Raw genomic sequence first — 72089 nt, forward strand, 5'->3', positions numbered from 1 at the left:
TGCAAAGCCATATTGCTGGATAAAGAGATCAACATGTGCTTCCATCCATCTGCCCGTCCCCTGTTTTCGAGTAGAACTTCCAAACTGCAGAGTAAATTCATGATGACACTTATTATAATGAGTTGCGGTGAACCTGCTTCCTTTTGATGATTTGGGATATTTTGTATTCTATAACATTTATGTTTTCACTATGACAAAAAGGTATTTGTATTGTAAATAAGAGTAGAGCAGAACTCCTAATACTTTGAATATTTCAAGATGAAATTTTTAAATTCACTGATCGGTCTTGTGGTGAACAGGTGTCTTTGGATGCTTTGGGTTTTGCAAATACTGAACATTGTTAATTGTGTACCAAAACTTGGAACTATCTAATTACAGACCGCTAAATGTGGGGCAGAAGCAGCCAAACTCCTTTAGTAACTTCTCTGCCTCATTCTCTGCCTCACCTATCAGTCTTTCTACAACTCAGGACCTTCCTACCTTCAAGACCTTCTGACACATTACTTCCAGAAAGAACTCTGCGCCTCATCACAACAACTGTTACTTGCTGTCCTGAGCTACAATCTCAAATCATTTGGCTCAAGAACCTTTTCATAAGCAGCGGCTTCTCTTCTGAACTCTCTCCTATCGAGTTAAAATCATCTCCCCTTCCCCAAGTAGATTCAAACACGACTAAAGACTCATCTATTTCTCCCGCTACAAGTGACTTCTAATCATCTGTACCTGCCATCTGTATATATTTTTACTTGAGCTCAGGAAGCTTTGAGCATATCCCAGTGACGTGGTAAGGCGCTACATAAATGTCCTATTATCATTTTTTACTGATTTAGATGTAAAATGCAGCAGAGAGGGTTCATTATTATTAACTTCACCAGATCGGGTGATGTGTCATCTCTTGATGACTCTTGTTTCAGGCTGCAGAAGCCCTTGCTGCAAGAGTCTCCCATGCTTGATGAGGAACTGCCATGTATGGCCGCGTGCATCGACAGTATGTGAAACAGAGGCTGATGTCCGCTGTGGTGCTGGCTGTTGATGAGCAAGCAGAAACTGTGATGTCAATGGAATTTGCCAAGGAAGAGAGATCCAAGTAACTGATGTATCTGGCAGTGAATCAAGACCTGATGTGTCAAACAGTAATCTGACACCTGGTGTTGCAGGCAGTGAACTGACACCTGATGTGTCAGGGCTGTAGGCCGACACCTATGGATTGTGAAATGAATGAAACTGAAAATGTAAACGTTTCAGCGAAAACTCTATTATCCAAGGAGGAGAGTACAGGTTCTTCCATGGCTGAACTAGATCATGTTCATTCAGATGCCACCGCCCTTGGCCATGTAGAGACAACTAGAGACAGAAACTTCAGTGTTAGAAGTAGCATCCCATGTGAAATGTAATGGATCTCAGACAAACGAGGAAGATATGAAGATTGAAGCTGCAAAAGATTCTTGCACAGGATCACCTAGGCCGATGGAACTGTGGTCTTGAAAACACCTTGGTAAGCCTCTTTTAGTAAAGAATTTTTAGAACACTGAATAAAGATTCTTTTCAATCAGACATAAGTTTGATTGTTTGAATTTAAAGAGTGACATGGTGGGTGCTACAGTGTAGGGCAGGAAATGCTTACCACTGACCACTGAACAATCTGGCAGTCAACACTGAGTTTTAGTGATCCATTCAGAACAAATTTCAGAGGACAGTCAAGACTGGATACACTATACTATAGTCCTTGAGTTTCATATAAATACTTCTCATAACGATAAGTGACTAACTTCACTTTTAACAAAGTTCATGACCAACCTCAGTGCAACTTGATTGCCATCCCAACTGAACATGTTCTGATACCATTTGTTCCAGATAAATCCCCTTATTACCTCATTCTGGTACCAAACTGGGAATGTACTGGCTTGTTCCTGTATAAAATGGGGTTTTTAAAACATACTTTGTCATAAGTAACCCTTCCCTCAGAAAAAAGGTCAACTCTAGTCAATCAGAAAGCAGCTTTCACATGTAAGCATTATGGATCTTGTTACAAACAGCAACTTTCATTCCAGACTATACTTTGAAAAGTACTTGACAAATGTCTCGTTTCAAAGTAAAACCTGGACGAAAGAAGATTCTCTAATGTCTAATAAGTACTTTACGAATTTTTCTGGGACTATGGAAAGAATATGTTGTGTCAATTGAATTTTGACAGAATCAGTGGTAACCTTTTGTAGATCTATGATTAGAAATACATTCCAAATGTCACTTTACAGATCTGGTAAGCAACGCTCTTGATTGGTCTGAGGAAACTTGTTCTGACAATAACCCGAATACGATATCCTCCATCATTATTCATCATGTTTAGTGGTAGGGAAGAACTGGGATAGTATTTTCACGAGATTGTTCATGATCTACCAACACTGACATGATCTCAAAAGGTTGCCTTAATAAGATAAAAATATATGTCTGTTGAAAAGAAATTACAAATACCAGTAGCTTCTATGAATTCAATTTTTTACATTTCTTTAGAGCCCTCAGTTTGTAGTTTGTGACTACCTATTTTCAAACAGGATATGAAAATCTATTTCCTGCTCGGTCCTAAAACTAAATTACCCCAATATTGATGTATTGTCGCGGTAATATGATTCACGTTTTTTTAACCATCGTCTATTGCAGATCATGTTTCAACACGGTCACAGTGTGAGGCTTTATTTGAAAGCCAGAAGCCAAACTTTACAGCTCTGACGCTACTTTGTTTGGAGAAAGGACAATTGATGATGTCAAACCTGGATGATGCAGCAGTAGAGTGCCCTCTACAGGGGGCACATGAGGTGGTCCTGTCAGTTGACCAGAATTGACGAAATGAGTAAAGATCAGTTTAGCCAGTGCTTACATGGCCTGACTGGGTCATTACTCACATCACAGGATACAGTAGTACAGTTCAGGTATAAAGATACACAATCTCATGTAGAAGCAATCATCAAGGCTGCAGCTGTTGAATATATCTGTGAACTAGATCCTTTGTTTATATACAGACACGTGAAGGTGCTCTGGGCGTCTTTGAAGAATGACCCAGGATTTACCATTTACTTGGATAAGAGCAGACAGAAGGATTTGGCATTACACTTTGCAACAGAGATAGAAAAACACAACTTTGCTTTTACTTTGACTCATCAAGCTTGTGGAAAGCATACTTTTGCTTCAACATTAGTACGATCCATTGGAATGGGTACCTCAGTACACAGAAATGTAAGAGAACTTTTAAAACGTGTGATAAAACTCATGGTGGTACCTTCCTGAACTGGATATGTTTTGGAAGAAATGCTGAATTATACAAAGTGCTTTCTGCCACATGACTGAAGAGGAGAGGAAAGAGTGTGTCATACCGTGTTGTGTGAGTGGCAATTCAGAAATACTGCATCTACTTCTAGAAGATATGGAACTGGATGTAATTCTATCCTTGTCACCCAGCTTACAAGTAGTCTATGGCATTGACATTTGTAAGGGGCAAACTGGAATGTCTCCAAACTCATCATCTCTTCCCCCTACATCTCGCCTCCCTATTACGGACATGCAGACATCGTTCAGCTGCTGCTTCAGTATGGATGTGATAAATGCCCAGCTGGAGCCCCAGCTGGATGAGGCAGGACACGTTGCCGCCAGATCAACACCAGCTGCTGTAGCAGCACACGGAGGACATACAGAAGTATTAAAGTGTCTGATGGAAAGCAAGGCTGATGTCAATCTGGTCGACTGCAACTTTAACACTCCCTCCACTTAGCTTGTGAAGCCGGCCATAAAAGGAGTGTTTTGATACTAGCAAAAATGTGTAAGATCTCTCCCAGGAATAAAGATGGAAACACACCTGTTCATCTAGCCTGCCAAGAGGGAAGAATAGATGTTGTTGATATTCTACTTAAAAGAAATGCAGATCTCACCATACTAAACTTTGACAACTGTTCACCATTACATGTTGTATGTAGTAAAGGTTATTCCAATGTTTTACAGCTATTGCTGGATAGAATAGCATATCCATTGCCAGTTGATGGCTCCCAAACTCCCCTTGCATGTAGCATGTCAGAATGGACACTCAGAGATTGTGAGGACACTTTTACAACACGGCGCTGGCAGGTCCGTTTCAGCTGGTAAAACCACACCCCTTGGAATAGCTGTGAGAGAAAGACATACTGGTGGTGTTAAACTGTTGATAGAGAAAGGGGCTGATGTATCTGCTGATGGTCGTTATGGTGACACACTTCTGTCATGTGCCTGTAAGAATGGTCATATTGATATAGTCAAACTGTTGATAGAGAAAGGGGCTGATGTATCTGCTGCTGGTGGTTGTGGTTACACACCTCTGTCATGGGCCTGTAGGAATGGTCATATTGATATTGTCAAGCTGTTGATAGAGAAAGGAGATGATGTATCTGCTGCTGCTGATTATGGTTTCACACCTCTGTCATGTGCCTGTAAGAATGGTCATATTGATATTGTCAAGCTGTTGATAGAGAAAGGGCTGGATGTATCTAAGCTGCTGATGATGATGAAGGTTTCACACCTCTGTCATGGGCCTGTGGAAAAGGTCATATTGATATTGTCAAGCTGTTGATAGAGAAAGGGCTGATGTATCTGCTGCTGATGTTGAAGGTTTCACACCTCCGTCATGTGCCTGTGAGAATGCTCATATTGATATTGTCAAACTGTTGATAGAGAAAGGAGCTGATGTATCTGCTGCTGATGGTGATGAAGGTTTCACACCTCTGTCATGGGCTTGTAAGAATGGTCATATTGATATTGTCAAACTGTTGATAGAGAAAGGGTTGCTGTATGTATCTGCCGCTGATGGTAAAGGTGAGCCACACCTCTGTCATGTGCCCGTAGGAGTCGTCATATTGATATAGTCAAACTGTTGATAGAGAAGCGGCTGATGTATCTGGTGATGGTTATGGTTACACACCTCTGTCATGTGCCTTTAGGAATGGTCATATTGGTATTGTCAAATCTGTTGATAGAGAAAGGGGCTGATGTATCTGCTGCTGATGATGATGGTTTCACACACCTCTGTCATGTGCCTGTAAGAATGGTCATATTGAAATTGTCAAACTGTTGATAGAGAAAGGGGCTGATGTATCTGGTGGTGATTGATTATGGTTTCACACCTCTGTCATGGGCCTGTAAGAATGGTAATATTGATATTGTCAAACTGTTGATGATAGAAAGGGGCTGATGTATCTGCTGCTGATGGTGAGAGGTGACACACCTCTGTCATGTGCCTTTGAGAATGGTCATATTGATATAGTCAAACTGTTGATAGAGAAAGGGCTGATGTATCTGCTGGTGGTGGTTGGGTGAAGTTTCACACCTCTGTCATGGGCCTGTGAGAATGGTCATATTGATATGATCAAACTGTTGATAGAGAAAAAGGGCTCATGTATCTGCTGGTGATGGTAATGGTTACACACTTCTGTCATGTGCCTGTAGGAACAGGTCATATTGATATAGTCAAACTGTTGATAGAGAAAGGGGCTGATGTATCTGGTGATGGTAATGTTTACACACCTCTGTCATGTGCCTGTGAGAATGGCCATATTGATATGAGTCAAACTGTTGATAGAGAAAGGCTGATGTATCTGGTGATGGTTGAAGGTGACACACCCTGTCATGTGCCTGTAAGAATGGTCATATTGATATAGTCAAACTGTTGATAGAGAAAGGGGCTGATGTATCTGCTGTTGGTAGTTTTGGTTACACACCTCTGTCATGGGCCTGTAGGAATGGTCATATTGATATAGTCAAACTGTTGATAGAGAAAGGGGCTGATGTATCTGCTGTTGGTAGTTTTGGTTACACACCTCTGTCATGGGCCTGTAGGAATGGTCATATTGATATAGTCAAACTGTTGATAGAGAAAGGGGCTGATGTATCAAATGGTGGTTATGGTCACACACCTCTGTCATGGGCCTGTGAGAATGATCATATTGATATTGTCAAACTGTTGATAGAGACAGGGCTGATGTATCTACTGCTGGTGCGGATGATGATTTCACACCTCTGTCATGGGCCTGTGAGAATGGTCATATTGATATAGTCAAACTGTTGATAGAGAAAGGGGCTGATGTATCTGATGGTGGTTGTGGTTACACACCTCTCAAGTCATTGGCCCGTGAGGAATGGTCATATTGATATTATCAAACTGTTGATAGAGAAAGGGGCTGATGTATCTGCTGTTGATGGTGCCGGTGACACACCTGTTGTCAGACTTTTAGGTAATTTGAACACATCGGCAGGTTGGTTTGCCAAAGAAGAAAGAGAAGTTGTCTCTTTGTTGCTGAAAGAAGTGTTACCTAAACATGTAACATCTTTGTCCGTCTGTTTTCACAGATCATTGATTGATTGGGTCTTTACTTCTGAACGTCAAGATATAGAAAAAAATGTTTGTGATAGATCTGATCAGAAATTTTTCCCAGGCAAGATATGTCAGTCTTTACTGGAGAAAGCTGTTGTGAAGGGTGATGCGTATGGCGTTTGGTTGCTCACAGAATACGCCACGCCAGTGTTCTCTAATGATCTTCTCTTGAGTCTCATGTCAGAAGCTATAGAGAAGCGTCAAATTGCAGTTTTTCAAATGCTGCACTGCATCCCGCATGTTCATGATACCAGTGACACATTAGTTCAGAAAGCATGTCATTATGGATTGGTAGAAGTCTGTAATGTCCTGCTAAGATGTGGATCTAATCACTCTGGAGTATGTTTCACCAAAGCACTCAAAGTGAAAAATGTTGTTCTTGCCGAGCTGCTACTTAGCCGTGGTGTGGATGTCAATGCACGTGATGATGATGACAACACTTCACTGCACTTAGCATGTGAAGTAGGAGAATGTAGTTTAGTAAAGGTCATTGCCAAAAACATTGGTGTGTCACTAACCAACAAACGATCGGAAACACCTTTGTTTGTTGCATGTCGTTACGGATATGTCAATGTTGCCAAACTGTTGTTAAGCGTTTTAGGTGCAGACATAACAACAAAGGATTTCAGAAATACACCTTTGTTTGTTGCATGTCGTTACAGATATGTCAATGTTGCCAAACTGTTGTTAAGCTTAGGTGCAGACATAACAACAAAGGATTTCAATGGAAATACAGTTCTGCACTCTGTGTGTCAGTCTGGACAAGAGAAATTACTTCAGCTGTTTCTTCATTATATTTGGGTGGAAACAGACAATGGATATCCTGATCAAGCACAGGAACACTTTTGTAATCGTAGGTATGCTGGTGATGTTCTTCATCTTCTTAACAATGATGACGAAACACCCCTTCATGTTGCATGTAGAAATAAACGTGCAGAAGTTGTTAAATTACTGCTTCAGTACAAGGCTTCTGTATTCATGACTGATAAAAACGGACACACATTCCTCTCTATCATGCAATGAAACTAAAAACATTATTCAGTGTTCTTTGTTCAGTGACATGGGACATAAATGGGATGGATTCTGACGGAAATACCATTCTGCATATGGCATGCATGAAAGGCTGTTTGAAAAGTGTTGATGTACTTTGTAGCAGAGGAGCAAGTGTGGTGGTTTGCAACAAGAATCACGAATATGCACTTCATAAGTCCGCAGAGAATGGAAATGCAGAAAGTATGAACATTCTTTAGCTCACCAAGCTGATGTAAATGTGATTGACAGGGACAAGCAGACCCCACTACATATTGCATGTGCTGAGGGCCATTTGAAAATAGTTGAAGTCTTGATTAAAAGTGAAGTCAATGTAAAAGTGTCTGATAAACATTTACTCGTTCCACTGCATCTCGCATGTAGAGACGGACACAGAGATATTGCTGATGCTTTGATGAAGTCATCAGCGGACATTGAACCATTTTCTGGGAAACGATACACACCGCTAATCTATGCTTGTGAAGCCGGGCATATTGACTGTGTTGCACTCTTGCTGGAGAATGGTGCTTGTGTCAACGTTGCAGGATTTCGGGGCAATACTCCTTTACACCGAGCATCTGTTGGGGGTCATGTGAATGTTGTGAAGTTGTTGCTTTCTTGTGGAGCTGACCCAATACGGGAAAATGACAAGGGAAAGCTTCCATTACACCATGCAGTTCTGTGGGGCCACCTTGCCATTGTTAACATGTTATTAGATAAAACAAGATTGTTCCTTCATAAAATGGAAAATGTCATGTCATTGCTTGAAGGGGCATGTGCAAGAGGACATGCTGAGATAGTGAAGAGGTTGATCGATTTCATTCCAGGCGGTTCTATGTCATTCCTTCCCATAACTTCTCTTGTCGCAAGTGTCATCCGCGCAAACCACATTAAACTTTTACCTGTACTATCGGATACAGGGCTGGACATCAAACTGCAAGATGAATTTGGAAGGAACGCATTGCAAATGTTATGTGAAATGGAGGACTGTGAAATAGACACGTTAGAGAAAGGTTTAAAGTTAGGATTTGATTTATCAAAGACAACTGGACTAGGGGAATCAATGCTTCATGTTGTCTGCAAAGTAGGAAATATTGAACTGGTGAATTACTTGATTGGTAAAGGAATAGATATCCAGACAAAAGACACCAATGGAGATACAGCTCTCCATGCAGCATGTGCTCGTGGTCACTTTGAAATAGCTGAAGTACTGATTGAGAAAGGACTTAGTTTCAATGAAAAGAACACAAGAGCTATGAGTCCACTTGATCTTGCAATCATCAATACGCACTATGGAGTAACATGTGTATATGCCCTCTGGTATGTTGTGTCAAAGTGTCGTCCACGAATAAGCATGATATCCCTCCATCACATTTGCCGGGACAACAAAATACAGTTACTTTACAATTCTGAGATTGTTTTTGCTGAAAAAGACAGTGATGGAAATTCTGCTCTTCATATTGCCTGTATGGAAGGATCGGAAGAGATAGTACAGTTATTGATAATAGCAGGAGCCTGGTTGCTTGCATTCAATAATCGTGGGGAGGCACCAGTGCATATTGCTTGCCATGGACCATGTCTTAAAGCTATGATGGATGCAATTCACAAGAAGATCAAGGTCAAGGTTTTGTCACTGTGTGACAAAAATGGAAATACTCCACTTCACCTTGTAACATGCGAACGGAATCTAGGAAACTTGTGCATTCTTTTGGATAACAATGTTGATGTTGAAATGGTAAACAGCTTTCATCAAACTGCTCTGCACATTGCCTGCTATGGTGGGAATGTGAACGTAGTTGAAAAACTCTTAGGAGCTGGAGCTAGTGCTTTAGCTATTGACAAAAGTGGTAATACTCCTCTTCATATAGTATGCAAGGAGGGGAATCTACCATTGTTAAAGCTAATAGACAACACAGATGATGTGATTACTTCAAAGAATTATGAAGGAAGAACACCTTTCCACGAAGCAGTCAGCCATGGACACTATGACATGATCCATTACATGATGACAGAATACTGTCACTTTTCTGCCATGGATCTGTCCGTGCCGCATCTTCAGCAGTTTATCAGACAGGTGGGCAGAGAAGACTTCACGAGACTGATGATGGCTGAAGAGATTGATATTGGCTCCCATGGTAACACACCCTTACACATTGCAGCAGAAACAGAGAGCCTTGAAATGGTGAGAACTTTGATCAGACGAGGGTACAGCTGCGATGCTAGAAATAAGCAAGGAAAGACACCCTTGTATAATGCATGTTCAAGTGGAAGTGCAAACATAGTAAAACTGATTTTGCAAGAATCGTCATTGTCTAGTGTCAGTGATTCTAACAATATGACACCTTTGCATGTAGCCAGTTGGAAGGGCCACGTGGATGTCGTGAAGCTTCTGCTGGAATCTGACCCTGATCTCCAGGCAAAAACCAATGACGGACAAACAGCACTTCATTTGTCTTGTCTGGAAGGACACAGGGATGTTGCTGAAGTTTTATTGAAGGCTGGATCAGATATGAATGCATTAGACAGTGCTCTTGATACACCTCTGCATTTAGCTGCCAGAGCTGGTGTGTGTGATGTCGTGGTTCTCCAGGCTAAGTGGGGAGCGAGGGACACACAGTGTAACAAGCACGGTGATACTGCTCTTCATGTAGCATGTCATGAAGGACATGCTGATGCTGTCAAAGCACTTCTCAACATGGGGAGTGATATTCTAGCAACAAACAATTCAGAAAAGACCCCTCTGATGTTAGCCTGTGATCGACAACATGAGTCCATTGTGGAGTTGTTGCTTCATCGGTCATGGCTGCAAATACAAGTTCAGTGTTCACAGAACCAAAATCAGGGCTTCTTACGGAGGAAAACATTCATGAACAATCTAAACTACTGCCTTCTTGTGGCTTGTACGTACAATTACATTAACACAGTGAAACTGTTACTCAAGTATGATGTTGATATTAATCACAGACGTAGTGAGTCCGATATAGGGAACATATGTAGAGACAGGACTGAGGGCAGCTGTGCAAGTGACATGGACAAGGACAAGATGGAGGGTGGTTGTACAAGACATACGAACAGAGTTCAGATGGACAGGGAGGCCGAACTTGATACCCCATTACATAGCTGCTGCTATGAAGGACATTCTGAATGTGTTGAGCTTCTCATACAAGCCGGGGCACTGCTGGAACCAAGAACTGCTCGTGGGGACACGCCACTGCATGTGGCTTGCAAACAAGGACAAGCGTGTATTGTGGAAATGCTAATAGTAAATAGGGTCTCGCTATCGCCTGTGAATTCTGATAACAGTACTCCGCTACACTATGCCAGTGAAGGAGGATATGAAGGCCTTGTGTCGAGACTGTTGGAAGCAGGTGCAGATGCTGACGTCAGAGACGTTCACGGGAAATCCCCACTTGAAGTATGCAGCAGCCAAGGGGTGAAAAACATCCTCCATAAAAGGTAAGTGGGTTGTTGGTTTGTTGTTTAACGCCGCACTCAGCAATATTCCAGCTATATGGCGGCGGTCTGTAAATAATCGGGTCTGGACAAGACAACCCAGTGATCAACAGCATGAGCATCGTTCTACCTTAAAAAGTAAAAAGACAATGATGCAAAAAAATGCTACTGTTAGTAATAATATAATGTTGCATATTTATTTCGCCATTCAAATTCTTTAAACTCTCTTCATGATTACTTGAAATATTATTTACCAGAAATATTATGAGTCTTTTAGTAGTAGTATCCTGTTTAAACGATTTACAATAACCAGCTCTAGAATTCTTCAGTATGTGTTATAGGGAGAGGATATGATGTATGAAAAGTATTTTCTGAAACTGCTATAACGCTAGGATGCGCAGAGCATTATGTGAAACAGCACTGCAAATACCTCATTCATGTTTAAATGTTCAGCCATAGCTGGTCACCATTACTTTCTGTGATCATCAGTAAGAGGTGAATTGATGGATCCAGTGGTCAGACTTGGTGACGTGGTTGTTTGTTGATTGTTGCTCATGATATCAATCACTAGATTATCTTGTCCAGATAATATATCTACAGGCTGAATATCTATCTAATTCTCTCTCTCGGTCTCTCTCTCTCTCTCTCTCTCTCTCTATCTATCTATATCTAACTCTATCTATCTAACTCTCTCTCTTTATCTATCTATTTATATCTATCTATATATCTCTATCGATCTAACTCTCTTTCTATCTGTCTTTATCTCTATCTCTATCTAACTCTCTCTATCTAATCTACCTTCCTACCTATCTATATATCTATATCTGTCTCTTTCTATCTATCAATTTATATATCTATCTAACTCTCTCTCTATCTATCTATATATATATCTAACTATATATCTATCTCTATATCTCACTATCTATCTATCTCTATCGATCTATCTATCGAACTCTCTCTATCCTACCTACCTACCTACCTATCTATCTATCTATCTATCTATCTATCTCCAAACAAGAAGGAGTCATTCAATGTGTATGATGACTTCAAGTGTCTACGTTATGCTTATACGACATGTTATTTCCACAGGTATGGAAGAAAAAGAATTCAGGAAAGTTCACAGGAAGCTGAGGCTACCCCACTCAAAGTACCACGACACCAATGAAGGATCTAACTAGCTGAGGCTACCCCACTCAAAGTACCATGACACCAATGAAGGATCTAACTAGCTGAGGCTACCCCACTCAAAGTACCACGACACCAACAAAGGATCTAACTAGCTGAGGCTACCCCACTCAAGTACCACGACACCAATGAAGGATCTAACTAGCTGAGGCTACCCCACTCAAAGTACCACGACACCAACGAAGGATCTAACTAGCTGAGGCAACCCCACTCAAAGTACCATGACACCAACGAAGGATCTAACGAGCTGAGGCTACCCCACCCAAAGTACCACGACACCAATGAAGGATCTAACTAGCTGAGGCTACCCCACTCAAAGTACCATGACACCAATGAAGGATCTAACTAGCTGAGGCTACCCCACTCAAAGTACCACGACACCAATGAAGGATCTAACTAGCTGAGGCTACCCCACTCAAAGTACCACGACACCAACAAAGGATCTAACTAGCTGAGGCTACCCCACTCAAAGTACCACGACACCAATGAAGGATCTAACTAGCTGAGGCTACCCCACTCAAAGTACCACGACACCAATGAAGGATTTGACTGGATTATGAGTAACCTATGAAAAAGATGAGACGTTTTCGTCTCTGCTGACACACACACACCTGGTAGAGAGTGAGTTAAATCTCAACTGGGTTGTTCCTGGATGCCTGACACTCCTGGTACATCATCTGTTAATTATGCAGATAAATGGATTATTCACATCATATGACAACTAACTGCATGTATATATTCAGTGTACATATCTAAACAGTGGGCACTAGTGGGACGTTAGTTTTGTGATCCAGTTGTACAGTGCTGATAAACTGAAATGTACATAGACTGTACACCATATCTGTCAACTCAGGAATGATAGTAGCACCTGTACTGAAACCTGAAGTCTGCATGACAATCCATATTTAAATGTGTATATTAATGGTGTTCAAATACAGAAAACAGCATTGTAGAAGGTGTATATACTTGTCTAGTAACTATCAGAAAGAAATCGGTCCACCAAGTTTTATATTACATTGACCACCTGCACCCCATGAGTGACCTCATTTTGAACTATACTGATGGAAACAAATAAGGGAACACCACTTCATGGTAATGTTCCTTTATATATTTCTTAGATTTCCTCCCATGATCATTTGGTATTTGGGAGCTAGGGCTTTATAAAAAAAGGAAGTAAATGTTCACAGAAAGTGTTTGAAAAAATAATTATTGTTCACAATATCGACTAAAAATAACATCATATCTGCCACAAAAATTACATTTTTGAAAGGCTGTTATTTTTTCATAAAAAGTCCAACAACATTAAGGCTGGTAGTTCAGTTGGAAATACAAGTAGATTCAAACTATCCAGCTTGCATAAAAACTTCAATCCGAGCCATTCCTGAATATATTTGATTAAACTATCTGAGCCATTGCTGTATATATTTGATAAAACTATCTGAAACATTTCTGTATATATTTGATTAGACCATCTGAACCATCACTGTATATATTTGATAAGACCATCTGAACCATTAATGTATATATTTGATAAGACTATCTGAACAATCACTGCATATATTTGACAAGACTATCTGAACCAGTAATGCATATATTTGACAAGACTATCTGAACCAGTAATGCATAAATTTGATAAGACTATGTGAACCATTACTGCATATATTTGACAAGACTAACTAAGCCATTACTGTAGATATTTGATAACAATATCTGAACCATTACTGTATATATTTGAGAAAATTATCATGTATTTGATAAGACCATCTGAACCATTACTGTATATATTTGACAAGAATGTGTGAACCATTACTGCATATATTTGACAAGACTAACTAAGCCATTACTGTAGATATTTGATAACAATATCTGAACCATTACTGTATATATTTGAGAAAACTATCATGTATTTGATAAGACCATCAGAACCATTACTGTATATATTTGACAAGACTGTGTGAACCATTACTGCATATATTTGTCAAAACTGCCTGAACCATTACTGTATATATTTGAGAAAACTATCATGTATTTATTAAGACTATCTGAACCATTACTGCATATATTTGATGAGACTATCTGAACGATTACTGTATATATTTGATAAGACTATCTGAACCATTACTGCATATATTTGATAAGACCATCTGAACCATTACTGCATATATTTGACAAGACCATCTGAACCATTACTGCATATATTTGATAAGACTAACTGAACAATCACTGTATATATTTGATAAGACGATCTAAACCATCACTATATATGTTTGACAAGACTGTGTGAACCATTACTTTAGATATTTGATAATACTGTCTGAACCATTACTGCATATATTTCACAGACTATCTGAACCATTCCTGAATATATTTGATTAAACTATCTGAGCCATTGCTGTATATATTTGATAAAACTATCTGAACCATTTCTGTATACATTTGATAAGACCATCTGAACCATTACTGTATATATTTGATAAGACCATCTGAACCATTACTGTATATATTTGATAAGACTATCTGAACAATCACTGCATATATTTGACAAGACTATCTGAACCAGTAATGCATATATTTGACAAGACTATCTGAACCAGTAATGCATAAATTTGATAAGACTATGTGAACCATTACTGCATATATTTGACAAGACTAACTAAGACTATCTATCTGAACCATTACTGTATGTATTTGATAAGACTATCTGAACCATTACTGTATATATTTGATAAGACTATCTGAACCATTTACTGTAGATATTTGATAACATATAACCATTACTGTACTATCATGTATTTGATATCAGAACCATTACTGTATATATTTGACAAGACTATCTGAACCATTGTATATATTTGAGAAAACTATCATGTATTTATTAAGACTATCTGAACCATTACTGCATATATTTGATGAGACTATCTGAACATTACTGTATATTTTGATAAGACTATCTCGATCATATATTTGAACCATTGCACTGCATATATTTGACAAGACCATCTGAACCATTACTGCATATATTTGACAAGACTAACTGATCTGAACCATTACTGCATATATTTGATAAGACTAACTGAACAATCACTGTATATCTTTGATATAGACTATCTGATCTAAACCATCACTGTATATGTTTCACCATTACTGACTGTGTGAACCATTACTTTAGATATTCTGATAATACTGTCTGAACCATTACTGCATATATTTCACAGACTATCTGAACCATTATATTTGTATATTTGATATTTGACTGAACTATCTTGAACCATTACTGCAAATTTGATAAGACTATCTGAACCATTAAACTGTATATGTTTGACAAGACTTTGATTAAGACCATCTGAACCATTACTGCTGTATTTCACAGACTATTTGATATATTTGATAAAACTATCTGAACCATTACTGCATATATTTGATAAGACTAACCTGCATATTTGATAAGACTAACCTGCATATATTTGATAAGACTAACTGAACAGTCACTGTATATATTTGATAAGACCATCTAAACCATCACTGTATATGTTCGACAAGACTTCCTGAACCATTACTGCATATATTTGACAAGAATATCTGAACCATTACTGCATATATTTGACAAGACTCTCTGAACCAGTAATGCATAAATTTGATAAGACTATGTGAACCATTACTGCATATATTTGAGAAAACTATCATGTATTTGATAAGACCATCTGAACCATTACTGTATATATTTGACAAGACTGTGTGAACCATTACTGCATATATTAAATAAGACCATCTGAACCATTACTGTACATATTTGAGAAAACTATCATGTATTTAATAAGACTATCTGAACCATTACTGCATATATTTGATGAGACTATCTGAACAATTACTGCATATATTTGATAAGACCATTTGAACCATTTCTGCATATATTTGACAAGGCCATCTGAACCATTACTGCATATATTTGATAAGACTAACTGAATAATCACTGTATATATTTGATAAGATCATCGATCATCTAAACCATCACCGTATATGTTTGACAAGGCTGTGTGAACCATTACTTTAGCTATTTCACAGACTATCTGAACCATTACAGTATATATTTGACAAAACTATCTGAACCATTACTGCATATATTTGATAAGACCATTTGAACCATTACTGTATATATTTGATAAACTATCTGAATCATTACTGCATATATTTGATAAACTATCTGAACCATTACTGTATATATTTGACAAGAACATCTGAACCATTACTGCATATATTTGATAAGACTAACTGAATAATCACTGTATATATTTGATAAGACCATCTAAACCATCACTGTATATGTTTGACAAGACTGTGTGAACCATTACTTTAGATATTTCACAGACTATCTGAACCATTACTGCATATATTTGACAAAACTGCCTGAACCATTACTGTATATATTTGATAAGACTATCTGAACCATTACTGCATATATTTGATAAGACTATCTGAATCATTAGTGCATATATTTAACACGACCATTTGAACCATTACTGTAGATATTTGACAAGACTATCTGAACCATTACTGTATATATTTGATAAGAACATCTCAACCATTACTGTATATATTTGATAAGACTATCTGAGCCATTACTGTATATATTTGATAAGACTATCTGAGCCATCACTGTATATATTTGACAAGACTATCTGAACTATTACTGCACATATTTGACAAGACTATCTGAACCGTTACTGCATATATTTGACAAGACTATCTGAACCATTACTGTATAAATTTGATAAGAACATCTCAACCATTACTGTATATATTTGATAAGACCATCTGAACCATTACTGTATATATTTGATAAACTATCTGAACCATTACTGCATATATTTGGTAAACTATCTGAACCATTACTGTATATATTTGATAAGAACATCTGAACCATTACTGCATATATTTGTCAAAACTGCCTGAACCATTACTGTATATATTTGATAAGACTATCTGAATCATTAGTGCATATATTTGACACGACCATTTGAACCATTACTGTACATATTTGATAAGACTGCCTGAACCATTACTGTATATATTTGACAAGACCATCTCAACCATAACTGTACATATTTGACAAGACTGCCTGAACCATTACTGCATATATTTGAGAAAACCGTCTGAACCATTACAGTATATATTTGACAAGACTATCTGAACCATTGCTGTATATATTTGATGAGACCATCTGAACCATTACTGTATATATTTGATTAGATTATCTAAGCCATTACTGTATATATATTACTTGTTGTATATATATATATATATATATATATATATATATATAACTGTCTAATCTATTATTGAATAGCAGTGTTTGAGAGGAAAGTACGAATGATCACTGCATATATTTTATGTAACTATTTAGTCCATTATTGTTTACCAGTATTTGAGAGGTAAATAGGTGCCATCACTGAGTATATTTTATGTAACTATCAAATTTCTTGTTGTATACCAGTATTTGAGAGGAAAATAGGACTCGTTACTGTTTATGTTTTATGTAACTATCAAACTTCTAGTCGCCAGTCAACAAAGTTATATACTGTTATCATATAGCTGGGTGATGGCCGGGGGAAGGACATGTTTGTCTCTATGATCTCTGATATAATGTATCTACTCACAGGGACAGAACATATTGTTAGTCAGCTGAGACAAGAGACACACATGAACATGTGTACATGTGCCCTATCTGAATAAGTGTCTACCACACACACATTAGATCTTTCTTCTAGCTGGTTATTTAGAAAGTTGGCCCCTTTGAGTATAACATCTTCTGGGATCTGAATCCCCAGGTTTATTCAGTGATCATACAGTGTAATGTTTAACTGCTCCTGACAATTTCTTTCACAAATGTTACCAAAAGTTCATTTTTTGTTGTCAGATGGCCAAGTCAGGTAGTGATGTTGAGTCTAATGTCTCAAATCCCATATGAGTCAAAATGTTGTAGTTAATACCCAGGATTAAATGACAGCAGGTTTCAGGTGCTGATAAATTGGTTTGAAAGTGAAATAAGAACTGCACCTTGAGCATGTACTAGTGGATATGTGTACTATATAAATATCCTATAATATGATTATTATTGCAGTTATTTACAGTTGGTATACATGTATATATGTACACGTATGACACTTACGATTGTATCTATATTCAGTGTAATGTAAAACTGGCAATATGCTCCCAGTTACCCCCATTGCCCTGATGAAGGAGTTAGAATATACTCCGAAACTTTGTGTTCCTCAAATAAAGAAACTGACATCCGTTAATTCTTGCTTTTATGTGTATCACTTCTAAATGCCTTTCAAAGAGTGTGTGAGTGAGTTTAGTTTTACGCCGCTTTCAGCAATATTCCACATGTAAATAATTGAGTCTGGACCAGACAATCCAGTGATCAACAGCATGAGCATCGATCTGTGCAATACGGATACAATGACATGTCTCAACCAAGTCAGCGAGTCTGACTACCCGATCGCCTCTTATGACAAGCATTGGTTACTGAAGATCAATTCTAACCCGAATCTACATGGGTATCGTTCAAAGACTTAGATGTACTTTGTCGCGCCATTACTGTTAACGTACGAAATATCCATCTTGTTGGATCGACATCTGTAAATATGGTTACCGGTAGCTAATACCAAGTGAGAAATGTTTTTGTTTTTCAAAAATTGTAAAAATAAAGTTAAAACATCGTCCACTGTTTCATCTCCATACTTCCCCGTGTATTTGTGATGAGTTACCATGGTTGTGGGTGTAATCGTGCCCCTTCAATCTTTTGTCAGTGATTTGATCTAACACTGGGAAAAACAATACTTCTGTTATACCACAGAGTGGCAACGTTCTGTCTTACACTGAAACTAGTCAATCTTCACCAGTTATCTACTACTAAAGAAGAAGTTAAGGATAACCCAACTATCCTCATCCATATCTCTCATCACCATAGTCAATCTTTCATGCCATGATATATGAACTATAGCAATATGAAAGAATCCTTTCAGTGGTATGTTTTACAAATAAAAGGTACTGAGAGGTATTTCTGTCCCTAAATCCCCACCAGGCAGTCTTGTCATCCAGACAATCCAAACAACACAAGACCACAATAAGAATCCCTAAATCCCCCTAAAGCAGTCTTGTCATCCAGAGAATCCAAACAACACAAGACCACAATAAGAATCTCTAGTGTTTCCCACTGATATGGCAATGTCCCCCGCCACTATAGAATGGAATATCTATATTTACTACTTTAATTTTTTTGGGTCACATACAAGATGCTTTAAATGACTGGTGTCTGCATAATCACCCAATGTTGGCTGTCGACATAATTGAAAACATTGGGTGCAATATTTTATGAGATATCGCGTTTAAATAAGTTTGAAAAGTGGTCAAAGTGTCGTGGTGACCTTGAAGATAAGGCCAAGGTCACCTAAATCAACTGGTGTCTGCATAATCCCTTAATGTAGGCTGTCACCAAATTTGAAGACATTGGGTACAACAGTCCATGAGATGTCGCATTAACAAGAGCTTGAAAAGTGTTCAGAGTGCCGTGGTGACCTTGAAGATAAGGTCAAGGTCACCCAAATCGACTGGTGTCTGGGAAATCCCCTAATGTAGGCTGTCACCAAATTTGAAGATATTGGACACAACAGTGCATGTGATATCACGTTAAAACAGTTTGAAAAGTGTTCAGAGTGCCGTGGTGATCTTGAAGATAATGTCAAAAAAGTCCTTTTTCTTTTCTATGCATGTTTGTTTCTTTTGTACAGGTCTTGTACTTTCTCAGTCATATGAACTGTCACCTTGTCGCTTGCTCTGTTTACGTTACGTTTGTGGCGTGTCTGCAGGTAGCGTTTCTGATGAGCCAATATAGGGAACAATTCTGTAAAACAAAAAAGGATTTACAAAGATAGACAAGGCTAAGAATCTGCGATCAATGCAGGCAAGATTTTTAGGATTTACCACAAGAACCATTTCAATATTTTGCATGTGTGTTCAACATATTACACAATACCATCCAGAATATGGTAACACACAAAATACTGGCTTGGATATGATGAATAAAGTTACAGGGCTTCAGTATAGATTTATAGACATTATCCACTTACGTATATGTAACAGGTGGTGTCATGAAATATCTCAAGCATCGTACAATTATATTCAGAGCTGTCTCCAATACTTGCTAATTTCACAATAGGTTCACAGACACAGATGATGTGGGATGAACTTGAGGATGCTAAATGGGACTAAGCCTCACTAGTTCTCAATCTGAGCAAGTTTGATTCCAGTCATTTAAAACCCACCAAACATACAATGACCCACACTGCCAGACAGGTCACACAACCAGACAGGTCACACAGCCAGACAGGTCACATTGTCAGACAGGTCACACACCCAGACAGGTAACATTGTCAGACTGGTCACATTTTCAGACTGGTCACACAACCAGACAGGTAACATTGTCAGACTGGTTACACAACCAGATAGGTCACATTGTCAGACTGGGCACACAACCAGACAGGTCACACAACCAGACAGGACACATTGTCAGACTGGTCACACAACCAGACAGGTCACATTGTCAGACTGGTCACACAACCAGACAGGTCACATTGTCAGACTGGTCACACAACCAGACTGGTCACATAGTCAGACTGGTCAGACTGGTCACACAACCAGACAGGTCACATTGTCAGACAGGTCACATTATCAGACAGGTCACACAACCAGACTGGTCACATTGTCAGACTGGTCACAAAACCAGACAGGTCACACAACCAGACAGGTTACACTGGTCACATACCAAGTCAGGCCACACTGTCAGACTGGTCACACAACCACACAACCAGACAGGTCACAATGTCAGACTGGTCACAAAACCAGACAGGTCACATACCAAGTCAGGTCACACACCCAGACATGTCACACAACCAGACAGGTCACACAACCAGACATGTCACACTGTCAGACTGGTCACAAAACCAGACAATTCACACTGTCAGATTGGTCACACTTTCAGACAGGTCACACTGTCAGACTGGTGACACAACTAGACAGGTCACACTTTCAGACAGGTCACACTGGTCACACAACCAGACAGGTCACACACCCAGTCAGGTCACACTGTCAGACAGGTCACACTGTCGGACTGGTCACACTGTCAGACTGGTCACACTGTCAGACAGGTCACACTGTCAGGCCATCCTTGGGGGAACATAGGGACGACAGAGAACACACAGCTTTCATTACCTGCTCTGTTCTGTAAGTCACACTGTCAGACAGGTCACACAACCAGACAGGTCAGACTGGTCACACTGTGAGACAGGTCACACTGTCAGTCAGGTCATACTGTCAGGCCATCCTTGGGGGAACATAGGGACGACAGAGAACACACAGCTGTTCTGTAAAGCATTTGTGGCAGCCTTCATCTCTGCCCGCTGTATGCTGTGCCCCATGCCAGTGGCTAGCCGCTCACCCTGGAAGTACACTGCCACCACGTACTGCCTTGTGTTGGTCGGACCACGGGACTCTATGACCCTGTGGAAGAAATGTGATAATGTGATACATGGTCCAATTTAAACCTGATCACCTTCCTGATTCTTGGAGGGGTTGATTATGCACAATACCATAGATATCAACTGCAAAGAATTCCTCGTCATTCGGGTATACGCACTGAATGGAGTGTTCTCTGGAGCCTGCCAAAGCTTAGAGATCCGGCAACACTTGCCTATTTAAGTATGGCTGGCTCTCTTATTCATTTAACACTTACTGATAGGGTTAGACAACACTTACTTGTAGACAGGAATGTCTGGCTCTCCACCATCCAGCTCTCTCAACGTTAGACAACACTTACTTGTAGACAGGAATGTCTGGCTCTCCACCATCCAGCTCTCTCAGGGTTAGACAACACTGTTGTAACTGAGCTTTCGGGTCTTTCCAGTCCTGATCCATGATGAACATCTGGAAGAGACATTTGTGTTGGTTGACATCATATCTCATTTACAACCTCTAGATGAGACAAATCTCACTTGCAACCTCTAGATGAGATATGTCTAACTTACAACCTCTGGATGAGATATATCTCACTTACAACCCCTGGATGAGATATATCTCACTTACAACCTCTGGATGAGACATATTTCACCAACAACCCCTGGTTGAGACATATCTCACTTACAACCTCTGGATGAGACATATCTAACTTACAAGAATATATTTCCTGATAAAACTTAAGACTACTGCCAGATACACCTTATCTTCATTTTTGTGTATCGGTTGTGGAGAGAATGATCCGTGCAAGGTAACACAGTTGAAGACAGTCTGATAGCATGGCTGTGGACTGGCCTCATGTATACAGGTATATCAGATACACAGGGCTACTGAGAATCTGGATACCTAGAACATGATAGTAGTATTGTAGGTGGGAACAGACGGTCCTTTTGGTTGAGGGAGGTTGAGGGAAGGGTAAGGAAATGGATTGGCTGATGTAAGTCACGTGATCATAGCTGATAGGTAAATATAGACAGCACGTCACAGGTCAGGAAAGTTCAATGAAAGGTGTGGGTGTTTTAAGGCAGTCGTGCAGAAAACTCTTCATTAAGCGAGAAAAACAAACAAAAGCAAAGTGTCCTGAATAGAGCTATGTATAGCATCCTGCCCTGAATAGACAGACAGACAGTACCCGTCAGCCCGGTTTTGAATTGAGCGCGGTTGACCACTCACGTGACTCCATCGTTTTAAATAGCCCGCGCTCGACAGAGCGTGCGACCTGTTTTGATGAATGTAGGGTGTGTGTTGAAAGTACATCGTATCACAATAGAGACGGGTTGTGTCAACATGGTTCGGAGACGGAATCTTCGAGTCATGTAAAATGTAGTTGAAAAACATTTCATACAGAACGCGTCCTGTACAAGTATAACACCATCAAAGTAATGGAAAGTCGGTGTAGGTTTATATGTTATTTCATACTAGTTTTTTTTTTCCATCCAAATATAGCGTGATGAGAAATAAATGATTTTGAGCCATGTACACTACTGGATACATTTTTAATTTTACTAGACAGCGAGATGTTTGAAAAAAGAGGCTTGAAATACACATGGATAGAAGCATATCAATATCATATAGCACACGTATAATACCATGAAAGTCACATCATTTGGAGAGAGACGAAAGAAATAGAAATGTAGAGGCTAGGAATCTGCTTATTGAAACAGTTCTGTCCTGCCCTGTTCAGACAGAGAACAGATTTTAGAAATTTAGGACGTGACACCCTCCCACCTCATCATTTCCAAATGCGTAAACTGTGTTAGCTCATATAAAATAAAGATAGTTATACCTCAGTCCCAAAAAAGAACTCGCAAAATATCAGTGACATTTTGAAAATAACTAAATCCAGCTTCAGTTGTAGATAGCATCACATTATAGGCAACGTGATCAGACTGAAAAACCATAGTTCACAAAGTATACTCAGTACTCAAGGAGGACGACATGCATGACTGAACAGCCAATGCAACAGGCAGGTGTGTGTACTGAGGGCTGTGAAGGAAAAGGTTCAATGTCTTTTCCCGTGTGAGCATACATGGGTGGTCCCTATCCCAACCTGTCAGTCATGTCTACAGTGAGATACACAGACGCGTTGAATGGATAGTTATTATATGTCAATCATTCGTCAGAATAGTCCTATCAGACAAGTTTCAACACGTCTACGTCACGTGACCACACCCGCGATATATGAAACAGATTCGGTCGAATAGTGAATCATTTACAACATAGAAGTCTTCAGTACCACGCTGAATGCTTTTCACTTTGCTCAGTGTTATTGCTTACTACCTAGAAGATCACATCTCTATCCTAGAGTTATGGCAACGAGCAGTACAAGCCTATCTCAGGAACCCACAAAGCAAACAGTGGGTTCATCAGAAGAACAGAGAGACGATCGAGAGAACATGTTTCATATCGGCAGTAGTCGGTATATCAAGACCACCCGTTGGAGTGGAGACTTGAAACTAGACCTTCGTCATTACGAATGGAGTGCTGAAGGTATACTCTATCCCACCAAAACAGGTATTTGTTTATCTCTCGATCAATGGGCGCAGCTGAAGGTTATTGAAAACACTGTCTCAGACTCATTATCTCAAATCCTAAACAAAGAAGATTGTTCTGTCTGTCTACCGTTAAGCCGTAACGTTTTCCTAACCATGAATTCACCCAACAAAGTCGTGGATATACGGCAGTGGTGGCTACCCGATGGTGAATGAGAATTATAACCCACGCGTAAAGGCATGGCCCTTAAGCCGGAAGAATGGCCCCAGCTCCTCAAAGTCAGTGCTCTACTGGATGACTGTATAGCATACAATCCATGAAGTATGTGTAAGTTATAGTGAACTCAAATAAGCTACAGAAAGTTATGTTTTAGACATAGACTGTTTATGGTATTGTATCAATTATCCACAATACCACGCTTTGAGATAACAGTGGATTGAACTCGGCAATGTTATAATATAAGCGATGAACCATCAACGATCGCTTCATAAGAATGGAGGAGCACGTAGAGGCACAACCTCTCACTAGGAGTAGCTCTGGAGAGCCTTGGAGACTATTCGGTAGGAAGACAGCCAAGCCAGAAACTGTATTTTTCTCTCAAATTTTCATTATCTATATCGTAGTGATTACCTGCATCGTGAATTTATCTTTGGAAAAAGGAAACTCTAATCTTTGGACTGCACTTTTAAGTTCCTCTCTCGGATATCTCCTTCCCAACCTGAGAATTAAGTCTCAACCGTCACGAGTTAGTTGAACAACACCTACAACAGACGTGTGTCGACATCAGATATCGAATAAACATTTAGGTGTACCCTATCCTAGAGCCATGCAAACGAGCAGCAGAAATCCATCTTTTGGATGACTGAAGAGCATTCAATCCACAGGGTGTGAGTATGTTATAGCTGTGCTGCAGATGTTCTGAATATAGCAGATATAAAAAGTACACCACGCATAGCGAATCATTCAGGGATGAGACTTCCTTACGAGTCGCACCCTTCCCTGCATGCTTGCCGAGAAAGAGAACTAGCATCCTATATAGAATGTCGAGTGAAACAATGACTTCTTCACCTGGAAGTACGTGCAACGCGAACCCGATCGTATCCACAAAACAGTCGTTATACAGTCAACTCAGTGGTTTCAACATCGGGAAAACTGTATACAAGATGCCGAGACGAAAGTCCCCAACGAGGATAAGAAGTTAAAACGAGTCATCACTAAGAAGTAGAATCTGTTGAAGTGACTGACTACATGTTGTCGTTACTGACTCTATGTTATACCTTGGAACTATGTCAAATTATATATTGTGTTTTGGATTTATGTTTGAACAAACTGACAGTCAGTACCATACGTGTCAGGACTTGTCCGACCAACACAAAATACACCAATACATGAACACAGCCTTAGACGAAGTGAATGACGATCGTGTGATCGATCAGTGGATTCGATTGATTCACGAAGATCCGAGCCTGAACAACGTGTCTTCCCATGTCATCTGTCAGTATCGGTGTAAGGACTATCTGGACACTCACTTTAAAACATGTGACTGGTTAAAAGACATACAAGACCGTGTATGGAAAATGTTGTATTTAGAAAGAGCATTCCGGTGAACGGTATGCTGTTGTGTATGATCCGAAGTAACATTTCGCAAGCTCTACACTCATGTTTGTCTTATATGTAATAAAACGATAGTATTGTACATTTCACGGGTCTGTTATCATTGACGTGTATATAAAAGAGAGTAGGTCTACACGAGGTTTACAGTTGAAATTACCTCACGAGATAGAAACATGTCATCGTCTCACCGGCAAGCCTTAGAGGGCTATTACTTTAACCCTAAGTCCCCAGGTGCGTATTACGGTGCCTCCAAATTTCTACAAAGTTTGAAAAGACTAGGGAAAAAGGTTACCGCATCCAAGGTAAAAACCGAGTTGAGTAAGCACGATGCTTACACGCTTCATAAGCCGGTGAAACACAAATTTCAACGCCTCAGAGTACTTGTTAACAGAATAGATCAACAGTGGGATGTCGATCTGATGGACATGAGTCGCTATGCTAAAGCCAACGATGGTATACGTTATGTGTTGATAGCTATTGACATATTGTCACGCTATCTGTGGGTAGCCCCTTTAAGAAACAAGAAGCCCGAGTCAATCGTGCAGGCATTCAAAGACATTCTGTCACACGGTCGCAAGCCGCAAACCATCAGAGTGGATAAAGGTACAGAATTCAAAGGCGTTTTCAAGGATTTTATAGAAAGTCAGTCCATCAAACTGTTCGTCACTCAGAACGAAGACATTAAAGCGAATTATGCGGAGAGGGTCATTCGAACGTTGAGGTCGCTCATAGCGAGGTATTTAACACACAAGAACACACAGCGCTATATCGGTCTGTTAGCCGATTTAGTATATAATTACAATCACACCGTACACAGAAGTTTAGGCGAGTGGTCCCCTGCAGAAGTGAACCAACAAAACGAAGTCAAAGAATGGGGACATTTATACATGAATCCATCCACATTCATCACACACAAGTCCCGTTCATTTAAGTATAAAATAGGGGATATCGTGAGAATCAGTTATTTGAGAAAGCCGTTTGCTAAGGAACACAACTTGCGATGGACGGAAGAGTTATTTAAAGTAGCAACGTGTCATCGCCGACAAACCATCCCATTATACACACTGAAAGATTTTCACGAGCTCTTAAAGGGGCGCTTTTACGAAGAAGAATTACAGCGTGCCGATAAAGATCTAGATGCCGCATGGGATATTGAAAAAGTGTTAAAGAAAAAGAAAGACAAAGGGAAAGTGTACTATTTGGTCAGGTGGGCAGGCTGGCCATCGAATTCGATTCCTGGGCAGAAACAAGCTAAGTGAAGAATACGTAAAATGGATAAATACATCAAGTTTAACAGTGCAGACTCACAGGAGTATTTCCCGGACAACACGCCTTACCGTTTCCGCGTGAAACTGTCTCAACATTTGAAACTAGAGGGCATGTGGATGGTGGCTCTGTTAGAAATGAAACTAGGCAAACTAGAGTTGAAAGATATCAATAATACCACCATTGATGTGATGTGTAACCTATGGCGACAGTTCACACGTGGGTGAACATTATCTGCCTTTGTTGAGACGGCTCGATCTGAGAGACAAACCCAACTATTTTTTCATTATCCTTGGTACTTACCCATCATCGTGAGAGACACCTCGGAAATCGAAGTGTATATAAAGTGTGCAGAAGGAATCCCTCATTCATTTCTGAGAGAGACCGTGAACGTATCACTCGTGTTGCGACGGTATCCCTTTCTGAGCTAAGCACGATAGACGGAAACTGTACATTCCCGACACCAAGAAGTTTGTGGACTTTTTAGTAAATCGCAAAAAATAACCATGCGGGAAAACAGCTGATCAAAGGTCGACCCAGGTTCGCGTATCATTCCCATCGCACCCCAAGTCAAAGTACCACCTAGTCGCGACTCTAACTTGAACATAACAATGACATCACCTAATCAGAACGTGGTCCAGAGAGCCGAGGCAGCTCAGAAGCGGACCAAGGCTATAAAATGCAAAGCAGGGGACAAGATTGTCACTTTGAAGAAAGTACGTTGTGAAGGTAACAGCTCCAAACGATCCTTCATCGAGTTTAAAGATACTCCCGCTATCGACCCCAGAGACATCTTCAACCAGTAACCATGTCTGTACTGACGGAGAAAGAGTTTACCGAAGCCCTGCCAAATAGCTTAGATTTATTCGACTTGCCACCCTATCAAACCAGCATCCTGCAACACTATTACGAAAACATTAGGCCACTGTCTGTCATCACCGATTCCAGTCCGGTGGAATTTCACATTCCCAACGGAGGTAAAGACTACATCAACTTGAGTCAGACTCGACTTCACGTCAAACTGAAGGTCACTCATATCGACAAAACACCCTTAGCCGATAAAGAAAAAGTAGGGCCCATCAACCTCACTCTGCAAAGCTTGTGGAGTCAGGTAAGCGTGTTTCTACAAGGTCAACAGGTCAGCTCCAGCAATGGCGGTTACCCTTACAAAGCCCTCATGGAAACCGTTCTCGACTATGGAACAGATGCTAAGACCAGCCAACTGACTACTCAGCTGTATTACAAAGATTCAGGTGACACCGTAGACGAGTTCAACTCCGGGGACCCCTACGCCGGCGGGAATGACAGTCTTGTCAACCGCGGAGGTTTTATCGCCGGGAGCAAGTCGCTTACCCTAACAGGACCTATCATGGAAGATGTGTTCGGTTTCCAACATCAACTGGTGAATGGTGTGGACGTGGGACTCAAACTGTTTCGTTCCAGCACATCCTTTGTCTTGATGTCAGAAGAGACCAATAAAGATTACACCGTCGAACTGCAAGACGTGTACCTGAAAGTATGCAAACTCAGAATCAACGACGCTCTCATTGTGGCCCACAACAAACAGTTCGAAAAAGGTAATGCCATGTACCCGTACGAAAGATCCGTGGTCAAGATGGCCTCGGTCGCCTCTTCCAGTCTGAGTTTTAACTGGGACGCCATGTTTCAAGACGAAGTTCCCAGTCGACTGATTATCGCCTTGGTGAGGTCCAATGGGGTGAACGGATCGTACATGGCTAATCCCTTCTGTTTCCAAGGAGACATCATTAAAAGCGTGGGACTGTACTTGAATGGTACCAGTGTACCACGACGCCCGTTTGAGTCGGATGACATCAAGGCTTACGCTAGCCTGTACGATTGGAATAACGAATGGCGCAAAGACAAAGGTTTGAACTTGGACAGCACAGAATTTCCCATAGGTCATGCCTTGTACGTGTTTAACCTGCAAGACATCGGAGCTGACAGATCGGAATATCTGAATCTGCTCAAGTCGGGTAATCTGAGACTAGAAGTCCAGTTTGCTCAGGCGGTCGCCCATACCTTCAACGTCATCGCCCTGGCCAAGTTTCCGGCACTTATCTAAATCGACCAAAGCCGGAACGTGTTTCTAAAGTAGTCAATGTACAAACAACAGTTACAGTGTGCCATCCGTAGCGATCCCAGCCTCCGTAGTGTCATGGTGCACGTGGGTGTGTATACGAGAGATACCATAGCTAACATCGCTTCACCTTCCAGTGGAAGACCGTGGGGATGTGTGGTTAACACTGACTTAGCACGAGGCGAGGGACAACACTGGCTCGCTTTCTACTTTGACAGGAGTGGAGTCGGCGAGTTTTTTGACAGTTACGGACAGAAACCGAGTTACTATCATCGTGAATTTGAATACTTTGTAAAGAGACATTCTCGCAGTTATCAATATAACGCGACTGTTTTACAACAATCTAATTCGAGTGCTTGTGGATTCTATTGTTTATATTACTCGTTACAGAAATGTAGAAATAGTGCTACTTTACGTGATATCGTACATATGTTTAGTACAGACAAAGCACGCAATGATGCGTATGTCACTCAGTTTATCTGTGACTACTTTAAGTACTGTTTAACATGTTCCATGACATAACACAATCCTTGTTCCTGTAGAGTGGTAGATGATCAAATAAAAAACAGAGAAAATGTCTATTGTGTTATGCCATGTATGTATGTATGGATGGATGGATGGATGGGTGAATGATTATTTAAGACTCAAGTTTCACGAGTAAGTTTCATTCTCGAGTGTGACATCGTTCGAGACAGTCATGGCCAGATGTGTGCTGAGACATAACCTGTTTTACAGATAACTTCTTTCACTGAATGATTACGAAGAAACTTTGCGTGATATTCGTGGCATGAATAATGAACAAATCAATGGTACTAAAGCCATTGTAAAGCGACTGCTCAATGCTCGCATACCAGTCACACGTGGAGAGCAACGCCGTTTCTTGCAGCCTAATCCCCACAACAATTATTTGAGGATGTTGCGACGTATCGCTCGAGCGGAGACAACGGGTAGAAGCATTAAGCGAACCCTGTTAAACCATACTCCCTTGATTCGGTTTATATTCAAGTATAAACATGTCAGACAGGTCAGAGACGAAGCCCAAAGAGCTCTCCAAAGGCTGGCTAGGCGTCGTCAGCAACAACAGCCACTCATACGGAGTGATAGAATGCATCAGTTAAGACAGGCACTCCGTGAGCTAACACTATGTCCGAGAAATGTTTGCTCCCTATCGTCACACCTACCACCTTGTCCGTGATTGGGGGCACGTGTAGTGGGAAAACCTATTGGATGAAACAGTTGTTACAGAATGCCAATACAGTGTTTGATAAGCCACCCAACCTAATCGTGTACTGTTACGGGGTGTGGCAGGATCTGTACGCCGACATGCAGCAATTGATCGCCAACATTCAGTTTCATGAATAGTTGCCCAGGGAAAGCGATTTACGTTTGTGGTCCGATCAGTCGAGCAAAAACATGATTCTCGTGTTAGACCATCTCATGATGGACATATGTACCAGCAAACTCATGTTAAATGTGTACACCACTTTATCACATCATCTAGGCATTACCGTACTCAACCTGCTACAGTCTGTCTACCCTAAAGGTCCTTGTTCACGGACCGTGAGCGTGACTACGCATATGTTCGTATTAATGAGCAATCCCCGTTCCGCGCACGAATACAAGATTTTAGCCTCGCAACTGTTTCCAGGTCAAAGTCGTGGATCACCATACAGTGATCCGGAATACGGATGCTTACGCACCGGTATCTTACCCGGCGAACTTTGCACCCTCTATTTTCCGAAATAAAACCGATAAACACTCTTTGGTCGAGTCAGTCTTACAGCAGCCGCGCTATGAGCAAGGTCTACTTTTGGACGATCGTGTGTAACCCACCACCATCTACCTTATCCGTAAGAGCTACCCCGCAGCAGGCTGAAGAGATCACCTTAAAGGAGAGCCCCACGTTCTTTTCATCGAAAGAGGCATGCATAAACTCACTTCGACAAGCTTGGTGCACCGGGGTAGACCTAGTTAATTCATACGGGGAACCTACGTGCTACATTTACAAAAAGAATCGGTACACACCATGAGTGAGTGTATTCGAGACAATGTGGATTTTCTCCACGTACTGAGACAATCTAAGCCTGTACAGCGTAAAACGTTACTGTCTCATCTGACCAAACCCCAGTTTAAGACGATCATCACGTTGTTACATAACATCATCATCGGTTACATTCCCATGACGAATCAAGAGAAAAAGACCTTGTACCAGTACAGGAAGATTATTCGGCTACTGAACAGCAAACAAGGAGGATATCGAGCTAAAAGGGAGTTGTTGGTTTCTTTTCACTTTATATTACCACCTTGTGTACGAGCATTGGATCGATATTTCTATCAGTCGGACCATAATGAAACCCATGATTCTGTTATCTCGTGAGACCTACCAACGTCTGGTTCAAGCTGCTCCGAAGATGGAAAGCGGCTCCCATCCGATCCTGAAACCCCCACCAGCTCCTATCCCCCAGCAGGAGCAGACTCCAGTAGTCAACACTACAGCTGAGGAATCAGACATGGAGCGTGACACGTCCATCCACAATATCATAGCCTCACTACACAACCAGCTAACAGGAGGAGGAAATGCAACAGCAAGCCACCCCCTAGACGATGTCCTAACACCACGCTATGTGTCGCTATGGCAGTATCTCAACCAGCAGAAAGAGCTCGGTCGCATTAACTGGAATGCTAAACTCGAATGGTTGGATGAACATGGAGACCCTATAAAACATTCTAATGTGATTGACTGCATTCGACAGTTTGTGCTAAAGAGTGGTGATAGAAAAGATGTTGGATATCAAGCCTTTACCCGTCAACTGACACAACTAACCAACTCGCAAGCTTTTTACACTCAGGTGGGAAAAGGCAAGAGAAAACGAACTCAGCCCATGTACGTGCGTGGCAAAGTGAAGCACGGTGTTCCCGGTGCGAAGAAGTTCAAACCATTGGAAACTGCTTATTAAAATAGTATTGAATCTCTCATGTGATTACAAGTTGTTAGTTTCAAACGTGAATGGATATAAAGTTTGTCTCATGTTGCCACTGGAATGTATTAAAATGACTATATTGTCTGAATATGTATCATCATAACAAGCTGTTAAAGTAATAAACACTGAATAGATAGAATGGTAGTTTGTGTGAATGCTCTGCTGTATGCAGAGTCGCAGTACGCTGAGGTCGCTCTTAAAGGGTTTGTCCCCCATGGCGCCTACAATAAGCATCCTGCCTACACCCCAATTCACTAACAATAAACATAATAGCACAAAGCATCGCTCTCGAGTCTTGGTACAGAATGGCTCCCATGAAACTTAGTCATAGCCTCGTTTCACCTACACCAAAGGGAACTAGTCTTATTTTCTCACAGTGTACTCTATACTGGAATCATAGACGGTATATTCCGTTCCAGTGGATATGGCTTGAATGTAAATTGCTGTATTATTATTTTTTCATACACGACTTCTAGAAAGTAGACATACATATCATAAGACAAAACAACAAACACTTTCCAGAATAACATAGATTTATTCACGTATATACATTTGACAAACATTAATTTGATTTATAATAATATTATAGGAAAATGGTTTGAGAAACCAAAATATCACAGCTGGTAAAGAGAATACTTTTGATAGAAATACTTGATATGTTTAACACAATATGCTTCTAATAATAAATAAATAAATAAATAACTACAATATGTACACTACTGGAGTTAAGGGAATGCAAGAGGGATGACCTTTTCTTAATTTTCAGCTAAATTTTCTAAAAGTTGGGCCAAAAAGGTGTCGGTGTCATCCAACCTACCATCGCGGGCAGGCCAGGGACAAAGCTCGAGGTCGAGAGGTGCCGTGTGAATGCCGTCGTTCAACACTCGACGTTTACAGTAGAGATAACTCAACCCCTGACGTTTCTGATGATAGGAACACATGATATTCCCCTTGAGTCGGAAACCTCTGTTCAACCCCTCGCCGGGTACTCGGGTATGTAAAACATCTCTAAACACTCTTAGTGGTGTTTTCAATGTTCGTTTTGAGATGCCTTTACAGCAGAATTTTACCCGGCGTTCGAAATGACCGACGATAGGGGTGGTTGAACGGAGGCATCGGGCCTTGTTATTGACGGGCTTGATGCGACCGAGCCGGTGGTGAGCTCGGCGTAGTAAACGTTGTGCCGTACGTACGCCCGAGCTCGGCGCTGGCTTTGGAGTTTGCTGAAGACTGGACTGTGACACCAAGTACGTTTTACTACACAGTCCGATCATCTCGTCTCCTTCGTACTCGAGTTTGAATAAACCCGGAGTACGTCTCGTGAAGGGTGTGGACAGAACAGCAACTGTGTGGAAACCAACGCGTGAGGTAGCTATCGTCCGGGTTATTGTCACCGAAGACCCTCTTCAACTGGTCCTGGTACGCCAACTGTTTGCCGGGTTTAATGACATCGGACAGACATTTCGCGCTCAAAGCCATGTAAGCGTTGACCGTGTCCATCTCCATGTATTCAAAATCACTACGATCCACGTACACGTCCATGCAATCGTAGTAAAATTGAAGCATGCGCAGTTAAGCGTACTGCAGGATAAAATACCCCAGCTGCACGTGCGTATCGAGGTGTAAGACTTTCTTGGCTTTCTCTACCTCGAAATAACGGAGTTGCCCGTAAGTTTAGCCGACTGGGTGCTGAGGGATCTCGGTTGGCTTCTCGTCGGGCTGAGCACACGTCCCGAACAAACTGCTAAAAACACGCGTTCGGGGTGTACTCAACGACTTGGTACATGCGATCGACCACCATGCCGTGCTGTAAATACCATTGCAACAGAGGGGTGGCGATCAGGATTTTCCCCGCCTTTAACCCGCCAATGAGCATACGGCACGGTTTTGTAGTCAAGTCGTTCTCCCTGATGTACTCCTGCATGTGTTCCCCGAGAACCTCGAAAGGAACTTCTGCATTGCAGAACAGGGGAGTCATCTCTTGAAAGTACTCCCACGGGGAGAGACGAGTGCCGTGAGGGTTCTGTCCGGGCATCCAGTGATCGGGGACGCGAATGTCCACTTCCACCATACCGAACAGTTCCCCTTTTTCCACAGCGTTCAACATGTCCCGTTCCGAGACCTGCTTCCATCCTTTCTTTTGAGAAAAAGGTGGTTGTCGACCTCGGATTTCACACCATCGTCGAGGAAGGACTTCTGTTTGAGACTGGAATACCATGCCTCGCCCAGAGGGGGAAGCCGAGTCTCGTTTAGCTTTTCCGGAGTGTTGAGATACTCATACGGGAAAAATCCCTTTTTCTCTTGCACTCCGAATGCTTTCAGAAACTGAGCATAACTCGTTCCGGAAGAAAGATATTGCCTGACGTCAAGAAATTTGAAACTTTGATTACTTTGACACAAGTAAGCATTGTTTTTCTTCACGGTGAAAGCCTGAGATTCCTTGTCGTCTCGAGAGAGATGTTTGGGTAGTTTCTCCTTAATGGTATTCAGGTCGTAACAAGCTGAATTAAATCTGAAGATGGGGACTTGAGAACAGTACCCCAGAAGCTTCCCGCAGAGATCGCTCACATGCTTTCCCCACTTAGCCTCGGGTGTAGAGTGTGCGCGAGTAGGTTTGCCATGGGCGGGGTGGTTGTCACCCTCCCTGACGTTGACATCATCATTATCATCATCATAATCGTCAACAGTCGTCTGGTCCTCCACAGGCAACGACTTTATCCACTCGCGCAAGCTTTCTAACACCTCTTTATATTTTTCTTTGGCTAGCTTGTTAACGGCTTTGCCTATTTCCGTCATGTATGCCAACATGGCAGCAATCAATCGATCCGGATCGGAATCGACGATGCAGTGTGGTGAAGTAAACCCTTCCACATTGGAACACACGCTGACTGAGATGGGGTGGTGTTCTTGTGTCCATCTCAGTTTCTGGGTTTCGGTATTAATCGGTTTAAAAAAACACTCAAAATCGAATACCATGAACCACGGAAAATATCTGTCTCTAGGCTCGACGACAAGTCGAACTCTTCCAGCTCATCAGACACGGTCTTTGGAGTGTGGTGGAAACCACCCGGGAACCGCAAAGTCATGCATTTAAATGCATGTGTTCCTGATACAACCCTCGAGATTTATACACGGGTTGAGCTATCCCTGTTACGTCAAGAGTGAACACGCTCACATTCACACGGAAACAGGCTTCAAAGTGAGGTAAGAGAGCTGGGTCGAGACCTTTATACTCTTCGGGACCAATCTTATAGAAAGACTGGAGATGATGGTCCCGACAGTACACGACCCACTGATAGTAAAGAGCTTTGGTAGGCTTTTCTAAAGCACCCCGACTTGTAGGATCTCGATGCAATGCCAAACACCGGAAAGCGCATAAGTGATCTTTATAAAGTTGTATAGTCTTCTTGTTATAATCTAAAGAAAGGATAGCTTTATGATTTTTAATATATTCGGGGAGAGGGGCTGGAGAGTGGCCGAGCGGAAAATTTGTTCTGTAAATAAAGAAATTCACATTGGTAATCAAAACAGGTTTCCATTTGGTATCGGGGCGTTGTTTGAGGAGTAAAGACATGACATCTAAGCTTTCCAGTCTCTGGCGTAACCCGTTCGAGATCCTCCAACTCGGTGATCTAGAGAGGACTAGTAAAGAGAGGATCGACAGTGTAAGGATGGAAATAGCGATAGCGTCCCGTCTCCACGTGCCGTAGGATGACACCGAACGCTAAATTCATCCTAAAACTATGATTTAACGATTGATAGATATCCCTAGCGCGTTCCATCAACTCACCTGTGGAAAAGTTGTTGTTAAGGGGGAGGTTGTAGATTGAAAACACTTCGCCGGGTTGCCCCCGTGCGAGGATAAACGGAGCGTCCAGGTCATAGGCTTCCTGGAGTCCGGGGCTCCGTCACCTCTCCAGTGCTGTCGTCTACCCACGGGGCGGGACCTTCTCCCCATGGGCGTGGTTGGAGCTCACTAACAGCAGCATCGGTATCCATACTCCCGCCGGACTGCGATGGTAGGATACGGTGTCCCTCTATCATCTGATGACGGTAGAGAGACAACCGATCCTCGAAACGCCTATGACACGTCCGGCAAGTACAACCATCCGATGCTGCGATGCGGGAAGACGAGGGAGCTGGTGACAGAGAAAAAATTCAATGTATGAATACTAAGTCTCATATAACAGCATCATTCACTCACTACGAGCTCTTATGCTTCAAATAAAACTCATGACTAACACATGGTATAATACTTCCAAAGCGAATACATATAAACACATTCTGTGATACTTCCAAAGCGAATACATATTAACACTATGACGAACTGAATTAATACATAATTCAGGGCTACCTAAAACCCTTAGCATATAAAATACTATTCAACATCTACCTCCACTGCCACGAGAGTTTCCCGCCCTTGCAGCCTGACCAGAGGAGGTGGACGGTGTCGGCTGGCTTGTCCCTGAAATACAAAAACAATATATTGAAAACATTCCCGGCCGGTGCTATCTACAAACACATCTCACTCACTCACTCACTCACTCACTCACTCACACACACACACACACACGCACGCACGCACGCACGCGCACACATATACACACGCACACGCACACACACACATACATTGAAACCCTATGCGGTACGAACCTCGGTAATACTAACCATCGTACATGGATGAATGAAGTGACAGAGAGATTACCCCCACTAACCGGCACTCCTCTCGAGGTAGACGGGCGTGCGTGAACATCTGTTTGCGTAGTTGTGCCTGTAAATATACATCATTATCTGTACATACTAAACTAAAACACACTCGAAAATACACGGAAGCAGTACATAGACAAGATTAATGACGGAGATGAACATCAACTCACCGGAAGAATGAACGCGCCGAAAATGCACGCCCAGCTCACGGGGTGAAGGGAACACCTCGGGGCATTTCTGTATATAGAAGTAACATTTTTAAGCAAAATGCTCTGAATTATAGGGGAAGTTTGTCGCTATGTCGCTGTAACATTTAACTTTACTGTTGATAACCACTGCGATACTATGTCAAAGTAACATTTGAAACTGTAGACAACATTGCTCAGGTCTTTAAAATATACACCTTATGAAACAGTCGGTTAAAGACATAGGAAGATAATATCTCTACATATGATCAAATATATCTGAAGATATTATAGCAGACAGAAGCGAGAACTTACACATAAATAATAAACACTACTCACGCTACATCGATATTCCGATAGCCGTTGTTGCGACAAGGCACATTTGTGTTGCTTCAGTTTTTGATTTGAAGCAAAAGATTTTGTGCATGGAAAGCACACGTAACGTTCTCCCCGGTGAACTGATCGCACATGGCGGCAAAGGTTATCTTTTTTATTAAAACCTTTCCCGCACTGTGGACAGGTAAATTGTCTGAAAGACATAACGTTTCTTTCAATTCACGCTAGAGATACAAAAAATGTTTCTACAGGATTTCATAAACTTGGTCATGAAACTCATAATTACTATACTAACATATACCCTTTTATTGAAATCAAAACATTTGTTAGCTGTAGCATTCACATTTATAAAAATTAAATAGTGAGACCTCATTAAGAAGTATACTTACGCGTTTGTTGAGTCCATGTTCAGACTGGTCACGTAAAAGTTGATGAATTCTCGCTCGTTGTTGAAACTAAAATAACGCTCTGGTGTGCAGATGATGTCTATATAGGATATTTTACGAATAATGATGGACAAATAGTAACTATCCATTCAACGCGCCTGTGTATCTCACTGTAGATATGACTGACAGGTTGGGATAGGGACCACCCATGTATGCTCACACGGGAAAAGACATTGAACCTTTTCCTTCACAGCCCTCAGTTCACACACCGAATGGTACACACACCTGCCTGTTGCATTGACTGTTCAGTCATGCATGTCGTCCTCCTTGAGTACTGAGTATACTTCGTGAACTATGGTTTTCAGTCTGATTACGTTACTTGGAATGTGATGCCATCTACAAGTCTAACCTGATTCGTTACTTTTCAAACACCTACACTTATATTTTCCGAGCATAATCCTTAATTTAGGTTGAAGTAAAATGTATTTATCATTATATTGTATGATGTTTCCAACGTCTAAATTCCTAAACTAGGTTCTCTCTTCGAATGAAGGGTAATTATTGTTAAACACGTTGCTCACCGCTAAATTTTCTCATTTCAAATTCTGTCTTTTTTCCCAACAAACCTAGCTGCATGCTGTCGCACTGCTACATGTTTCATCGTTTGTTTTGTTTGTTTGTTTTTGTTTTTGTTTTTGTTGTTGTTGTTGTTGTTTTTTGTTGTTTTTGTTGTTTTTTCGTTGTTGTTTTTGTTGTTGTTTTTTTGGGGGGGTTCTATTTAACATTGATATATATAGTTATCCATATGTATTTCAAACCGTTAAACAACACGCCCTGAAATTTAGTCCTGAAGTAAAACTAAAATTGGATACATAGTTTCATATACACAATACAGTTTATTTGTTTCATAAGCTTACATTTGCCGGGGGAAGGAAAAAAAAGCTCGCGTGAAATAACGTTTAAACATCGGCTTCAAGTCGGCACAGGGCTGAATAATTCAGCGCCTTCTTTACAAAGGGTGAACAATAGTCCAACGCTTTGCCCAGCGCGGGCTATTTGACGGTGATCACGTGACTTGGATCAGCCAATACATTTCCCTCCACCTTGCCTCCACCAAATACTATTGTTTCAATAAGCAGATTCCTTGACTCTACATTTCTATTTCTTTCGTCTCTCTCCAAATGACGTGAATTTCATGGTATTATACGTGTGCTATATGATATTGATATGCTTCCATCCATGTGTAGTTCAAGCCTCTTATTTCAAACATCTCGCTGTCTAGTAAAACTAAAACTGTATCCATTAGTGTACATGGCTCAAAATCATTTATTTCTCATCAAGCTATATTTGGATGGGAAAAAAACACACACTAGTATGAAATAACATATAAACCTACACCAACTTTCCATTACTTTGATGGTGTTATACTTATACAGGACACGTTCTGTATGAAATGTTTTTCAACTACATTTTACATGACTCGAAGATTCCGTCTCCGAACCATGTTGACACAACCCGTCTCTATTGTGATACGATGTACTTTCAACACACACACCCTGCATTCATCAAAACAGGTCGCACGCTCTGTCGAGCGCGGGCTATTTAAAACGACGGAGTCACGTGAGTTGTCAAGCGCGCTCAATTCAAAACTGGCTGACGGGTACTGTCTGTCTGTCTATTCAGGGCAGCATGCTATACATAGCTCTATTCAGGACACTTTGCTTTTGTTTTTCTCTCGCTTAATGAAGAGTTTTCTGCACGACTGCCTTAAAACACCCACACCTTTCATTGAACTTTCCTGACCTGTGACGTGCTGTCTATATTTACCTATCAGCTATGATCACGTGACTTACATCAGCCAATCCATGTCCTTACCTTCCCTCCACCTTCCCTCCACCAAAAGGACCGTCTGCTCCCACCTACTATACTACTAACAATGCAAATGTTATGTTTTTAATTCAATGTACAGGTAATCTTATCGTAAAAAATATCAATAAATGAATTTTTTGGATTTTCCATTGACAATTACAAGATAAAATGTATAAATAATTTCCATTAATATTATCAGTTTTACTTATAAGGTTTGAATTAAATCGCTGTCCATTAACTTGTTCATATGAAACTGCAATATTAGTCCCAATGTATTGACTATTGCAAACAATAGGACCTAATGTCAATGTTGCAGTTATGGCTACGCTTGATCTACTAACACTTGTGTAAAGGGTTAAAATATGGTGTGATACTCTAAATGTGTCAGTTTCTTTTGTAACTTTTATTCAAACAATCGAAAACTTTCAAAAAATATAACGGTGTACCCTATATCCACGTATGATATGATATTGAACAAGGCCAAATGTAGGAACTGAAATTGGTTTCATGAAATTTTTTATCTGAATGATACGCAAAATATACATCATAGTACTGAAAGTGTAATCAGAAGGATAGGACAAAATGGCGGCTTCGCTGACAAGGGTACACATGATTTTGCGAGGACTCTTCCCTTGATTCAGGGATCGTTTGTACATAAATATGAAATGTAAGTTATCAGAGTGACTCTGACTATCTGTGTATTGTTATATGTTTTCTTTGTAAGTAAGAGAAGAAGCCAGAAATGCTGATAATTACCGTTGTCGTTCTGCGTGATTTTGGGTCTGTTATGGCGTCACGCTGCATGGAAACTTTGTCAATTGCTTATGAAATATCAAATCATTGCATTGTATCTATTTTTAATTTCCTCTTTCTTGCTATGATCGATACTCTTTCCATACATATTTTAAAGGTATTGAGCCATTGCAAGCAATGAATAGCCGGCTGCTACGCAGTATTAATCGGAATGTTTCTTTGTTTGTCTTCCGAGCACAGCGTTTGTTTTCACACCCAATATCCAGTTGGTATTGGTAACAAAGACCAACTGTGATTTGATTTTAAAATGTATGGGGAATTCATTGATGCATTTGTCTCAGCTGACTATGAAATATACGTGATGTGATAGGCAACTCAATACCGGCCTTTGCGAGACGTGGTTTTGTAAACACTATCCAATATGGCGGAAAGCGCACTTCGGCGTTCGTGTAAATATATTTTCGAAAACATCCAAACCGATTCTAGGTTCATCGGCAGCGTTTCAGATTATCATTAGTGATATCATGAAAAACTGATTTCAGTTATCATTAATATGTTATTTTTGAAATTCAGTACTCCCAGTAATTATCCGATTTTCACATTTGAAAACATACTGTCTACACTGTAGAGCAAATAATGCTGTGAATCGTGATTTCGTATTGTGTATAAAATGGCGACATTTACGATGAAGCCTATTTTGAAAGGTTATTTAAGCACTTTAGCTTTGTCTGAGATTTTAGTGGATGGTATCAAGAAACAGGGAATTTCCCGCAGAATACAACACTGCGAAGTATATTTGTGTGCGTGATATATTTAGAATTTTATTGGACTTCAAAGTGAGGGTTGAAGAGGAAGGACATATGTCCCTGTGGCACCCAGGGGTTTTTAGTCAAGTCCAGATACACGACCAGAGCACTAGCGGTGTCGCGGAGTATTCTTGACCCACTAGCTCGGGATACTCCATGGAGATCCCCGATTTCACTGAGGAAAACCCCTTTTGCCAAATACCTCTGTGTACACATCACTTGCAGGGAGGTCGGAATAGCATGTGAACGCCTTGTAGGTTTGTTCTGTTGGGGCTCTAACTTTCTGCACAGTTAGAAGACAACATGAGCGTCGAGCACGTTCGACCTGTCTCAAAATTTCTCAGGTCTTCTTTGTTTCCGTGTTTTAATCACTTTCAGTGCCATAATCGTTGACGCCATCTTTGTAGTATTTACGACCTCCTAAAGCATTTACGACAGGTCAATCGGGGTCCTAAATTTTGGGCTGTTTACGGCACAGTGTAAATATACGAGGTCTTTGTGAAACAGGGTAAAAAAGTAAGAGGTGGTCTACGACCTGCTTTACGAGGTCGTACCGGTAAGAGGGCTTTGTGAAACGGGCCAGGACCAGACAATCCAGTGATCAACAACATGAGCATCGATCTGCGCAAATGGGAACCGATGACATGTGCAGAACACTAAATGATTACATTTCTTGAGCTGCCCTTGAGAATGGTGCTTGCTTCTCAGTTTATCATACCATACCGTGGAGGTGTGTGGTCCTGTGCAAAGAGCCCTGTGCATAGAGCCCTGTGCATAGAGCCCTGTGCATAGAGCCCTGTGCATAGTGCCCTGTGCATAGAGCCCTGTGCATAGAGCCCTGGGCATAGAGCCCTGTGCACCAGTAGCCTGCAGATTTGGTGATAGGTCTTGTCAAGGCTATGACAAGGTTACAGTGACAGTGTGAGGCTATGGTAAGGTTACATTGACAGTGTGCGGCTATGGTAAGGTTACATTGACAGAGTGAGGCTGTGACAAGGTTACAATGACAGAGTGAGGATATGACAAGGTAACAGTGAAGTGTGAGGCTATGACAAGGTTACATTGTCAGTGTGAGGCTGTGACAAGGTTACATTTACAGAGTGAGGATATGACAAGGTAACAGTGAAGTGTGAGGCTATGACAAGGTTACAGTGACAGAGTGAGGCCATGACAAGGTTACAGTGACAGTGTGAGGCTGTGACAAGGTTAAATTGACAGTGTGAGGCTGTGACAAGGTTACATTGTCAGTGTGAGGCTATGACAAGGTTACATTGACAGTGTGAGGCTATGACAAGGTTACAGTGACAGTGTGAGGCTATGACAAGGTTACATCGACAGTGTGAGGCTATGACAAGGTTACATCGACAGTGTGAGGCTATGACAAGGTTACAGTGACAGTGTGAGGCTGTGACAAGGTTACATTGTCAGTGTGAGGCTATGACAAGGTTACATTGACAGTGTGAGGCTATGACAAGGTTACATTGACAGTGTGAGGCTATGACAAGGTTACATCGACAGTGTGAGGCTATGACAAGGTTACAGTGACAGTTTGAGCCTATGACAAGGTTACATCGACAGTGTGAGGCTATGACAAGGTTACAGTGACAGTGTGAGGCTATGACAAGGTTACATCGACAGTGTGAGGCTATGACAAGCTTACAGTGACAGAGTGAGGCTATGACAAGCTTACAGTGACAGAGTGAGTCTATGACAAGCTTACAGTGACAGAGTGAGGCTATGACAAGGTTACATTGACAGAGTGAAGATGTGACAAGGTTACGTTTACAGAGTGAGGATGTGACAAGGTTACGTTTACAGAATGAGGCTATGACAAGGTTACATCGAGAGTGTGAGGATGTGACAAGGATACGTTTACAGAGTGAGGATGTGACAAGGTTACGTTTACAGAGTGAGGCTATGACAAGGTTACATGGACAGTGTGAGGCTATGACAAGCTTTCAGTGACAGAGTGAGGATGTGACAAGGTTACGTTTACAGAGTGAGGATGTGACAAGGTTACGTTTACAGAGTGAGGCTATGACAAGGCTACATCGACAGTCTGAGGCTATGACAAGCTTACAGTGACAGAGTGAGGATGTGACAAGCTTACAGTGACAGAGTGAGGCTATGACAAGCTTACAGAGACAGAGTGAGTCTATGGCAAGGTTACATTGACAGAGTGAGGCTGTGACAAGGTTACAATGACAGAGTGAGGCTATGACAAGCTTACAGTGACAGAGTGAGGCTATGACAAGCTTACAGTGACAGAGTGAGGCTATGACAAGGTTACAGTGACAGAGTGAGGCAATGACAAGGTTACAGTGACAGAGTGATTCTATGACAAGGTTACATCGACAGTGTGAGGCTATGACAAGCTTACAGTGACAGAGTGAGTCTATGACAAGCTTACAGTGACAGTGTGAGGCTATGACAAGGTTACATCGACAGTGTGAGGCTATGACAAGGTTACAGTGACAGAGTGAGTCTATGACAAGGTTACATCGACAGTGTGAGGCTATGGCAAGGTTACATCGACAGTGTGAGGCTATGATAAGGTTACATCGACAGTGTGAGGCTATGACAAGGTTACAGTGACAGAGTGAGTCTATGACAAGGTTACATCGACAGTGTGAGGCTATGACAAGGTTACAGTGACAGTGTGAGGCTATGACAAGGTTACATCGACAGTGTGAGGCTATGACAAGGTTACAGTGACAGTGTGAGGCTATGACAAGGTTACATCGACAGTGTGAGGCTATCACAAGGTTACAGTGACAGAGTGAGGCTATGACAAGCTTACAGTGACAGAGTGAGGCTATGACAAGGTTACATCGACAGTGTGAGGCTATGACAAGCTTACAGTGACAGAGTGATTCTATGACAAGGTTACATCGACAGTGTGAGGCTATGACAAGCTTACAGTGACAGAGTGAGTCTATGACAAGCTTACAGTGACAGTGTGAGGCTATGACAAGGTTACATCGACAGTGTGAGGCTATGACAAGGTTACAGTGACAGAGTGAGTCTATGACAAGGTTACATCGACAGTGTGAGGCTATGGTAAGGTTACATCGACAGTGTGAGGCTATGATAAGGTTACATCGACAGTGTGAGGCTATGACAAGCTTACAGTGACAGAGTGAGTCTATGACAAGCTTACAGTGACAGTGTGAGGCTATGACAAGGTTACATCGACAGTGTGAGGCTATGACAAGGTTACAGTGACAGAGTGAGTCTATGACAAGGTTACATCGACAGTGTGAGGCTATGGCAAGGTTACATCGACAGTGTGAGGCTATGATAAGGTTACATCGACAGTGTGAGGCTATGACAAGGTTACAGTGACAGAGTGAGTCTATGACAAGGTTACATCGACAGTGTGAGGCTATGACAAGGTTACAGTGACAGTGTGAGGCTATGACAAGGTTACATCGACAGTGTGAGGCTATGACAAGGTTACAGTGACAGTGTGAGGCTATGACAAGGTTACATCGACAGTGTGAGGCTATCACAAGGTTACAGTGACAGAGTGAGGCTATGACAAGCTTACAGTGACAGAGTGAGGCTATGACAAGGTTACATCGACAGTGTGAGGCTATGACAAGCTTACAGTGACAGAGTGAGGATGTGACAAGCTTACAGTGACAGAGTGAGTCTATGACAAGCTTACAGTGACAGAGTGAGTCTATGACAAGCTTACAGTGACAGAGTGAGGCTGTGACAAGGTTACAATGACAGAGTGAGGCTATGTCAAGCTTACAGTGACAGAGTGAGGCTATGACAAGCTTACAGTGACAGAGTGAGGCTATGACAAGGTTACATCAACAGTGTGAGGCTATGACAAGGTTACATTGACAGAGTGAAGATGTGACAAGGTTACGTTTACAGAGTGAGGATGTGACAAGGTTACGTTTACAGAGTGAGGCTATGACAAGGTTACATCGAGAGTGTGAGGATGTGACAAGGATACGTTTACAGAGTGAGGATGTGACAAGGTTACGTTTACAGAGTGAGGCTATGACAAGGTTACATGGACAGTGTGAGGCTATGACAAGCTTACAGTGACAGAGTGAGGATGTGACAAGGTTACGTTTACAGAGTGAGGATGTGACAAGGTTACGTTTACAGAGTGAGGCTATGACAAGCTTACAGTGACAAAGTGAGGCTATGACAAGCTTACAGGGACAGAGTGAGGCTATGACAAGGTTACATCAACAGTGTGAGGCTATGACAAGGTTACATTGACAGAGTGAAGATGTGACAAGGTTACTTTTACAGAGTGAGGATGTGACAAGGTTACGTTTACAGAGTGAGGTTATGACAAGGTTACATCGACAGTGTGAGGATGTGACAAGGTTACGTTTACAGAGTGAGGATGTGACTTGGTTACGTTTACAGAGTGAGGCTATGACAAGGTTACATGGACAGTGTGAGGCTATGACAAGGTTACATGGACAGTGTGAGGCTATGACAAGCTTTCAGTGACAGAGTGAGGATGTGACAAGGTAACGTTTACAGAGTGAGGATGTGACAAGGTTACATCGACAGTCTGAGGCTATGACAAGCTTACAGTGACAGAGTGAGTCTATGACAAGGTTACATTGACAGAGCGAGGCTGTGACAAGGTTACAATGACAGAGTGAGGCTATGACAAGCTTACAGTGACAGAGTGAGGCTATGACAAGCTTACAGTGACAGAGTGAGACTATGACAAGCTTACAGTGACAGAGTGAGGATGTGACAAAGTTACGTTTACAGAATGAGGATGTGACAAAGTTATGTTTACAAAGTGAGGATGTGACAAGGTTACGTTTACAGAGTGAGGCTGTGACAAGGTTACAGTGACAGTGTGAGGCTATGAAAAGGTTACATTGACAGAGTGAGCCTGTGACAAGGTTACGTTTACAGAGTGAGGAGGGTGACAAGGTCACGTTTACAGAGTGAGGCTATGACAAGCTTACATTGACAGAGTGAGAATATAACAAGCTTACAGTGAAGTGTGAGGCTATGACAAGGTTACATCGACAGTGTGAGGTTATGACAAGGTTACAGTGACATTGTGAGGCTATGACAAGCTTACAGTGACAGAGTGAGGTTATGGCAAGCTTACAGTGACAGAGTGAGTCTATGACAAGGTTACATTGACAGAGTGAGGCTATGACAAGGTTACATTGACAGTGTGAGGCTATGACAAGGTTACATTGACAGTGTGAGGCTATGACAAGCTTACAGTGACAGAGTAAGGCTATGATAAGGTTACATCGACAGTGTGAGGCTATGACAAGGTTACATCGACAGTGTGAGGCTATGACAAGGTTACAGTGACAGTGTGAGGCTATGAGAAGCTTACAGTGACAGAGTGAGGCTATGACAAGCTTACAGTGAGAGAGTGAGTCCATGACAAGGTTACATTGACAGAGTGAGGCTATGACAAGCTTACAGTGACAGAGTGAGGCTATGACAAGCTTACAGTGACAGAGTGAGGCTATGACAAGGTTACAGTGACAGAGTGAGGCTATGACATGGTTACATCGACAGTGTGAGGCTATGACAAGCTTACAGTGACAGAGTGAGGCTATGACAAGGTTACATTGACAGAGTGAGGCTATGACAAGCTTACAGTGACAGAGTGAGGCTATGACAAGCTTACAGTGACAGGTGAGGCTATGACAAGCTTACAGTGACAGAGTGAGGCTATGACAAGGCTACAGTGACAGTGACAGTGTGAGGCTATGACAAGGTTACATTGACAGAGTGAGCCTGTGACAAGGTTACGTTTACAGATCGAGGATGTGACAAGGTTACATTGACAGTGTGAGGCTATGACAAGGTTACATTGACAGAGTGAGCCTGTGACAAGGTTACGTTTACAGAGTGAGAAGGGTGACAAGGTCACGTTTACAGAGTGAGGATGTGACAAGGTTACAGGGACAGTGTGAGGCTATGACAAGGTTACATTGACAGAGTGAGCCTGTGACAAGGTTACGTTTACAGAGTGAGGAGGGTGACAAGGTCACGTTTACAGAGTGAGGATGTGACAAGGTTACATTTAGAGAGTGAGGATGTGACAAGGCTACGTTTAGAGAATGAGGCTGTGACAAGGTTACAGTGACAGTGTGAGGCTATGACAAGGTTACATTTACAGAGTGAGGCTATGACAAGGTTACATTGACAGAGTGAGGCTGTGACAAGGTTACATTGACAGAGTGAGGCTATGACAAGATGACATTGACAGGGTATGGCTATGGCAAGGTTACATTGACAGGGTGAGGCTATGGCAAGGTTACATTGACAGGGTAAGGCTATGGCAAGGTTACATTGACAGGGTGAGGCTATGGCAAGGTTACATTGACAGGGTGAGGCTATGGCAAGGTTACATTGACAGGGTGAGGCTATGGCAAGATTACATTGACAGGGTATGGCTATGGCAAGGTTACATTGACAGGGTGAGGCTATGGCAAGGTTACATTGACAGGGTGAGGCTATGGCAAGGTTACATTGACAGGGTGAGGCTATGGCAAGATTACATTGACAGAGTGAGGCTATGGCAAGATTACATTGACAGGGTATGGCTATGGCAAGGTTACATTGACAGGGTGAGGCTATGGCAAAATCACTTCGTAACATTGACGTTGAAGCCAAACCAATGCTACCAGGACTACAGCCGTGTTGTAGAAGCGAGTTTAAGCTGCATAAGCAACATTTTATAATCAGGCTCTGATATAGATAGGTATCATCGTGCATATCTCCATAGTGTTACCTGCGTGCTCATGTGAAGGGCCCGCCTCCGTGGCGTAGGGATTGGAGCTTCCGCCCGGAGAGTGGAAGGTTGCGGGTTCGATCCCACACCGCGTCATACCAAAAGACGTTAAATTTTGGTACTTGTTGGTCCCTGCCTGGCGCTCGGCATTAATGGGTACATCAAGGACTGGTCGGCTCGGAGTCAGTATAATGTGTCTGAGTGGGGTATTCATGCTTCACTACGGCATGGTATCTCAGTGGGCTAGCACTATAAAACCAGCTTCAGTCTGGGCTAGTACAAGCAGCCGCACCTACACATACACACGCATGCACGTCGTCATATGAGCGACGTTAAACCCAATTTCACCTCACCTGACCTCATGGTGAGGGAGATAACGAAGTGCTGTTGGAAGCTGCACATGCGATAACGTTACATAAAGATGGCTGGCCTTGGTCTACTGGTGGTGTTGAGTGTCCTTGGGGTGTCCCGGGCTTTGAACAACGGCCTCGCCCTCACCCCGCCCATGGGTTTCCTGGACTGGGAGAGGTTCCGGTGTAATACGGACTGTGTCAATGACCCGGATAACTGCATCAGGTACGTGCTGTAACTGGGTAGTGACCTTGTGGTTACTGAGAAAATCTTTAAACATAAAACTTCAATGTTTTAACGTATAAATTATGTTAGATGCAATCCCAATATTAAATACACCATAAAAGCATTATATTTTTAAAGAGGTTCACCGTTGTCGGCCTAAAGGAAACTCTAATATTTTCGATTGAGGTATTTTCTTACTCGCAATTTTGTCATTCAAATTTATGAATAAAATATGTTTAAAACAAACAATGACCAAAACAAGTGTTCATGAAATGTTTAACTGCTTCACAGCACATATCACAAACACATGCAAAGTCAGGTTAAATTGAATGAATCCCAGGAACATATGCTATATATTTGTTAAACAAGTATGGTATTCAAGATATTTTTATGGATTAAACTTCTTTTAATTTCATTTAATTAATCCATTTAATTTTAATCCATACAAATATCTTGGACATCAATGTACAACTTCTAAATGCCACTGAAAGACAAGTATGGTATTTACCATATGTCCCTGGGTTTCATTTATTGACCGAAAGACTAAGGGATTGAGCACAAATGCACCACTAATGGTCGTCTTTTCCCTTCTCATTGTTTAGAAAGCGATTCATAGACAGTACTCACTATGAAATCGGACTGTCACAATGGACTTTTGAAATGTTTTTGACACCTTAAAGAAGACTTTTTCCGGGGAAAATGTTAATAGTGGGGTTTACATTGAGAGGATACCTATTCATATGACATGAGCTTAAATGACATGGAACATAAATCAGAATGCCAATATTACAAGTTAGAAAATACCTCAAACGAAAATAATACATTTTCTTTTAGGGTGACGGCGAAATATAATACTTGTTTTGCATGGTGTATTTAACTGTAGTAGTGTGGTTGCATCCTTCACTCTGGGAAGCGAACGTTTGTTATATCTGAAAGCATTCTGGTTCCTACATTTCCGTGAGACGCTGATGGAGTGATGAAAGCTTCTCTGAGAAGTTATCTGTAAAATAGTTGTTTGTCAGTATCATATTAATTGTACCATCAAAGGTCACCGACTATCATGTATACGCTTTAATCTTTCTGGCTTTCCGACAAAGTGAGCATTACTTACTTAATGTTCACCAATGGGCAGCTGTGGCTCTACAGACATGTCTGTGTTTGACAATCTCGATGATCAGGTTTGATTCTTACCTGGGCTAAAAGACGGATAGTTAGCAACGTTGGTATCTCCATGTGTCTTCCTCCATGCATACATATAGGTTACACAAACTCAAATATTATCTCATTTTTTTTTTTTTTGAAAAACAAATTTCCCCATAATATTTATTTAAAAAAATAAAAAAATATTATCTCATTGACTTCTATACTAACGTTATATATTTTTTTAAAATAACTAAGATATCAACAGCTATTACATGTACACGTGTGCATAGTCTGACCTTAAAGAAGCAATAAAAATATAAAACATGAACACCTCATCCTTTTCCAAGTACAGGAAGCTAAACAGACCGACCCCAGTTCCGCACAAAATGTCAACTGCTTGAAGATAATGTGGTTACATTCAGTATAAGTCATCAACAAGACAGCACTGAATATAGAAAAACCATGATCAGCTTTAATTACTGGTTCGATGTATATTTAAAAACACAAAAAACTTACACAAAATCACCCAATCACAGCTATCAGATGATTCAGTCTGCACTGAAGGTTCGGGATGAAAAGTGTGCGTTAAAATACTGATTCTGATTTGGTGTAGTATACAGTAAAAATAGTGATCGATCTTAAGCAATGACATGATTTTTATCGCCATATTATATTTGGCCGCTTTTGCATGACATTACTAGTTAGGATTGGTGTTCAGCAACCCATGATTTTCGTGAGAGGCGACTAACGGGATCGGGTGGTCAGACTCACTGACCTGGTTGACTCATGTCATCGTATCGCAATAGTGTAAATCGATGCTCATGCTGTTGATCACTGGGTTGTCTGGTCCAGACACAGCTATTTTCAGACCGTCGCAATATAGCTGGAATATTGCCGAGTGCGGCGTAAAACAAACAAGCAAAGCATTGCTCAGGTTCCATGTCAAGGCTAACTATAGGCCGTGTTGTCAACAGCTAGATATCATCAAGTTATCAACTATAACGTCATCTCATAAACCATTGACCTAGTCCGTGGTGTTATTAACTCGTCAACTAACTGGGCCGTGTTATTATCTACTGCATAGGTCGCGTTATCGCCCGGTGCAAAAAGATAATTTTATTAGCACTAAAATATGCTATGGTCTCATCAACCAATCGAAAACAAGGTGTTATCGACTGATACAACAAGTCGTGATATCAACCAGTACAACAACACGCTTGTCGTAAGAGGCGACTAAAGGGATCAGTGTGCCGTTGTTCAAAACAACCTTAGCGCTAAGACACCTTAAGTCTATGTTAAGGTATGGGAATTACGGTCACCTTAGCGCTAAGACACCTTAAGTCTATGTAAAGGTATGGGGGTTACGGTCACCTTAGCGCTTAGACACCTTAAGTCTAAGTTAAGGTATGGGAGTTACGGTCACCTTAGCGCTTAGACACCTTAAGTCTATGTAAAGGTATGGGAGTTATGGTCACCTTAGGGCTAAGATTACCTTAAGTCTATGTAAAGGTATGGGAGTTACGGTCACCTTAGCGGTAAGATCGCTTTGCGAAACGGCACTGAGGTGGCCAGGATCGTTTATTTGGTTGACACATGTTATCGTATCAAAACGCGTAGGTTGATGCTCTAGATCCGGGGCCATATAGCGTTAAACAAGAAAGAAACAAATACTATTGTTTCCATAGTCGACTGGCATTGTTTACGGGTGGGAGAGATGACGTATGGTTCATCACGGGAATGGTCCTCTTTAGAGTACAACTATTAAAATCACCAAGAATACATTTTTGAGCTTCCGGTCAAAGTGTCTCTAACTTCGGAATCGTGTGGTTGATCCTGTCTACAGGGGGACAGATGTAAGGGTACCAACTTATCTTCAGGAGTAGATTGTGGTGTGTGGTGGGCGCGGAGAGTACTTGGATGGGTGACCGTGTTTGGCAGCTTGACTCCTGAGAGTTTCTAGGACTTCAGTCCTGCCCCAAAATGAAGCACATGTGATATATGTGGTCTCACCTTGGGCAAGTGAGTTTGTTCAAAATTGCCTCTGTTCACCCAGCAGAAAATGGGTACCCGGTGGGGTAAGTCATGTGACTATTAACCTTTAGTCGCCTCACTGTCAGCTTGGGTTATGCAGGGTAATAATAATCAGATTGTGCGCTTTGAGCATCCTTATGTTTGGAAATAGCGCCATAGAAATACACTGTAATTATTATTATAGTAGATATGGGACAGGAGAAGCTCGCGATAGCAGTGAGGGGAGTAGTCCGAGGTCTAACACCAAGGCCATGTGTTACCATGATGTTCATGTAATAATAATAGTAATAATAATAAGATTACTTTTATCGCTGTATTAGCGCTACTGGGCATCTGTAAGGTGGATATTAAGCGCTTTACAAATGTACTATTATATTATATAGCGCCTCGTCCACATCACTCAGGGACATGCTATAAGCGCGTAACACATATACAGGTTCTATGTACAGGAAAATTGGTGTATAGATAGATATAGATATTTCTTGAAGATGTGAGTTTTGAGCTTGGACTAAAGACTTGCAGTGACGGGGAGGTTTTAAGATCCGATGGAAGAGAGTTCCAGAGGTTGGCAGCAGCATGAGAATATGAATTTGCACCAAAGGTTTTGAGTTGGTACACGGGGACAAATAGCAAGAGTTGATCAGTGGAGCGAAGAGACCTTTCCGGTTTGTACAGTGTTATCAAGTCCTGGAGGTATGCTGGTCCAGTGTCATTAATCGACTGATAGACAAGGGAGGGCGGTTTAAATTCAGTCCTCTCGCAGCAGCATGGTTCTGTATTTTCTGGAGGCGCTGTAATTGTTCATCAGAGATACCAAATAGTAAACTCTTACAGTAGTTAAAACTACAGTTCGAATGATGTAGGTCGCGCTCGTCATTTCAAACTATTATTTACATCAACATATTACATTCCAGCGAGAAGTTGTTCATGACGATGGCAGACATTATAGCGGAAGAGGGCTACCGCGAGCTCGGCTACGAATACATCGGCATCGACGACTGCTGGCCCTCCAAATCGCGAGACGCTGACGGCAACCTCGTGGCAGACCCAGAGAGGTTCCCCAACGGAATCCTCGGTCTCTCTCGATATGTAAGAGTTTAGATGAATCCCGTGCTCTGACTTTGGTGTCAATAGTCTTTCCTTTTGTTGCACATATTAGTGAGTGAGTGAGTGAGTGAGTGAGTGAGTGAGTGATACCATGGCGTGTCAACGACGTGCGGGAACGCTGCCTGAAATGATAAAGGGTTACACGTTTGACAAATTGAATTTATTTTACAATCGTTACAAGGCTAACAAGACTAAAAACATACTGTCTTATTTGTTTCAGTTGAATCACCATCTAGTTGAGTATACCATATGTGCATACTTTTGTTTGTCCGGAATTTAGAACCATAATCAACCAAATCTTGAATATGGAATTTGAATTCACGATTATAGGTTAAACGCAACCCTCTACAGCAAACTGCGGCTTCTACTGTTCTATCCAAAGATACATGGTGTATTAGTAGAACCGCAGTATTTTGCCTTCGGTTCGGTATACCGTAATGCAATCCTAAAGTTCGATATGTTCGGTTTTCGTACCGTCGTTGTAGTAACCTTTTAAAATATTTTTTAAAATGTCTAGAAATGGAATCATGTTGTAAAAATCTATGCATTTCTTTGCCAGACGGTCGCTATTTTCCGGGAAGTAAGTTCTCATATATCCAACCCAAAAGGACCGAACCGAAGGCCTTGTACCATATTGCGCACCGTACTGTGGTAGAAGCGTACCGTTTCACCCATAGCGGTCACAATGTGTTTTTTTTTACCGAATATCTTAACACGTAAGAAAAATTCCAAAATGCTTCCATAATGGTTCCACAGATGCTCAACTTCAGTTCTCAAAGATACCTTAATATCTCTATAACATATGTGCATTATTGATCGATTGAGTATATGCTTGACATCCTTTGTGTACTAGTTTCCAACATTGTTTCCAACCCTCTGTATGGCTGTTTAATGGTAAATTAAATGTAAACGAGATCTTTTATGCTGCACTTCAAAGGTCCATTCCCGTGGACTGAAACTAGGAAACCGACACATTCTTACCGTTTTGTACCGTGACCATATAATGCCGTATAATGGCAATATGTATTGGATCTGTCATGTTACTTTTCACAGGTACATTCACGTGGGCTAAAACTGGGTATCTATGGAGACGTCGGTACCAAGACATGCGCAGGGTACCCTGGCAGCCAAGACTACACGAAACAGGACGCCAAGACGTTTGCAAGATGGGAACTAGACTTGCTCAAGTTTGATGGCTGTAACACAGATGTAAACCGCTCGGCAATACGTGAGATATCAAGCAACAGTTTCACCTGAACTTTGTTTATGCATCCAAGTACAACCTAATGAATACTGTTCTAGTAAAAATCCAGTATGATTTTAGTATTCAGCATATCGCCCAGCATAACAAAAAACCCACATTGTATATCACCACGTGGAGTTTGCAGTCAGGACATTAGGAGACATCGAGTGATCAGGAACTGGTAGTGGTGCATTTTTGTGTTTCAGATTTCCCCTTAATGAGTCAAAGCCTGAACGCGACTGGCAGACCTATCCTCTTTACGTGTGAATGGTTTAGTGCAGACCTGACCAAGGTATGTATATGTCTAAGTCCTACCATGAATTTGGAAAATTACTCGTTTCTAACTGGTCAGCAAAACCTCCCCAAATAACATGTTTGTTAATGGCTAAATTGATGACCGCATTACCGCGACAGGAGATAAATACAGGTTATCACGCGAATGTGTTTTGGGATGGTTAATATCCTGCATTGGGAATAAACATTGTATTTAGCGAGCCTTGACGAGCGTGATAACCTATTTATCATACAATGTAATTCTAATTTATAATAAAAAAAGCGATTTCAATTGCCACAAATCATGAAACGAACTTCATGGAATGTGCACAGATATCTATGACGTCACAAATGTGCGCGTAGTAATACGTTGAGTCACAAGCTCGGTGACAATTTTCTTCTGATCACTCAATTGACTGCGTTGGGTCATCTAGTTCCCAGTACGTTTTTATGTTAAAGCAGGTATTCTTGCCAACAAATCTTAGCTTACGTTTGAAAAATAACAACAAACTTGTGTGGAACATCAGAAACTTTCATTTACCTTTTGAACAACAAATTCACATTACTGTTCGCGGGACATTCTGCACCTGGATTCCTGTACCGCCTGCTCGCTAACACCAGGGCGACTATAAGACGTTGTAGATTATCCCTGCTAACACTGCCAGTCGGTCGGAGTACTGGTGTTGGTATCTTTGTAAGCCTATGAATTTCTATCTTCGCTTCGTGATCCACGCCATCTATCGTAACCAGACATGACTTTTCTTGAATCAAAGCACTGGCAGTACCGTAACCACAGCCGTCAATCTGGACACCATCGCCGACACGCTACGCCATGTTTGTTTACAATGTGAAAGTAGTCCCTTAAATTTGCACATGACCTCTCTAATTTACATAGATATCCGTCTATGACCCCAGCGGAAACCGAAAATATCCGTTGGCTTTATCCTACAGAGAACGCTATTCATTGATTAGGGAAATATTTTTACAGGGTGAATCAGCCTGTCTGTGAGGTCTCTCTATCTGTCTGGGTGGTCTAGCTGCCTGTGTGGTCCATCTATCTGCCTGTGTGTATGCCACTTGGCCAGTATGTGTGTGGGTGTCTGTCTGCCTGTCTGTCTGTGTGTCTGCCCGTCCTTTTGTATCATTCGTCACCACTCGCTCCTTTCCGTAACCTCCAAGAAGACTCGTCCCCCTATCGATGCTTGTTATGTGCGAAAATACGACAAACCAATCAGAACGCGCGTAATGAGTGCAGTGCTTTGATAAAAATAATCCCGAGTACTTAAATCGTTAATGTCATTATGTCATTGTTTAAAAAATCATGAAAAATATATCTCGTCATATTGAAAGTACAAAGAACATAGCTAATAGGATTTTGCTGCCTATTATGAGGTTTTTAATAAGAATCATGCGATTGACGGTGAGAGATTCACGCACGTGCGTTTGTTGACATAACGGCTCTCATGGGTCCATCTGTGATTATTAAACCCTATTTAGAAATTTAACTTAATTGGAAATATAAGGCGAACAGCTGATAATAATTACGTCAGAATATGTCGTTAACAAATATATTTTTCACCTTTTAGTTGTTTCAAGGAGGTTTAATTCTTTAAAATCAATAAGCAAAATCAGCAATACAATGTATGAGTGCTTCGGTGGTATTACGTACCATTGGTATCAAACAAGAATAGAGTTATTGTTCCTGTTTGAAGTAGTTCTGATGTTCCTACGCCAATATGAAATCCTTCCAGAGGGGCACGAGTCGCTATTCGGCTTGTCCCGGAATAACACGAGTTGGTCTCGAATGCTCTTGCATGTGTGTATGTATGAGTCTGTATGTGTGTCTGTATCACTGCCAGAGTAATATTTGCACATTTGATTTCATTGTCTGTTTCACACGTTTGTCACGATGGAATTTTGTAAATGCTTCGAGTCTTACCCCGCCAACCCTCATTGCACCTACGTGTTTCTAGCACTCCCACTACATCAACAACAGCGAGTACTGCAACAGCTGGAGGACTCTGAAGGACGTCCAGGACAACTGGCCGTCAGTCCTTGGCATCATCCAGGCTTATGCCCAAAATGTCGGGGACTTCATCTCAGTATCAGGTCCAGGGTCCATCAACGACCCTGATCAGGTGAATATATACACACACAAAACGAGTGATTCAGTCATTATCAGTGACCGTCTCTCCATTACTTTCCTCTCTCTCTATTTTGCCTCTTTCGTGTCTTTCTGTTCAGGGGCGGTGGGGTAGCCTAGTGGTTAAAGAGTTCGCTCTTCACGCCGAAGACCCGGGTTCGATTCTCTACTTGGGTACAATGTGTAATCCCACTTCTGGTGTCTCCCGCCGTGATATTGCTTGAATAGTGCTAAAAGCGGCGCAAAATACAACTCACTCTCCTACTTTCTGAAAGTGTCTGTGAAGTTATTGGTGCTATATTTGTTTTTAAAGTTTTGTTTCGAAATAGCGAGGTTGGTTGAGTGATATTCGGGGCTCATTGGGAAAGTCATGGTTAAAGAGAAATGACATCCCAACGGTCAGCCTCGAGCAGTTGAGTGAGTGAGTATGGTTTTACGCCGCTTTTAGCAATATTCCAGCAATATCACGGCGGGGTACACCAGAAATGGGCTTCACACATTGTGCCCATGTGGGGAATCGAACCCGGGTCTTCGGCGTGACGAGCCAACGCTTTAACCACTAGTCTACCCCACCGCCCCCTCGAGCAGTTGAAGGGTAACCAGCCGTCAACTGCCCTCGTGCCATTCCTCTTTGCACAGGCGGCAATACTGGAATCGTTGACTTCAAACATAGGCCTTCAGATGTTAATATGGAAACAATGTTTGCCATCTGACTTTATTTACGATATCTCAGAGTGGAACTGAGAATGTGTGGAATGAACACCATACAGCGTGACATCACTTCATTCATCTCAAATTGAGGATTTCTAGTCAATTTGAGAAATTTCAAAGAAGATTAAGCTTTCTGTTGCTGTTCTGTATAAATTATATAATTCTATCTAAATGAGATTTATTCCCTCGAAATATTACACATAATGCCATGAATAGAGACTGAGGCTTCTATTTGGTGTTTAGCTTATCATCGGGGACTTCAGTCTGAGTTATGACCAGGAGAGGGCTCAGTTCGGGATGTGGGCGATGTTTGCCGCCCCACTCTACATCTCCGCTGATCTGAGGACTATCAGACCACAGGCCAAGGCCATTCTACAAAACAGGGGCGTCATTGCCATCAACCAGGACCCACTTGTAAAGGGGGCCAATATGATAAAAGAGGTGAGATTATTTTGAAAACCAACAAAATGGACACGACTCTTTCCTTAGAAAAAATAGTCGCCCCTAACGTCAACACCAATGACGAATTCATTATGAATTTGGAACAATAATTTGAAAAGAATTTGCATATTCCGTCAAATGGATTTATTTAAATATGAAACACCAGGTATTGACTACTTTCAGCAAGTGATGTAGTCAATATATATTTATAATTTATATTACAGTGCACCCTGGTTATAATTCCACCCTGGATATAATGCCATGTTTTTGCCAGAACGGATTTCCTGACTATATTATACACTGGTTATAATGCCATACTGGATATAATGCCATTTGCCAAAGATTTTGGAACAAAAAGTCATTTTTCCCTGGTTATAATGCCAATTACACTGGCTGCAGGTAGTATAATACCTTACTTGGTTAGTTGACATAACTCAAATAAATTGACCAAACACATTAATGCTTTAAGTAGTTTTGTCATCCGAGATAGGATGACATATGTGACAATACACTTCCTGCCACCTACAACATAAAGTCACCTGCAGCCCTTAGACGCTGGGATTATCCAGTCATTCAAGATTCATTACAGGAGACATCAACTCAATCACCTTGTTGATTGCATAGGGCCTCTTACTGTCCTACCTGATTATAATGCCATCCTGGATATAATGCCACGTTTTCTCCTGGACAAATGTGGCATTATAACCAGGGTATACTGTATTTTTAACATAATAATATACTATAGTATACTAATAATGTATATATTAGTTTTCACTAATCAAAATTATAACAAAAACAAAAAACACCATGACGTTTTCAGCAGTTCATTTCGATATATATTGACAGCAGTCGTCATTAAGACAATTCCTATGTTTGAATCCCGTTAATCATGTCGTGGTTGTTGTGTATTGCGCGCAAACGCATCCCAAAATGCGTTTGTAAACGTTTGTCATAAACATTAAAACGATACATGAAAAGTGCATGCAGAAAACGTTTTCCACATGTGGAGAGACATCGAGGGAAACATGTGGAGAGACATCGACTATAAAGGCCAAACCAAATTCATAATTTCATTACAACATTTACGAAGATAATAAAATGCCAAGGCGTAATGCTACTGACCGAAATATCGCCTTTGGACGTTTGGAGGCAGGGAAGTCCCAGTCTACCGTTGCAAGACACTTCAACGTCCACCACAGCACCATACCTCGATTATGGTATCGATATACTCGCTTCATTTCGATCCAAGATCGTCCTAGAAGTGGAAGACTAAGAGTGACCACTCCTGCTCAGGACCGATTCATCCGGGTGTTCCACCTTAGTCACCGATTTGCTACAGCCACGGACACTGCGAGGTCAGGTGCCTGGTCTTCGAAGAATTTTGGACCAATAATTAAAAATCGTCTGAGAGAAGTGGGAATTCGAGCATATCGACCAAAAGTTGGACCTGTCCTGACGCAACTCCACCGACAACGATGTATCCAAAGGTGCAAGAGGGTACAGGTATGGAACTGGCGAACTGGCGTCTTTGGTTTCACGATGAATTGCGTTTCCTCCTCCAACGACGGGATGAGAGACAACGTCTATATATCGACATCGACACGAACGTTTTGCGTCGAACTGCGTTCGACAGGTGGGCAGATTTGGTGAAGAGCGCGTAATGGTGTGGGGAGATCAGAGCTAGAGGTGTTTCAAGTCAATCTTACACCAAATCGCTACATCGACCAAATCCTGCGACCTCACCACTTTCTAACCGCCAGAAGGAGGTGTTTCAGCACGACAACGCTCGATCCCGCACAGGTCGTGTAACAGGTGCCTATCTCGCCAATGCAAACGTCAATGTCCTTCCAAAACGTCTGATCTGAACCAAATCGAGCATTTATCCAACTTAATCGACTTATGTACACTTAAATACGTTTAATACATTTCCTTATTTTTGGCATGTGCGTTTCTTTTTTTAAAGAGTTTAATACAAACATACAAGTATAAATATTAATATCGGCAAAAACACTGAGCTCCAGTGACGCGTAACGTTTTTTATTCAGGCTATATCCATGAATGGATGAGTGAGGTTTTACAATTACAGGGGGCACCAGAAAAATATCCTCAACATACCGAGGTATCGAAGCGAACGAGCGAACGCTTTAACCACTAAGCTTATTCCTTTAATCTCAAACATCGTTTTCACAGGGAAAACAATGTCTCATATGCATCATCTGTCACTACGAGTGTCTGTGTCTGTCTGTGTGCATATGTGTGTGCCTCTATTGATGTTCTCTTCTTGTGCTATTGGGTGTGTCTGTCTACGCGAAGACTTACAAGAATGTTCATGTCTGTTGTTTTCAATTGCAGATTCAAAACGTGCAGGTCTGGCTGAAGCCTTTGGTGAAACCCGGAAGTTATGCAGTAGCTTTCTTCAACCCGAACTCTGCTGGCACGCCAACGCGCATGTCCCTGACCCTGGCGGATATCACACTGACCAATCAGAACGGCTATAACGTTACTGACGTGTTTGATGACGTCAGTATGGGAATGTTCAAGCCGAGTGGTCAGTTCAATGTGACTGTCAACCCAACAGGAATTGTGCTGGTCAAGGCGGTTCCTCTTTGAGACATATTAAGATAAAGTCACTGGTGTTTAATGGCTTTTTGAACATAAATTATGAATACGTTCATTAGATGACGGTGGTCAAGGGGGTTGTAACATACTATAGTCTGTTTGCAGTGAAAACGTACCGATGAATTTCACGTTAAACAGAAAAGTAAATCAAATAAAGAAAAATTATGATTGCGAATCCTCATATCTTTACCTTGCCACTTTAACATAAAAATCTCAGAATTTTATTTAACTTAGGATAAAAGTTGTTTAACAAACGATCATGTTTCAAATCGATGTAATTGGTTTGTATTACAAGGGGGTATGCACATTAAATGAAGCCCCGAGAACAAGAAGGGTTGGTTTCTACGGTAGTCTTAGTTAACGCTCATCACGTACCGCACGTGCATTTGTTTCACTGTACCAACTACTGCGTGTACCCCCTGGTAATACATACCAATAATAGCGATTTGAAACAATGATCGTTTGTTAAACAACTTTTATCCTAAGTTGAATAAAATTCTGAGATTTAAATGTTCAATTGGCAAGGTAAAATTATGAGGATTCGCAATCTTAATTTCACTTTATTTGATTTACTTTTTTGTTTAAAGTGAAATTCATCGGTACGTTTTCACTGCAAACAGACTATAGTATTTCTCTCGATTCGATTTGGTAAATTTGGTAAATGTATTTATCAGAAATAGCATTCATTCGTGTTCACAATAAAAGCCACTTTAACTGGAACTACCGAGCTTCTGTCGTGATCGTCAGTCAGAATGCAGTGTTTTGTCAGTATTATCTGCTTGGCGGGATTTACAATTTTTACGAATTCTGATTCTGCACGAGTGCATCCATAAACATTTGCGGGCTACATTGTGTTTGTGGAAATGTTTTTCTTGTTTCTAGGACCCGTGAATGTCCGGGTTAGAATATTGATTTTCAGTAACCCATGCTTTTCGTAAGCGGCGACTAACGGGATCGGGTGGTCAGACTCGCTGACTTGGTGGACACATGTCATCGGTTCCCAATTGCGCAGATCGATGCTCATGCTGTTGATCACTGGATTGTCTGGTCCAGACTCGGTTATTTACAGACCGCCGCCATATAGCTGGAATATTGCTGAGTGCGAAGTAAAACTAAACTCACTCACTCACTGTTACAGCGAGAGATATAAATGTGCAAACAGATATTAAAATATTCTGTATAATACGATTAAGAATGAACAGTTTTGTTAAGGAAAAATAGCTTTGATCAACATCGATTTGAAGCGTTAATTGGCATGCAAAGAAAGTTTAATACAGATTTGTATTTGAGGGGGGCGTATTGCAAAGCGTTATTTTACCATTAGATTGTTTCACCCTCTTCTGAAAGACTCGAGGGCAATCAGTCTGAAGCCATAGGCAAGTCACTATCTCCAGGATAAAGGAATACAAAAGCTACTGTGCTTATTTAACTGCAGTTCAATGTGATTGCAGGTAAAGGAATGCAAAAGCTACTGTGCTTATTTAACTGCAGTTCAATGTGATTGCAGGTAAAGGAATACATAAGCTACTGTGCTTATTTAACTGCAGTTCAATGTGATTGCAGGTAAAGGAATGCAAAAGCTACTGTGCTTATTTAACTGCAGTTCAATGTGATTGCAGGTAAAGGAATACAAAAGCTACTGTGCTTATTTAACTGCAGTTCAATGTGATTGCAGGTAAAGGAATGCAAAAGCTACTGTGCTTATTTAACTGCAGTTCAATGCAGTTCAATGTGATTTAACTGCAGTTCAATGTGATTGCGGGTAAAAGGTGCTTATTTAACTGCAGTTCAATGTGACAGGTAAAGCATACTGTGCTTATTTAACTGCAGTTCAATGTGATTGCAGGTAAAGGAATGCAAAGCTATTTAACTGCCAGTTCAATGTGATTGCAGGTAAGCTACTGTGCTTATTTAAGTGCAGTTCTTGTGATTGCAGGTAAAGGAATGCAAAAGCTACTGTGCTTATTTCAAGTTCAATGTGATTGCAGGTAAAGGAATACAAAAGCTACTGTGCTTATTTAACTGCAGTTCAATGTGATTGCAGGTAAAGGAATACATAAGGCTACTGTGCTTATTTAACTGCAGTTCAATGTGATTGCAGGTAAAGGAATACATGTGTGCTTATTTAACTGCAGTACAATGTGATTGCAGGTAAAGGAATACAAAAGCTACTGTGCTTATTTAACCGCAGTTCAATGTGATTGCAGGTAAAGGAATACATAAGCTACTGTGCTTATTTAACTGCAGTTCAATGCGATTGCAGGATAATGTATGCTATTTTCAAAAGGAACCAATGCAATTCTGTAGAAACCTACAAGTACCTGGCATTGTTGCGCTCACGATACTGCAACTATTGATTTCCCTGCATACACCTGGAAGCATGTAAGGACTGAAAAGTGCATCTACGTGTTCTTGTAGTCATGGGGTTTCAAAATTGCACAGATTAATTTCGAAATGTGACTTGTGTAGAATTGTCGACGAGGAATCTGGCAAACCTTTCGTCAGACGTGCACATACTCTTCAGGAATTGTAATGATTATTTGTTTGCCACACGCAGCAATATTCTAACTATATATGTGGCGGCGGTCTGTAAACAATAGAGTCTGGACCAGACAATACAGCGATTGTAATGAGTATTTGCATCGACCCACGCACTTGGGATACGATGATATGTGTCAACCAAGTCAGCGAGCCTGACCACTCGATCCCGTTAGTCGCCTCTTACGACAAGCATTGGGACCTATCTTGTTTTAGTTGTCTGTCACAGAATAGTGAACATTGAATTCGATACAAATCTTACACAAATTAACGTCACTCCGTGTGTGCAGCCCAATAACAAACGATCCACGAACACCGTGCAGGATCTGATAATTGTACGATTTAGTGCCGCACACACATTCTTGCTGTGTGACATTGCATACACACATGATCAACCTGAAATTATTTTTTAGTTGCTAAATGTTAAGACTGACTGACTGACTGAGTTTGGATTTACGCCGCTTTTAGCAATATTCCAGCAACATCACGGCAGGGGACACCAGAAATGGGCTTCACACATTGTGCCCATGTGGGGATTCGAACCCGGGTCTTCGGCGTGACGAGCCAACGCTTTAACCATAAGGCTACCCCACCGCCCCCCAATGTTAAGAGCATGTTCCACATCGCCGGAAGTCGTCTGCGTCACCGAACCTGACCACAAGATCCATTAAGACGCCTCTTTCGAAAAGCACAGCGATGAATTCTTACTAGGTGTGGCGAAATTACATTACTAACACAAAAAAATCATCTGTATACATTTATCTAAGATTTGTAAACAGATCAGACGACAGCATTCACCCATTGCCCGGAAGTAACATAATCAGCTGATACTCAGGGTGGCCGTAAGGTTGAATTGAGATAGGTGTTGCAGAAGAAATAATATCGACCGGGACCAGTTTTCAGGTATGTCTGTAGTTTAAAAGGGTGCAGAAACACCCCTTTAGGGCTGTACATTTCTATATAGCGATCCCTGTTGTCCCACAAGCCAACATCTTTCACAAAATGTATAACCCGCCATCTCTGCAAGCCAAAGGCAATGTTAGCAAAACCTATCTCAATCATCACTTTATGTTTCAATAACAAATTTGCCATGATTGTGAAATTAGCTTTCAAAATGGCTGGCACATAAATAAAGTCGCAAGTCTGAATGAACAAATTTGTAAAATTACGGGAAACATTTTGAAAATTTCGTAAGAAACGATATTCAAGCCCTGCCTTTGTTCCGTGTTCTGCAGTATCCCGTATTTCGTTGAAAACAGCCTGTATTCTGGGTTTCACCTTTCTCCACCAACCCCAGCGAGGTTTCAATTCGTCCAGAGAAGCATTTGCCCTCCGAAAGCTTTTGAGAAGCCATATCTTTTCCCGTGGTTGCGAGTACAGATTCCAAGGATTAATGAGTGTGTCGTCGCCAATCTGTAAGAAACCTTTCACGTCCATGTTCAGTTTCATCGCTTCCACTGTGCATTCATACATATAATACCACCCTCTCTTGAACGCTTCCACATAAATAAAATTCCCGGTTGTGAAGTTACTGACAAATTCCTTAAAGGCCTTTAGTTTCGGTCCACAGTAAATAATGTTTGGAAAGTATGGTCGATACATTACCTCCAAACTCTGTATGTTTTTATAAAATCTTGGAACATTGAATGTAATAATGAGAGCTATATCATCTATGCTCGCGTGTGGAAATCTGATGTCAGTTTCAGGGCACAGGTCTTTCAAATAACTGTAGGCAAATTTGTTAAACAAACCTACGCTGCTATTTGTTTGTGGGATCTTTATTAGTCCCACGGTTGTGCTACGATTCGGCTTGCTTTCTTGAAATTGGCGATGTGGAATTTGATAGCTGGTATTCCTTAACTCTGAAATCCATTCTGTCAACCAAAGGACATCTCTGAAATCAATCAGTTGTTCCGATCCTATTCTATTTATCACATTACCCAAACAATCAAGTAAATCAGAATTCTTTGTACATTGCCACGTTCTGAGTAGGGCTGCGATCAAGGTTCTTCTTTCAAATATCTGTTGATTCCGTATTGGTGACTCGTGAAACGGGTATATCCCAACCATTCCATCAATTTCCCACACGAATCTCTGTGTAATCAGATCCCCGAAGTCGACTTCCGTTAGCGCCAGAGCCCAGAATGCATCATACCGGAAGACGGTTATTTCAGAACCAAGGGAGGTAAACGTGTTGCGCGGGAGGAAAACAGGAGGTTGGCGGCTGTCGGTACGAAAATAGTTCAGTTTATCCTGTCTGATACTATTCTTCACACACACCACTTGGTTTGACAGAATTAGGGGATGCACACGCGTGTCGATATAATAATCAAACAATGCATACTCCTTTTCTGGTTCTTCACTCGTCACGTTACATTTGGATATAAAAGGGTCAAGAAAGGTTTTGTTTGTTTTCAGAACTATTCCTGTCTGAGGTTGATGAGCAGCCATTCGTTGTAACACGTGCAGCACGTGGGTGTCCAAGTGACGGATAACGCTTATGACCTTTGCGCCGTGAGATATCGCATAAATACAACCCTTCATTTTCCAGCTTTTCAGTGTCATCTGTGGCGTGTTGAAGCCGTCTCTGCTTAGTTCAGAACACCATGTAAACCTGTGGGGGAAAAAAGTGAGTGAGTAGAAACAAAAGGGCGGGTTGGGATGAGCCCACGACGTTTACAAATTGGTGAAATATACGAACTTCAGACAAACCTAGAAGTGAGTGAGTTTAGTTTTACTTCAGCAAGATCACGGCGTGGGACACCAGAAACAGGCTTCACACAGTTGAATAAAATTCTGAGATTTAAGTGTTCAATTGGCAAGGTAAAATTATGAGGATTCGCAATCCTAATTTCACTTTATTTGATTTACTTTTTTGCTTAAAGTGAAATTCATCGGTACGTTTGTAATAAGTTTTCTGGCGTGTCTGACTGACGCATCTCAGCACTCGTGGCCATCAAATAACCTAGGTTTCACATAGATTACCCATGAACATGTCGAAGATATTTTTTCGCTTTAAGCGTTTGTACCTGGATATCAGTGTTTAGAGTGGATTGATTGATTGAGTGAGTGAGTATGGTTTTACGCCACTTTTAGCAATATCACGGCGGGGGGACACCAGAAATGGGCTTCACACATTGTACCCAGGTTGGGAATCGAACCCGGGTCTTCAGCGTGACGAGCCAACGCTTTAACCACTTGGCAGTGTGGGATCTAAATCACTCATAGTGAGTGTGGTTTAACACAGCTTTAAACAATATTTCCCCTCAGGCAAGTGACTTTGTTCAAAGTTGCCTCTGTTCACCCAGCAGAATATGGGTATCATGTTGGATAAGCCACGTGACTATAACCTTCTTGCGCCTAACAGGCAGCTTGGGTTATTCGGGGTAATAATAATCAGCGCCAGTGAGCAACTACAGGCAGAGGCTTGGATACTAGGCACTATGAAAAATGAATTAGTTATTGTTATTATATCATGGTGTGTTAAATTGGTGAGGCGGGAACCAGCGACAATAAGCAACTAAAGGCAGCGGCTTGGATAACGTGTCGAGCCAGCGTTTTCACCAGGTCGTTGAAGCGTAAAAGTCTTTGGATGTAGAGTCCTTGGATGGGTGACCGTGTCTGGCAATTTGACTCCTGAGTTTCAAGGACTTATGCCCTGCCACACAACGAGACATCTATGTGGTCACACCTTAGGCAAGTGAGTTTGTTCAAAAATTGCCTGTTCATCCAGCAGAAAATGGGTACCCGGTGGTATAAGTAATATGACTATTAACCTTCTAACGCCCCACAGGTAGCTTGGGTTATCCGGGGTAGTAATATCCACGGGGCGTGGAGTTAAGCGCTATACGAATGACCAATTATTATATTATAAGTGGCGTCTATTGGAGTCATTGGTATAGGAATTAAAAAAATGGGAGTTTCAAGGCACTTGAGCTGTACCGAATTGTTAAACAAGCCAATGACAGCTTACTTCAGACAGACAAGCAGAATAGTTCGGCTGTCTTTTAACCAGTTTGAATTACTACATACACAAATGATGGTGCTGTAAATAAAGGGGTATAGTTGTTCAGGTAGACTGACTGACTGACTGACTGAGTATGGTTTTACGCCGTTTTAGCAATATCACGGCGGGGACACCAGAAATGGGCTTCACACATTGTGCCCATGTGGGAATCGAACTCGGGTCTTCGGCGTGACGAGCCAAGGCTTTAACCACTAGGCTACCCCACCGCCCCCTAAAGGGGTATAGTTGTTCAGGTAGAAGTTGTATAACAATACATATTGTACCTGCAGTGCTCCATTGTCTCCTTGGTGTTAGGAAGTAATATTACTTTCCACCCAGACACGGCTGTGACATCGGAGGAAATCGATGACGTAACAATCCATTTCTTATGACGATCGATATGGCTAAAACAAAAACAATATATCTGTTTCAGTTAAATATTTTCAATTGTGTAACAGTAAAACCTGTTATCTATAGTATGAACAAGAGAAGCATAAGTTTGATTTCGAGGAGTTTACTAACGCAACGCACTTGACTGCTAGTCACCTGGTGCTTGATGCAGCTGTACTTACTGGTGTGAGATGCAGCTATACTTACTGGTGTGTGATGCAGCTATACTTACTGGTGTGTGATGCAGCTATACTTACTGGTGTGTGATGCAGCTATACTTACTGGTGTGTGATGCAGCTATACTTACTGGTGTGTGATGCAGCTATACTTACTGGTGTGTGATGCAGCTATACTTACTGGTGTGTGTGATGCAGCTATACTTACTGGTGTGTGATGCAGCTATACTTACTGGTGTGTGATGCAGCTGTACTTACTGGTGTGTGATGCAGCTATACTTACTGGTGTGTGGTGCAGCTATACTTACTTGTGTGTGATGCAGCTATACTTACTGGTGTGTGATGCAGCTATACTTACTGGTGTGTGATGCAGCTTTACTTACTGGTGTGTGATGCAGCTATACTTACTGGTGTGTGATGCAGTTATACTTACTGGTGTGTGATGCAGCTATACTTACTGGTGTGTGATGCAGCTATACTTACTGGTGTGTGATGCAGCTATACTTACTGGTGTGTGATGCAGCTATACTTACTGGTGTGTGATGCAGCTTTACTTACTGGTGTGTGATGCAGCTATACTTACTGGGGTGTGATGCAGCTATACTTACTGGTGTGAGGGTGAAGCTGTGCTTACTGGTGTGTGATGCAGCTATACTTCAATGGTGTGGATGCAGCTATACTTACTTGTGTGTGATGATGCAGCTATACTTACTGGTGTTGATGGAGCTGTACTTTACTGATGTTTGATGCAGCTTCACTTACTGGTATGATGCAGCTGTATTTGGTGTGCGGAGCAGCTATATACTTGCCTGTGAGCGATGCAGCTATACTTACTGGTGAGCGATGCAGCTATACTTACTGTTGTGTGATGCAGTTATAGTTACTAGTGTGTGATGGAGCTATACTTGCAGTTATACTATACTTGCTGGTGAGCGATGCAGCTATACTTACTGGTGTGTGATGCAGTTACAGTTACTAGTGTGTGATGATGCTATACTTGGTGTGTGACGCAGCTATACTTGTTTGTTGGTGAGCGATGCAGCTATACTTACTGGGGTGAGCCGATGCAGCTATACTTACTGGTGTGTGATGCAGTTATACTTACTGGTGTGTGATGCAGCTATACTTACTGGTGTGTGATGCAGTTATACTTACTGGTGTGTGATGCAGCTATACTTACTGGTGTGTGATGCAGCTATACTTACTGATGTGAGGTGAAGCTGTACTTACTGGTGTGTGATGCAGCTATACTCAATGGTGTGTGATGCAGCTATACTTACTTGTGTGTGATGCAGCTATATACTTACTGGTGTTGATGGTGCTATATTTGGTGTGTGACGCAGCTTATACTTGTTTGTGAGCGATGCAGCTATACTTACTGGTGAGCGATGCAGCTATACTTACTGGTGTGTGATGCAGTTATAGTTACTAGTGTGTGATGGAGCTATACTTAGTGTGTGGCGCAGCTATACTTGCTGGTGAGCGATGCAGCTATACTTACAGGTGTGTGATGCAGTTATAGTTACTAGTGTGTGATGGAGTTATACTTGCTGGTGAAGGATGGAGCTATACTTTATTGGTGGGCGATGCAGCTATAGTTACTAGTGTGTGATGGAGCTATACTTGGTGGTGTGGAGCGGCTATACTTGCTGGTGTGTGATGCAGTTATACTTACTGGTGTGTGATGGAGCTGTACTTGGTTAGTGGCGCGGCTATACTTGCTGGTGAGCGATGCAGCTATACTTGCTGGTGAGCGATGCAGCTATACTTACTGGTGTGTGATGCAGTTATAGTAATTGGTGTGTGATGGGGCTGTACTTGGTGTGTGGAGCAGCTATACTTCCTGGTGAACGATGCAGCTATACTTACTAATGTGTGATGCAGTTATAGTTACTGGTGTGTGTGATGGAGCTTATACTTGGTGTGTGGCGCGGCTATACTTGCTGGTGAGCAATGCAGCTATACTTACTGGTGTGTGATGGAGCTGTAATTGGTGTGTGGATGCAGCTTTATACTTACTGGTGAGCGATGCAGGTATACTTACTGGTGTGTGACGCAGTTATAGTTACTGGTGTGTGATGGAGCTATATACTTGGTGTGTGGCGCGGCTATACATGCTGGTGAGCGATGCAGCTATACTTACTGGTGTGTGATGGAGCTATACTTGGTGTGTGGAGCAGCTATACTTACTGGTGAGCGATGCAGCTATACTTGCTGGTGAGGGATGCAGTTATAGCTACTGGTGTGTGATGCAGTTATAGTTACTGGTATGTTGTACAGCTATGCACTTGCTGTGGCGCCGCTATTCTTGCTGGTGAACGATGCAGCTATACTTACTGGTGTGTGATGCAGTTATACTTACTGGTGTGTGTGATGCAGCTATACTTACTGGTGTGTGATGCAGTTATACTTACTGGTGTGTGATGCAGTTATACTTACTGGTGTGTGATGCAGTTATACTTACTGGTGAGTGATGCAGCTATACTTACTGGTGTGTGATGCAGTTATACTTACTGGTGAGTGATACAGCTATATACTTACTGGTGTTAGGTGATGCAGTTATAGTTACTGGTGTGTGATGGAGCTATACTTACTGGTGTGTGATGCAGTTATAGTTACTGAGTGTGTGATGCAGTTATAGTTACTGGTGAGTGATACAGCTATACTTATTGGTGTGTGATGCAGTTATAGTAACTGGTGAGTGATACAGCTATACTTACAGGTGTGAGGTGATGCAGTTATAGTTACTGGTGTGTGGTACAGCCATACTTGGTGTGTGATGCAGTTATAGTTACTGGTGTGGTACAGCTATACTTTGGTGTGTGATGCAGTTATAGTGACTGGTGAGTGGTACAACCATACTTTACTGATGTGTGATGCAGTTATAGTTACTGGTGTGTGATGCAGCTATACTTACTGGTGTGTGATGCACTTATACTTACTGGTGTGTGGTACAGCTATACTTGGTGTGGCGCAGCTATACTTGCTGGTGAGCGATGCAGGTATACTTATTGGTGTGTGATGCAGTTATAGTTACTAGTGTGTGATGCAGTTATAGTTACTGGTGTGTGATGTAGTTATAGTTACTGGTGTGTGATGCAGTTTTGGTTACTGGTGAGCGATGCAGTTATACTTACTGGTGAGCGATGCAGCTATACTTACTGGTGTGTGATGCAGTTATAGTTACTGGTGTGTGATGGAGCTATACTTAGTGTGTGGCGCAGCTATACTTGCTGGTGAGCGATGCAGCTTATACTTACAGGTGTGTGATGCAGTTATAGCTACTGGTGTGTGATGGAGTTATACTTTACTGGTGAAGGATGGAGCTTATACTTATTGGTGGGTGATGCAGCTATACTTACTGGTGTGTGTGATGGAGCTATACTTGGTGTGGGAGCGGCTATACTTGCTGGTGTGTGATGCAGTTATACTTACTGGTGTGTGATGGAGCTTGTACTTGGTTAGTGGCGCGGCTATACTTGCTGGTGAGCGATGCAGCTATATACTTGCTGGTGAGCGATGCAGCTATACTTACTGGTGTGTGATGCAGTTATAGTAATTGGTGTGTGATGGGGCTGTACTTGGTGGTGTGTGAGCAGCTATACTTCCTGGTGAACGATGCAGCTATACTTACTAATGTGTGATGCAGTTATAGTTACTGGTGTGTGTGATGGAGCAGTTATACTTGCTGGTGTGATGCAGTTATACTTACTGGTGTGTGATGGAGCTGTAAATGGTATATTGGAGCAGCTTACTTACTGGTGGAGCGATGCAGCTATACTTACTGGTGTGTGATGCAGTTATAGTTACTGGTGTGTGATGGAGCTATACTTGGTGTGTGGCGCGGCTATACATGCTGGTGATACAGCTATACTTACTGGTGTGTGATGGGGCTATACTTGGTGTGTGGGAGCACAGCTATACTTACTGGTGAGCGATGCAGCTGTGGTGAGCGATGCAGTTATAGTTACTGGTGTGTGATGCAGCTATAGTTACTGGTACATGTGGTGCAGCTATACTTGCTGGTGGCGCCGCTATTCTTGCTTGTGATGCAGCTATACTTACTGGTGTGTGATGCAGTTATACTTACTGGTGTGTGATGCAGCTATACTTACTGGTGTGTGATGCAGTTATACTTACTGGTGTGTGATGCAGTTATACTTACTGGTGTGTGATGCAGTTATAGTTACTGGTGTGTGATGCAGCTATACTTACTGGTGTGTGATGCAGTTATACTTACTGGTGTGTGATACAGCTATACTTACTGGTGTTGGTGTGATGCAGTTATAGTTACTAGTGTGATGGAGCTATACTTACTGGTGTGTGTGATGCAGTTATAGTTACTGGTGTGTGATGCAGTTATAGTTACTGGTGGTGATACAGCTTATACTTACTGGTGTGTGATGCAGTTATAGTAGTAACTGGTGAGTGATGCAGCTATACTTACAGGTGTGAGGTGATGCAGTTATAGTTACTGGTGTGTGGTACAGCTATACCACTTGGTGTGTGATGCAGTTATAGTTTACTGGTGTGTGGTGCAGCTATACTTGGTGTGTGATGTAGTTATAGTTACTGGTGTGTGGTACAGCTATACTTGGTGTGCGTGATGCAGTTATAGTGACTGAGTGAGTGGTATGCAGTTAACTTACTTGATGTGTGATGCAGTTATAGTTACTGGTGTGTGATGCAGCTATACTTACTGGTGTGTGATGCACTTATAGTTACTGGTGTGTGGATACAGCTATACTTACTGGTGTGTGGCGCAGCTATACTTGCAGCTGAGCGATGCAGGTATACTTATTGGTGTGTGATG

The 72089-nt window shown here is 41.6% G+C and overlaps 6 protein-coding genes across 6 annotated transcripts in view; 3 read left to right on the top strand and 3 right to left on the bottom strand.

The window, feature by feature from the left end:
• Nucleotides 1–3534: 3534 nt before the first annotated feature.
• On the top strand, nt 3535–13178 carry LOC124256426 (serine/threonine-protein phosphatase 6 regulatory ankyrin repeat subunit B-like). Its single transcript, XM_046690423.1, is given in 8 exon segments — nt 3535–4042; nt 4044–4337; nt 5243–5266; nt 5470–5580; nt 5676–5945; nt 5987–6145; nt 7639–10873; nt 11960–13178. Coding segments are annotated over 8 exon segments (4404 nt in total). The 5' UTR covers nt 3535–3807; the 3' UTR covers nt 12036–13178.
• Nucleotides 13179–21414: 8236 nt separating this feature from the next.
• LOC124256428 (ribonuclease 3-like) lies at nt 21415–22075 on the bottom strand. The gene is made up of 2 exons (XM_046690424.1): nt 21930–22075; nt 21415–21613 (listed from the first exon to the last, which is right to left on the bottom strand). Exons 1-2 carry the CDS (start codon nt 22073–22075, stop codon nt 21415–21417), a joined length of 345 nt encoding a protein of 114 aa, XP_046546380.1.
• A 5731-nt stretch (nt 22076–27806) lies between these two features.
• Nucleotides 27807–29081, top strand: LOC124256429. Its single transcript, XM_046690425.1, has one exon. It carries the CDS (start codon nt 27807–27809, stop codon nt 29079–29081), a length of 1275 nt encoding a protein of 424 aa, XP_046546381.1.
• A 6875-nt stretch (nt 29082–35956) lies between these two features.
• LOC124256430 lies at nt 35957–36911 on the bottom strand. Its single transcript, XM_046690426.1, has 3 exons — nt 36793–36911; nt 36471–36542; nt 35957–36216 (listed from the first exon to the last, which is right to left on the bottom strand). Exons 1-3 carry the CDS (start codon nt 36863–36865, stop codon nt 35957–35959), a joined length of 405 nt encoding a protein of 134 aa, XP_046546382.1. The 5' UTR covers nt 36866–36911.
• Nucleotides 36912–48259: 11348 nt separating this feature from the next.
• LOC124256450 (alpha-N-acetylgalactosaminidase-like) lies at nt 48260–60404 on the top strand. The gene is made up of 7 exons (XM_046690443.1): nt 48260–48455; nt 52544–52718; nt 53790–53964; nt 54186–54271; nt 56226–56390; nt 57350–57547; nt 59900–60404. Exons 1-7 carry the CDS (start codon nt 48301–48303, stop codon nt 60155–60157), a joined length of 1212 nt encoding a protein of 403 aa, XP_046546399.1. The 5' UTR covers nt 48260–48300; the 3' UTR covers nt 60158–60404.
• Nucleotides 60405–63535: 3131 nt separating this feature from the next.
• LOC124256431 overlaps nt 63536–72089 on the bottom strand; it is an 11119-nt gene continuing 2565 nt past the window's right edge. The window contains exons 3-4 of the mRNA XM_046690428.1: nt 66995–67114; nt 63536–65318 (exon numbers count right to left, since the gene is read on the bottom strand). Coding sequence (XP_046546384.1) covers nt 63536–65318; nt 66995–67114 — 1903 coding nt within the window. The remainder of the gene's footprint in view (nt 65319–66994; nt 67115–72089) is intronic.

Source organism: Haliotis rubra, unplaced genomic scaffold, assembly GCF_003918875.1.
Source record: "Haliotis rubra isolate DU_JTF1 unplaced genomic scaffold, ASM391887v1 Scf628, whole genome shotgun sequence".
NCBI lineage: Eukaryota > Metazoa > Mollusca > Gastropoda > Lepetellida > Haliotidae > Haliotis > Haliotis rubra.

Excerpts from the sequence above, each read along its gene's own strand:
- LOC124256428 (XM_046690424.1), bottom strand. The coding sequence starts at position 22,075 with ATGAGATATGATGTCAACCAACACAAATGTCTCTTCCAGATGTTCATC. Across the intron at positions 21,614-21,929 it reads CCAGACATTCCTGTCTACAA|GGTCATAGAGTCCCGTGGTC; the intron begins GTAAGTGTTGTC and ends TTTCTTCCACAG.
- LOC124256429 (XM_046690425.1), top strand. The coding sequence starts at position 27,807 with ATGTCTGTACTGACGGAGAAAGAGTTTACCGAAGCCCTGCCAAATAGC.
- LOC124256430 (XM_046690426.1), bottom strand. The coding sequence starts at position 36,865 with ATGATGTATATTTACAGGCACAACTACGCAAACAGATGTTCACGCACG. Across the intron at positions 36,543-36,792 it reads CTACCTCGAGAGGAGTGCCG|GGACAAGCCAGCCGACACCG; the intron begins GTTAGTGGGGGT and ends TTTGTATTTCAG. Across the intron at positions 36,217-36,470 it reads AAACTCTCGTGGCAGTGGAG|CTCCCTCGTCTTCCCGCATC; the intron begins GTAGATGTTGAA and ends CTCTGTCACCAG.
- LOC124256450 (XM_046690443.1), top strand. The coding sequence starts at position 48,301 with ATGGCTGGCCTTGGTCTACTGGTGGTGTTGAGTGTCCTTGGGGTGTCC. Across the intron at positions 54,272-56,225 it reads TTAGTGCAGACCTGACCAAG|CACTCCCACTACATCAACAA; the intron begins GTATGTATATGT and ends ACGTGTTTCTAG. Across the intron at positions 56,391-57,349 it reads CCATCAACGACCCTGATCAG|CTTATCATCGGGGACTTCAG; the intron begins GTGAATATATAC and ends TTTGGTGTTTAG.